The sequence below is a fragment of the Sarcophilus harrisii genome, chromosome 6 (assembly GCF_902635505.1).
Source record: "Sarcophilus harrisii chromosome 6, mSarHar1.11, whole genome shotgun sequence".
Lineage (NCBI taxonomy): Eukaryota > Metazoa > Chordata > Mammalia > Dasyuromorphia > Dasyuridae > Sarcophilus > Sarcophilus harrisii.
The window spans coordinates 249,559,554-249,631,642 of NC_045431.1; the positions used below are offsets into that span (position 1 = coordinate 249,559,554).

Consider the following 72,089-nt stretch of genomic DNA (forward strand, 5'->3'; position numbering starts at 1 on the left):
GACTGTTAATAGTTTGAGGCAACAATAGCAACATTGAATAGGGATTTAAGATCAAACATGGTTGATTTTGTTTTTGTCTTAAGTCTGAACCTATGATTTTATTAGCACAGGGAATTCCTTTATGTAGAGACTCCCTCTACTGACTCGTATGGATATTTCATTTATAAGTATTCAATTCAGGTGAATTCAATAGATATTTTTAAAGATCTGGATATACGCCAAGCATTGTTGGTGACTGTATATAAATAAAAACAACAATGATACAGTCTCCTGTTTTCAGTAGCTCAAGTTTTTTATTGGAGAGAATGTGTATAATGTAAATGTGTAACTGTTACCTGTGTTCAGGGCGATTGTACCTACCCAAACTGACTACTCAGGAGTCGCTCCAAATGATGTACAGAAAGAGTTTATTAGACTCTCGAGAAGCGGACCATCCTGGCCTGTGGGTCCGAAAGGGCAGCAAAGATACCCACAGTAGGAGAGCCATTCAGTTGAGAGTTTTCACAACTTTTATACATTTCAAACAAAGAACCTCCTCAAATCCCATCCTCTATATGGTGTGATTGATCACATAGTCTTTATTTAGTCAGTGGAATGCAGTAGATGTATAACTTTCCCACCAGTGTTCTTCTTTGAACAATAGAATATAGTCCAGGTCTTATCTAAAATGGCATGCTTCCTCAATTGAGGCCTTAAGGTTTTAGATAACAGTCCCTGATCAATATGTGCTCAATCTGTAAGTTCTTCACCTTTTCCCCCCACACAATAAGTTCTTCACCTTTTCCCCACACACCTGTATGGTTAGCAATGTTTATATAATTTCATGCATTGGGATTACTCACTGGTAAAGCTATATTTAGGACTGTGGCTTCTGAATTGGAGAGAAATTCTATTTTGGTCTTGGATCACACAAGTAGACTAATCTTAGTTAGTTATATCCCACATTGTTTATCATCACTTAAATAGTCAGAGAAACACTTTTGAGATCACATTGGTGCTGAGAAAGTCCTTCAATCTTGTCTTCAAGAGGTTGGTAAGAATTAAAAAAAAACTTTTAATATGCTTTTTATATTTGCCAAGGCACTGTGCTAGGTGTTGGGGATATAGAAATGAAACAATTCCTGCCCTCAAGGAGCTTACATTCTAGTGGAGGATGTAGAATATAAATAGAAATATAAATACAGGAAACTTTGAGGAAAGAAAATACTGATTACCCAAGGAGTCAGAAAAGATGTCTCAAGAGAGATGAGACCTGATTTGAGTCTTGAAGAATAAAAGTATATGACATATATTTTCACCAATCTGAGTCATCAAATATTTATTAAGAACTTTTATAGTAAAAGGCACTGTGCTAGGAACTGGGAAGGCAAAGACAAACTGAAAATATGGTTCCTGTCCTCAAGGAACTTTTCTTTTCCTGGAGAGATATAGCTCATGAATAGAGTGGTAAATAAAAGTCAATTTGAAGGAAGAGCACTAAATATTAAGAATTAGAAGAGCATTCTCATTGAAGGATTTTAAGAGGCCGAGGTGATGAAGCTATACAGATCTTTTGTTATATGACTCTGCATAGGCTATATGCATTAGCTGGATCAGACCTCTCCATTGATTCCAATCTCTTCCAGTTCTGTGGGTGGTTTGATGAAGCAAGACCACTGACATTGTAGTTCAAGGAACTTGAGACAGAAGTGCATGCCTTAGGGAAGATGAACGAAGGGATTTTATAAGAAGGAGAGAGAAAACCATGATGATTTCTTTCTATCGATTTCTATCAACATTCTTTGAGCTCTTGAGTCAGTTGGCCTCTGGGGCTTATGGGCATAAGATATCTTACATCTTACATCTGGTGCTCTCTCTATTATGACACTCTATCAAGAGGGAAATACATTTGCATCTTGCTTACTACATTTGTTTAAGTAGCAGAAACCAATTTTATTTATTTATTCATTCCACTGGAGCTCAACTCAGGAAGAGTCTACCAAGGATGGGAATGTTGATCTGCTTATGAACTCTTCCCTGCTTGAGGAATATCTGGGTTAACTCCAGAGAGAAGCAACCACAGGTATTTGGCCTTTGCATCCATAGTTATTTGGAGCACCTTTTCATGTGGCTACAAATAGTTTCAATTTGTCTAAAATTGTCTGTTCGTATCCTTTGATCATTTATCAATTGGAGAATGGCTTGAACTATTATAAATTTGAGTCAATTCTCTATATATTTTAGAAATGAGATCCTTATCAGATCCTTTGGATGTAAAAGTGTTTTCCCAGTTGCTTCCTTTCTAATCTTGTCTGCATTAGTTTTGTTTGTACAAAAACTTCTTAACTTAATATAATCAAAATGATCTATTTTATGATCAATTATGGTCTCTAGGTCTTGTTTAGTTACAAATTCCTTCCTCCTCCACAAATTGGAGAGGAAAACTATCCTATGTTCTTCTAATTTGTTTATAGTACCATTCTTTATGTCTAGATCATGAACCAATTTTGACCATATCTTGGTACAGGGTACTAGGTATGGGTCTCCTTTCTGCCATACTAGCTTCTAATTTTCCCAGCAGTTTTTGTCAAATAGTGAATTCTTATCCCAAAAGCTGGGATCTTTAGGTTTGTGAAATACTAGATGGCTATAGTCATTGACTATTTTGTTCTGTGACCCTAACCTGTACTACTGATCAACTTTTCTATTTCTTAGCCAAATGGTTTTGATGCTGCTGCTTTATAATATAGTTTTAGATTTGGTACAGCTAGGCCACCTTCATTTGATTTTCTCTTCATTAGTTCATTTGAAATTCTTGAACTTTTGTTCTTCCAGATGAATTTTGTTGTTACTTTTTCTAGATCAGTAAAAGTTTCTTGGGAATTTAATTGGTACAGCACTAAATAAATAGATTAGTTTAGGGAGCATTGCCATCTTTATTATATTTGCTTGACCTATCCAGGAGCACTTAATATTTTTCCAATTACTTAGATCTGACTTTATTTGTATGGAAAGTGTTTGGTAGTTCCTATACTTTCCCAAATATTTTATACTAACGATAGTTATTTTAAATGGAATTTCTCTTTGTATCTTTTGCTGTTGGATTTTGTTAGTGATATGTAAAAATGCTGATGTTTTATCTGGATTTATTTTGTATCCTGCAATTTTGCTAAACTTGTGGATTATTTCTAATAGCTTTTTAGTTGATTCTCTAGGGTTCTCTAAGTACACCATCATATCATCTTCAAAAAGTGATAATTTGATTTCCTCATTACCTACTCTAATTCACTTAATCTCTTTTTTCTTATCTTATTGCCAAAATTAGCTTTTCTAATACAATATCGAATAGTTACGATAATGCGCAACTTTGTTTCACCCCTGATTTATTGGGAATGGTTCCAGTTTAGCCCATTACATATGATGCTTGCTGATGGTTTCAAATAGATGCTACTGACTATTTTAAGGAAAAGTCCATTTATTCCTATACTGTTTGTTGTTATTTGGAATAAGTATTGGATTTTATTAAATTGTTTTTCTGCCTCTATTGAGATAATCATATGGTTTTTGTTAATTTGGTTATTGATATAGTTAATTATACTAACAATTTTCCTAATATTGAACCAGTCCTGTATTCCTGGTATAAATCCTTCTTGGTCATGGTATACTATCATGGGGATGATTTTCTGTTATCTCTTTACTAATATCTCATTTAAGATTTTAGCATCAATATTCATTAGGGAGATTGGTCTATGATTTTCTTTCTCTGTTTTTATCCTACCTGGTAAAGGTCATGTCTGTATCATAAAAGGAATTTGGTAGCAGTCCTTCATTCCCTATTTTTTCAAATAGTTTATGTAGTATTGGAGTTAATTTTTCTTTAAATGTTTGGTAGAATTTACATGTAAATCCATCTGGTTCTGAGGATTTTTTCCTTAGGAAGTTGACTAATAACTTGTTCTATTTCTTTTTCTAAAATGGGACTATTTACGTAATTTATTTCCTCTTCTGTTAACCTGGGCAATCTATATATTTGTAGGTATTCCTCCATTTCACTTAGGTTGTAAAATTTATTGGGCAAATAAACTGGGCAAAGTAACTCCTAAGAATTCCTCTGATTTCCTCTTCATTGCTGGATAGTTTTCCCTTTTCATTTTTGAGATTAACCTTTTTCTAATCAAATTAACTAAAGGTTTATCTATTTTGTTGGTTTTTTCATAAAACCAACTCTTAGTTTTATATATTAATTCAATAGTTTTTTTTTACTTTCAATTTTATTTGATCTCTCCTTTTATTTTTAGAATTTCAAGTTTGGTATTTGAGGTTTTTTTATTAGCTCTTTTTCTAGATTTTTTTAGTTGCAAACCCAATTTGTTGGTCTTCTCTTTTTCCTATTTTATGCAAGTAAACATCTAGAGATACAAAATTTTCCCTTATAACTTCTTTGGCTGCATCCCACAAATTTTGGTATGTTGTCTCATTATTGTCATTCACTTGGATGAAATTATTGATTGTGTCTATGATTTGCTGTTTCATCCATTCATTCTTTAGGATGAGGTTATTTAGTTTCCAATTTCTTTTTGGTCTATTTTCCACTGGCCCTTTATTGAATGTAATTTTCATTGCATCGTGATCTGAAAAAAATGCATTTACTATTTCTGCCTTTTTGCATTTGATTTTGAGGTTTTATGTCTTAATATATGGTCAATTTTTGTATAGATTCCATGAACTACCGAGAAGAAAGTGTACTCCTTTCTGTCTCCATTCAATTTTCTCCAAAGATCTATCATATCTAGTTTTTCTAGTATTCTATTTACCTCTTTAATTTCTTTCTTATTTATTTTGTGGTTTGATTTATCTAGTTCTGGGAGAGCAAGGTTGATCTCCCACTATTATAAGAGTTTCAATTGCTTTTCAAGGCTTCTTTTAGGGATTTAGTGTGATTAATAATTATAATGAGAGGAAGTGTTTTATAGTGGAGGCAGGGTGACAAAGGGAGCCATACTATAGTGAGCCAGAAAGACATGCATCATAGCCCCCATTGGCATTGGCATATTTTTTGTATGATTTTGTGCTAGTCATATGGCTTTTCATTATTCTAGATCTAGCTTCTCAAAATGTGGGTCATGATCCTTTATGTAGTCTTGTAACTAAATGTGGGTTTGTAAAATTATGACTTTATTAGAAAAATGTTTGATTTGTATAACCATTTTAGATACCTATATACCTAGAGTCACATAAAAATTTCTTGGGTGAAAATGGGTTGAGTGAAAAAAAAAATCTAAGAAGCTCTGCTCAAGATAATTCTCTATAACTCTAAGTTGACCAAAAGGTGCTGATTTGCATTGCTAAAAGTATCAACCTTCCCTGGGAATTTTTTTATACCAATGGAATCGCTAGTCTGGTATTTATCGCAGTACTTAAAATGTTGTTATTGAGTCTTTTCAGTCATGACTAATTCTTGAGGACATGATTTGAGGTTTTCTTGGGAAAGACATTGAAGGGGTTCACCATTTTCTTTTTCAGCTCATCTTGCAGATTGGGAACTGAGGCAAACAGGGTTAAATGACTTGAGTCAGAGTCATACAACTAGTAAGTATCTGAAGATGAATTTGAACTCAGGATGAAGGGTCTTCTCAACTCCAGGCTCACCATTCTATCCACTGTGCTACCAAGTTGCCCCAATAATTAAAATAACAAATAACAATTTTATAATGCTTCAAGGGTTATTGTTGCTTATTACATTAAGATTGTGCAGATTGGTAAAATTATCCCCACCATTTTATAGAAGGGGAAACTGAGGCACAGAAATGTTGGGTTTTATCTTTTACCCTATAGGTGGAAATGATCAGAAGTGGGATTTGAGCCCAGAGTTCCTAACTCCACAACTATCCTTCTTTGTATGGCACCACACTACCATTAAACCTTATAGTACTGGCAATAGTAAGATTGATAGACTCTAAGGGAAGTATCTATCAATGCTCCAAGGAAACATGATTTAGTGAAGAGAACATTTGTTTTTGAAGAACAAAAAAGGGGTTTAGAGCCTATCTCTGCTATTTACTAGTTGTATGATTTTTGACAAGTAATTTCCTCTTTGAATATCAGTTTCTCATTAAGTGTAATGATAGGACTATTATGACAATAAAGTCCAGAATTTCAAGGAAGTATCAAGTATCAATTTCCTTAACTACAAAGTATAATTACAGCATATCTTATTAATTAGTGGACATACCTCAGAAGTGAACAAAGCTCACGTGACAGAGTTCACTGCCATTCAAGGTCCTCAGTTGGACTTAGATTTTGGATACAGAATTGTGTGTTTCACTGCAGCCTAGGCAACTGCCTCTGTCCAGACAAGACTTTATTTCCAGCATGAGGATTAGCTTTTGCAAAGGTTTGCAGAAATAAGTGGAATGCTGAATCCAGAGCAACAAGTAGGTAATTCAGAGGGATTTCAAAGGAAAAGCCATTGGAAAGGAAACAAAGGAATTGTTTCCTTTTTCCTTTGCTTTTTTCCTTTATCCCAAGGCAAAGGCCTCTTGACAACCAGGCCAGAGCTGGTGATTTGGGAAAGACTACCTTGGAAGAGCTCCTTAACAGTTTAATAACAGGTTTACTCCAAGGAGATAAGCAAGAAGAATCCAAGGTGTGATAGGCCAGGGGCAAAAATAAGCTCCATAATACTCTATAAAGTGAGAGGGCAGAGGAAAGGAGGAGGGGTTGTATGGAGGCAGATTACCATCTTTTCCCTGCTTTAATTCTGCCCTCTGGAAATTTTTTTTTCCCCCCTTCATATATTGTGGTTCTGGCTCTTAGTTGTGTGATCTTGGGTGTCACTCCTTCCCTGAAATATGGGTACAATGCTACTTGTGCTAGCTTCCTCATAGGATATCTTGAGAAAAGCATTTTGTATGCCATGGAAAAGTGTAAATTTCTTTTGTGTTGACATGCTATTTTTAAAGTCCTTTTCAGAAAAGTTTCACTATTGTTGGATGGAAGTAAAGGGGGAATATTAGCATGGCAATGTTAATAGTCTGAGACGCCAATGATGACATTGAGTAGGGGTTTAAGATAAACATGGCAGACTTGGTTTTTGTTTATGTTTTAAGTCTGGACCTGTGATTTTATTAGCAGAGGGAATTCCTTTGTGCAAAAACTCCCTCTACTGACTCATATGGATATTTCATTTATAAGTTATTCCAGGAGAAGTCAACAGATATTTTTAAAGATACTGCTATACTCCAAGCACTGTTGGTGACCTTCTTTAAATAAAAACAATGAAACAGATTCCAATCTCCAGGAACTCAAATTTTATTGGAGAAAGTGTGTATAACTTATTTGTAGCATGAGCGATATTGATACAATTTCTTAGATTCGGATTAGTTGCTGGAGAAGCTGTTTTTAGGAGTGTGAGTTCTGGAGCTGAAAGTTGTTGGGTTTTTCCATTTTCATCTTGGATCACAGAAGTAGACTAAGCCTAGTGATAGCTCACATTGATTAATATCACTTAAATTGATCACAGAAGTGTTTATCTGCCTTAGGGGTGCTAAGAAATCCTTCAATCTTGTCTCTAAGGGGTTTATAAGAATTTACCAAAAAATTGTAATAAACTTTTCCTATTTTCCAAAGCACTGTGCTGGGGCTATAGAAATAAAATGATTCCTGCCCTCGAGGAGCTTACATTCTAATGGAGGACATAGAATATAAATAGAGACATAAATCTAAGATACTTTGAGGAAAGACAAGGGTTCTTAAGTGAGGTAAGACCCAAGTTGAATATTGCAGGATAAAACTTCTGAAACATATTTTCTTTTTATTTTCTCTGAGGCAATTGGGGTTAAGTGACTTGCCCAGGAAGTATTAAGTGTCTGAGGCCAGATTTGAATTTGGGTCCTCCTGACTTCAGGGTTAGTGCTCTATCCTTGCACCACCTAGCTGCCCTTATGACATTTTCACCATCAAAATATTTATCAGGAACTTCTGGTAAAAGGGACTGTGCTAGGCACTGGGGGTGCAAAGACAAACTGGTTCCTGCCTTCAAGCAGCTTTTCTTTTCCTGGGGAGATATAGCCTTTGGCCAGAGTAATAAATAAAAGTCAATTTGAAGAGAGAAAGAACACTAAATATTAGGAAGAATTAGAAGGGGATTCTCATTGAAGGATTTTAAAAGGCCAAGGTGATGAGGCAGTATGGCTCCTTTGTCATATGATCCTCCATTGGCTCTATGCCTTAGCTGGGTTAGATCTCTTCACTGATTCCAGTTCTCTACAATTTTGTGGGCTGTTTGATGAAGCAAGAACACTGGCATTGTAGTTGAGGGAACTTGAGCCAGAAGTGCAGGCCTTGGGGCTGATGGACAAAGGGATTTTCTAAGGAGATTTATGGGTCCAAGAGATGGTGTCATAATAGAGCTCCAGATGGACATGACAGCAAGTGGGACATAGATTTGTATCTTGCTTCCTACATTCATGTAAGCATAACAATCTGACTTTTTTTCTTGGAACCTCAGGTTGCTTAACTGTGAAATTCCCTCATTACAAAGAGCCTAAGTGTTTTGCCAACTATATGTAAATATCTTATTTTCACTAAAGAAGAAAAGGTAATTTTTCCTTCCAAACAGATCTGCCATAAATAATTTGTTCCTCCCTCCTTTAAACCCTATCTGCTATCCCAGTACAGTGGATTGAATGCTGCTACCTCTGTGATTAACCTCTTTGGACCTCAGTTTCTTCATTTGTAAAACGTATATGACAACACTCGTACAAATTTCTTCTCAAGGTTGTTTAGGAGGAAAGAAGATGCTCTGCAAATCTTAAGTTCTAGAGAAATAGGAATTTCTATAGGGTCAATTCTTTCTCAGTGAATTACTTTTATGAAATGCTTTGCTCACTCTTGCACTTCCTTCCCAAGTAGGGGACTGGACCTGTTGAAAAGACTAACTTTTGATATGCAGAAAACAGAACCCCATGTTTCCTTCCCTCCTCTGAAACAAACCAGTCTTTTCTTTCTTCTACTTGTAATTTTGAATGATAGCCCTACAAGGCAAAGTCTGGGGTTTCTGTATAATGTATAAACATTAAGTTGGCATGGTCAAAGTGCTTCAACATTCAAGGACAATAAAGCAATGAAAATACCTTCCCCATTCCCCAACCCGTGTCCAATATCTGTGTTCCTTCTCAAGTGTAGTAGTAAGCATTCACCCAGATATCCCCAGACTTCTTCAATGACCTATAAGGAGTGAAACAAAAAAAAATACGTCAGCTCAGCCTGAGATGTCAAATTGGATAGTTGTTTCATGTAGCCTTAGATTATGAACTTACTGATTGCTCTCTCTTTGTCTCTCTTCTCTTTCCCATTTCTAGTATAAATTGTATTTGGCATGAATCATGATCCTCACAGCTGCTGCTTTACTCACTATAAAAATCAAGGGAAAAAATTCCAGGGGCCTAGCACTGGGTGCTGTCACTAACTGCTCAACTCATCCTGTTCTCCCCTTTCCACCTTTAGGTCATTTATAAGCTAGAGTGATAAATTATATACCAGCCCTGTTTCTAACATCTGGCTCTCCCATATTTCCTGAAAAATCTGCAACTCTTGGTAGAACAACTAGTTTAATTTACCAGTTTTTTTCTCCTGCCCTTATATGACCAAAGTGCCTTTAAGCAGTCACTTGTACTTTTTTCATGTCTATACCACACAGCATCCTATTCTCCCTACTATACTGAAGTACTCCCACTTTCAGGTCTCAACTCAAGTTCTGACTTTCCATGTGATAATTCTAGTGCCTTCCTTCTATTGTTTTTTTTTTGTCCTGGATGTAGCTTGTTTGTACGTATTTATGTGCATGTTGCCTTCCCCATTACATGGCGAGCTCCTTAAGAGAGTATTGCCAGTGCTTAGCACAGTGTTTGCCATGATAGCAAGGATTTAATAAATATTTGATTGCCTGTCATCCTGATGAAACCTTTCTCAGCATTTTCAGGCTCCAGTGCTTTCACAGAATAAGAGAATAAGGAAGGACCATAGAGGCCATCTAGTCTAGACCATACTTGAAAAAATTTCTTTTACAAAATGATCCCCTGGCATTTTTATTTGAAAGACTCTAATAAGGGAGGACCTTAATACATTCTGATATAGGCTATTTTGTTTCTATATACGCTTAATTATTTATATATCTTCACCTATCAAACTCATTTTGCTTCTCTGCCAATTCAACTCGTGGATCCCAATTCTTTCCTCTGGATCCAAAAAGATCAAGTTTAAACCATATTCTTTCATATATTTTTCAAATACTTGATATAATGTGGGGGTCAAGACTAACATTAAGAGGAAAAACAGTAGGATTTGGCAACCGATTGGATATGTTCAGAGAGAGAATCAGGAGTCCAGGATGCCAAATGAAGTTGAGAAAAACTTTGAAGATTGTACCCTTATTAAAAAAAAATTCAAGACTGTTTTTTTTCTTTGGGGCACAGGGGCAGGGAGAATTGCTGAGTTTCTGTTTTAGATAAATAGTGTTTGAGATCTCTATAGAACATGTAATAAAAGTTGATCGAGTGGAACTCAGAAGAAACTCTTAGCTAGATTTAAATATCAGAATGTCACTCATATAGAGATTATTCAATCCAATGGCAATTGATGAGATTGTCAATTGAAGCAGTGTATAAAGAGAAGAGGGTCCAAGAAGGATTTACACTACCAAGTTTGGTGGTACACTTAGGGGGCAGGGTAGCAACGATGATCCATTATGTGAGACTGAGAAGGAACAAGCAGATAGAATTACACCCAATATAGCAGATTTCCCTACATGTACAATAAGATAAGGACTTCAATTTTGAATGCTATTCCTCAGTGAAGACCAAAGTTTCACTGTCTGATTGCCACATTATACTCTCTCTCCTCTGACCTAATTTATTTCTGCACCATTAGGATTTAGCTATATTCTGTGTCCTGATTATTCTCTGTTTCTCTTGATGAACTCCAGTGGATTCAATTATCATTTTTTAGGGTTTGATTCTCAGATCTATTCTGACCTCTCAACTGAGTCTTGCAATTCTAATTGCCTATTCGACATCTCAAAGTTGATGTCACATGGACATTTCAATTTCAGCATGGCCTAAATTAAACTTATTATCTTTCACTCCAAGCCTTTCTCACTTCTTAACTTTCCTAGTGCTAATGAGGGTACCAACATCCTCCAAGATTATTAGGTTCTCAATGTAGATGTCATCCTCTCTCACCTTCACATAGCATCAGTTGTCATATTCTGTCTTTTATTTTTATCTTGTAACATCATTCATATATAATCCCTGCCAACACCCTGGGGCAGGTCCTCATCTCATATTACTGTAGTCTACTGGTCAGGTCTCTTTTCACCTTAATGTATCCTCTACTCACATGTAATTTTGGTCTTAAAGTGGGGTCTGGCAATGTCATTTATTCTCCATTCAATTTTCTTCCCTTGTTCCCTCTTACCATTAGGATCAAATTTAAAATGCTCTCCTTAGTTTTTAAAGATCTTCAAAATCTGCCCCTTTCTAACTTTCCAGTCTTCTTATACTTTAATTCCTTTTTTATACTGTAAGACCCAGTGACACCAATCTCCTTGCTGTTCTTCAAACTAGATACTGGCTCTCCCAGTTACATACATTTTTATTGGCTGTGCTCAATATCTGGAATTCTCTCCCTTCTCATTTTTTTGCCCCGTGGCTTCCTTCATGTCCCAGCTAAAATTTCACCATGTATAAGAAGTCTTTTGCAATTTCCTTAAAATAAGTGCTTTTCCTCTGAGATGACTTCATGTTATTTAATTATACCTTATTTGTCCAGAGTATCTGTGTGATGTCTCCCTTCTTATAAATGAACTACTTGAAAGTAGATTTGTTTCTTTATATTACAAGCATCTTTTACAACTGTGTAAAGTTGTAATTGATATATGCCTGTTAAATAGATTTTATTTGATTCTTTAATTATTCATTGATGTATTCAAATGTCTTATTATTATTTTCACTGTTTGAAGATGAACTTCTTCTAAGAGCAAATTAAATTGATGAATTAAATTGGCTATTTATTTTTTTGTATATTTCTCATAGTAATTAGCTCTTTTCTGGGTCCTCTGTAGGTCTCAAGTTCTAAGGAGGTGCTGGACAGACCAATTGTGCAGGGAGAAGGAAACCTGTGAAATGTGAGATAATCTCTTACCTTACAATGTCTCCAAATGCCTTTAGCATTGGCTTGTTCACATAGGCAATTCCATGTTTGGCACACAATGCCCTCACTAGTGGTGCAACTTTATAATAATTGTGGCGGGGCATGATAGGAAATAGGCTGGAGAAATAAAGACAAGGAAAAAAATATTAAACCTAGATATTAGAAGAAGTAAAATATATTTTTTGCTGCTTCTCATAAGTCTGCTATGGAAAGATAGGAAAATGGAACACAAGTAAAGTGGTATGGGAGATTTCAGATTGAACTGAAAGAGGGAAAATTCTTATCAGAAAGATGTCAGATCTATCACAATAATAAGAACACATGTAGATATCTCTGTTCAGGATTCTAAGAACCCGCACCACTCTCTCATCCATTTATTGATATGTTTGAGACAGGCAGTGGTGAGGCTTTGGGGCTTGTTTGGAAAATGCCAGTGAGTTTGAATAGTAATCCAAGACAATATGATCATGAACAAAATGGTCCTGGGGAGACAATTACATTGTATTTTATATCAAATGTAAAGGATTGTTTGATTTTTCTTGGATTATCTGGCAGAGTGAATGTCACTGTCCTCTACATAGATGAGCACAGTAAGCATTAGTTAATGAGACAACAGTCAGAACACCCGCTTTCTAATTCTAGTCTAATTCTAATTTTTATTAACTGGTAATGTGGTCTCAGGCATGTCATTCAATCTTTTTTTGTGTTTTATTTTCCTCATCTAGCCAATATTGCTTCATTTCCAAGGATATTGTGACATAATGGTAGCTGATGTTTATGTAGCTTTTTAAATTGTATAAAATACTTTACATTTGTAGCTACTCATTGACAAGGGTCTGATGGGAAGTGTAATTTTTTAATAGTGGGAAGAAGGGACTAAAGGATAAGGAAAGAGAAAGCCACAGGATGGAGAACTGAGAGAAATTTTGAACTCCATGGAAAGGAGAGGGTCATAGGGTATGGATTGATTCCAGTGCCAGCAGCCAGTCAATTGCAACTTAAGGGGTCTGCTATTCCAAACAAGTATAATCACATGCAGGTGAAGTCTTACTGAGCTGATTATGGAGTTATCTTCCTGGAGAGAATTTTGTAGTTTCTATAACTTTACTACTACTGGAATCTGTTATATTAATTTCTTCTTCTTCTCTTCCCATCTCCACTCCCCAGACTAATTGCAGCTCTTTTTTATTTTGTTATTTGTTGTTAACTATTTGTTATTTATATTTTACTAATACATTTTATCTTCAAATAAAGGTAAGTTAATTTTTAAAAAATGTATTCTGAATCAATGTTTATTGGCTCATACAATGGTGATAGGACAAAAACTTATGTAACAATAGAAGATTCTCTCTCTGTGTGTCTCTTTCTGTATCTGTTTCCTTCCATCTTTGTCTCTCTTCTTCCCTTCTTTCTGTCTCTCATTTTCTTTGCTTCGAAAAAGGAGCTTCATGTTTATTATCTCATAATCTTAGCATAACCAGGTAAAATAAGTAGTGGGTTTAATCCCCATTTTATAAATAAGGACCTTAAAGTTCAAGCTTTCCTAAGGTAAAGCTCTTCTTTGTACAGTTGGATTTGAACTCAGGTCCTCACAGTATATTTTCTGCATTTACCACTGTACTTCTAATGTGAAAATACTACAAATGTGAAGGATGCTTCATCCCACAGCCACCAATTATGTGTGATACAAAGGAAGTAGACAATAGTCAGGGAGATTAGCTCCCTAATCCGAGTGCCATTTTTTTTATTTATCTCTTCTAGAGTTTCATTTAGAAATTCTGTAACTGTCTGAAATATGTAGTTGGAATTGGGCATGGGAAATTGATTCTTAATCTTAATTATAAAGGACCAAATATCTAAATTCTAAGTATCTAATAGAGACTTAGATAATCTAAACTAAAATTTAGATTATCTAAAGTTAAGCATTAGAATATCAGGGAAGAATGTGTTATTGAAGAGATCAGCTTTCCCTGGAGTTCAGCCACCAAACCAACCTTATGACTTACAGTTAATGTTGAGGCAATTGGAGTTAAGTGACTTGCCCAGGGTCACACAGCTAGGAAGTATTGAGTATTTGAACTCAGGTCCTTCTGACTTTAGGGCTGGTATTCTACTCACTTTGCCATCTGACTGCCCCTGTTAATTCTATTTTTTTTATAATTAAATTTACTGTTTATTGAGTTCTTATTGTGCATAGAGTGTGCATAGAATAATGAAGGAAATATGACATTTGAGAGCAACTTAATATTGGAGAAATTATTTGAGGTTGGGAGTTAGAAAATGTTCGTCCTTAGTCTTGACTTTGCAATTGACTAGTTGTGGGAACTTTGTTGTTGTTTAGTCATGTCCAATTTTCCTTTTTTTTTTTTTTTTTTTTTTTTTTTTATTTAATAGGCTTTTATTTACAGGATATACGCATGGGTAACTTTACAGCATTAACAATTGCCAAACCTCTTGTTCCATGTTAATTCTATTTTGAAAAAAAAAATCCTTAGTTATATAGATGTATCTACTATGGTGTCTTTCCTCAAGAGTTGGCCTATTTCTCTCTATCTTTCTTGTCCATAATGACCCTTGAAGGGAACTTTTTAAAAGAACACTTTAATGCATTTTTCCTTCGATATTATGTATTACAGCTATTTGTGTTTGGTGTCTCATCCCTCAACTGGACTGCAAGGTCCATTAAGGTGGAGAAACAATTGTGTAAATTATTTGTTTTGCTCATGTAATGAACAGTGGCTTGGTACAAAGAATGTTGGAGTTAGTCAGGGAGACAATGGTTCAAATCACACCCTAGGCAATTAGGTGTGTGATTTATAGGCAATTAATTCTCTTAATCTCTTTCAGTTCCCTCATCAGTAAAATGAATGTGTTGGATTTATGTCCTTTCTGAATCTCTTCTAGCTGTTGGATTTGTGGTCCCAGGACTAGCATAGATACCTGTATACAATAGATGCTTAATTTTTTTTTTGTTCTTATTTGCTTGTTCTTACTTGAAATTTACTTCTCTTTCCTCCATAGAACATAGAATATAACCACGATGGGAAGCCACATGTTACATTAGATGCAGACAAATCTTGAAGTCAGAAAGGCCTGGGTTTGAGTTCTAACATCTTCCCATGCTCCAGTCAACTCTTTAAGACTTAATTGCAGAGTGTCCATTAATATGCATTAGTAGAAGAAGTTGCCTAATTAAAAGGGAGTTCCCTTCACTGATGAAATCACAGGTATGGACTGATGATGATAGTGATGGTGGTGATGTCTGCCACGTAGTAGACATAATAAATGCTTGTTGACTGATGGTTAATAATAACTTATAGTGATATAGTAGCTTCACTTTTATACTTTGTGCACATAATCTCATTAGAGGCTCACAACAATGCTGTGAGGTAGGCACTATTAATATTATTGTCTCCACATTGCAGAAGAAGAAACAAGTACAAAGGTTGTGACCATTTTTTACACAGAAAGCAAATGTCATGAATAGGATTTAGTCACTTCTCATTGTAAGTGTGGATGGTTTCATTCTTTGTCCTAGATTCTATCCCAGAACAAATTAAATTGAAATAATGGTTGGCTCAGAGGAGAGAAGAATTGGAGCATGATAGCTTTCTTCAAGTATTTATTAGAAAGGCTATCATTTAGAGAGGGAGTAGACCTGGTTTGCTTAGCTTTAGAGAAACTATAGTAACAGTAAGCTCTCATTTTGTACTGAGTCTAATAAAAAGCCTAAGATACAATAGATGATTCATAAATGTTTTTTGATGAATTAATTTCTGTCTCTTAAATTCAATGCTCTCTCTTTCTTCTAGATTATATTAGGGTCATCCAGATAAGGTACTAGGGAGAGAGTTAAATGACCTTTTCTATCCCTATTCAGGAAAAAAATGTTTTCTTACTCACTGGTGTTCAATTTGGAAGTTGAGATGCCCAGAGAACCAGTCATTGAAGAAGGATTGCTTAACATTACAAGTAGCCAAAACCTGCAAGAAAAAAGAAATCATGATAATTGACTTTCGTGACTCATGCAGTCTAGCTCCTCCTATATCTCAATGTGTCTCATGTTGAGCTTCTTGTATCACAGAATCAACAAACATCAGAGGTAAAAGGAATAGTAAGGGAACATTGCTTCTGGCTTCTGCATAAATGGAAATCAATCTCTACAAAATAGTTGACAAATATCCATCGACTTTTTGCTTAAAAATATCCTGTGATGGGAAATCCACTAGTTTCTCAAGACAGCCCTAATTATTAAGAGATTATTTAGGGCCAAATTCTTCTTTTACTACTTTTACCAGGTACTACTGGCTTAGTCCCTTTAAGGCTAAGCAGAAAGTTCTAACCCATTTTCCAAGTGACAACCTTTCAACTAAGCTTGAAGACAACCTCTAATTTTTCTTCTCCAGGCTGAACATCCTTAATTCTTTCATTTAATATTTTAATTTTTATATCATTTACTATCCTAGTCAAATTCATGCTTTCAGTTAATAAATGTTTCCTAAAATATAATGTCCAGAATTTATCTCATCATTTGAAGGTGATTAGATAAGGACAGAGCCCAACAATTGAATCTCCTTCCTAGTACTGAACTTCATGCTTTCTATTGTAGTCTATCAATGGTTTAGCTTTTGGGAATTGCTATAATACACTGTAGTAAGTCAACTTTCTACAGTCCTTTCTGGATGAACTATAGTGTCGTCCTGCTTCTTGTGAAACTGATTTTTTGGAACCCAAGTGTAAAACTTTACATTTCTCCTTATTGAAATTTTCATTCACATACCAGGGACTATTGAGTGTATCCTAGTCAAAAAGTATTGTACAAGGTACTGAGGATTACAAAGCAGATTTTTTTGGTTCCTCAAGGAGATGATAATTCAGCAGGATAATTTAACTGGGGAAATACCCAGATCCAATATAAAGATCTACAGGAATATATTACAACATAAGCAAATAATTAGTCAGTGTTGTGTAAATTGTAAAGATTATTGTTTCAGAGAATCAGAAATGGGAGTTACTTCTGGTCAGAAGATCAGGGAGGCTTCAGGTGGGTGGTGACATTTGAATTGGATACTGAAGAATAGGAAAGAAATTCAAGAGTGTCTTTGTGTGTGTGTAGGGATGGGGAAAAAGAGGGAGGGCTTTGCAGGTAGCCAGATGTAGAGACACATTTTTGAATGTGGAACATGCTATTTTCTCAGATAACAGAACAAAGATGACATTTTGTTCAATTCTTTTCCAAGGTATTATTTAGCTCTAACTGGAGGACATGTTGGTCATCTTCACATTTCTTGGCAAGATTGATGATTATGTAGGCATACATTGAAAATGAATGAGGAAGATGATTGTATATTTTTAAAATCTTAGCAAAATTCATTAAAATGCACAGGAGTCAGAAGGCTTGTCCCAGCTTCATCACAAATCAAGACATGTTACCTTGTACAAGTCCTTTTCCTAGCCAACCCTCCTTATGTTGAAAATAAAGGGTTTAGACTAGATAATCTACAAAACCCTTTTAGATCTTAGAGCCTATGTCCTAAAATTCCGTGTTTGAAGGTTAAGACATAAGGTCATAGATCTTAAGCTGGAAGGGTTCTCAGAAGCCATTTAGTTCAAGGGGTTCTTTTTTTCAGATGAGGAAACTGAGGATCAAAGAGACTACATAATTTGGTGATACTGTTAGTAAAAGGCTGAATCCTCTGACTTTAAAGTCAAATTTTTTTTTAGTTAAAAATTATTGAGCCAATAGTCTTTTTGCAATACTACATTTTGGACCATATCTGGAAGTTCGTCTTTGTTTTTGCATTCTATCTTCTGAGGTCCCACCCAGTACTGATATTGCTATGGTTTGGTATTATTTCCATGTTTAGGTTTGTGTTATAATTGAACCTATGTCCAGAAATTCACTTCCCCTCTTAGTGCCTTGGATTTCAAAACATGCCTCAGCTGCTATCACATCTTGGAGTTTCCCTTGAGTCTGAGGCTCCTCACCATGAAATATCCAATGATCCTTGCACCTTTCTCACCCTAGAATAATCTTTAACCCTTTTTCCCCCATTGGTGAGTCCCTCCAGGGAAGAACTGGTCAGCCTTCATTCTTCTGACTCTATTCAGGAGTTTAGAACTATGCCCCTGATTGGGTACCTTCCTTTCCCTCCCCCTAGCCTTCCCTCATTAAAATATGATTTTTTTGTGTAAGGTCTGTATTTCTTGTTGTTATATTTGTATCCCTAGTACTTAGCTGAGGGCCTGAAATAAAATAATATGTATATTTGCTTCTTTCCTCTTTTTCTCTTCCCCCCCCGTTCTCTTTTCTCCTTCCTTCTATCCCTCCTAGATTTCCCCAAACTCACTTCCTATATATTAAACTTTCAAGTCCCTTCCAACTCTGACAAACTACATTCTAAGCTTTCTCTGAACCCTGACATAGTAAGATCCCTCTTTCCCTCTAACAGTTGTCTTTGCTCCCAAGAACCTCCTATATCCCACATTAAATTATTTTCACAAGTCCCTTTCACCTTTGACATTCCATATTTGACAGTCTCTACTATCCCCTCATTCTAGACTCTTAAGTCCCTCTTAACTCTGACAGTTTCTCCTCTAATATCCCTTCCCATATAATATTCTGTGCTCACAGGTCCCTCCCAAGTCTGACAGTCTATCATTCTCATTATGTCTTTGATCCCTTTGACAGGGTTCTGTCAGGGGGACACCCTTCAGGTGGATGGCCTGGGAGGAGGTGACATCATTACCTGTGTGCTAAACCAGTCCTGGTTCTCCTCTGTACTCATCCTCATTGGAATGTGGCTCATCTGGGTGACCAATGCAATCCAGGGACTTTCCAGCATCCTTTGGAGAAAGCATCATGGAAGATAATGAGACAGTCATTCCATGCAGAACACAGGTTTACTTCCCATTCATCACTACTTATTAAATGGCAATGTGTCTTAGGCAATTTGACAAGGTAGAATATGAAAGGGAAAAACCAAGAATAAGACTGGAAAAGTCTTGGAAGTCATTGAACAATAAACTTTCTATTGGACTTGACTACCCTTCTATGATGGATACTAGTCTGTCTTTCCCTTTTGGAGATGGCTATTGAAAGTATAAACTCTGCCCATACCCAGACCTTTATACATCTGTGAGACCTGAGGCAAATCATTTACCCTTCTCCAGAGCTAAAATAACAGGCCAAACTTATAATCCCCAGGATCCTTTCTATCTCTAAGCTCTGTGATCCTGTGAATCTCAAGATATGTAGGATAATACCCCCTGTACTTGAATTAATGATTTTCTATCTTCCCTCAAACAATTAAAGAATTTCCAAATTCCCATCTTACCAGCCATCTAAAGTAGGCAGAGAAGTATCATTACTTCCATTTCAAAAAACACTTGGAGAGGTCACATTAATGACAGAACCCAGATTAGGACCCAGGTTTTCTAATGTCTTGTCCAGAATTCTAAAACTAAAAGCTTCTAAAACCCTGGTTTTATTTTCCTGATGCATCGAGAAGAATATTCAATAATATTAAAGATGAAGGAAAGTTCATGTTTTAAAATCATGTCATAGTGAAATTTGATTCAAAAATAAAGAGACTTGAGAACATGAAACATTGAATTGGAAGAAACTCCCTTCAGACACAGAAGATGAGATTGTTAGAGTTGTAAGGAAATTTACAATATAGAACACAAATATTAAAGTTGTAAGTGATATTAGAGAAAAAAACCTTTTGGAGCTGGAAACACTCTCTAGAGATCATTAAATCCAATCTATTCCCTTTAAAGGTAGAGTGGTTATCATTGTCCATTCTCAAAGAGGACCAGAATGATATCACAAACTAGAATTTGTCTGTGTGGTTCATCAGCTCAATATGGAGTTTAGAAAACTTTACCACAGTTGGGCACAAACAGTCCAGAGGAAAAGTAGCTATATTAACTTCCTCAAAGTAACACAGAACTGGTGGTCTACAAGAGTGGGTTCATCTCTTGTCATTATAATTTCCTGCCTTTAGGGAAGTAATTGGTTCTCTTTGTGCCTCAGTTTCCCCAGAGGTAATGTAAACTCTTTTCCAGTTTTGGCTTTGTGATTTAGCTCAACTGACTCCCACCAGATATCTCAAACTGTCAGTCAATAAGCATTTACTAATTGATGACTATAGGCAATATTGCCTTAAAATAATAATACTATGTACACTCTCTCAGTGCTGGAGAGCCAAGAAAAAACAAAAACATGATCTCCATCCTCACAGTCTAATGGGGGAGACAATATTCAAATAATAATATACATGTAAGATACAGGATGAATGAAGGGAATCTCAGTGGGAAAACACTAGCAGTAGGAGTACCGAGAAAGGCATTGCAGAAAAGAGAAATTGATCTGTCTTAAAGAAAATTGGGAAATCAAGGAGAGGAGAAAGAACATTTATAGCCAGTGAAAAGGTGAGTCACCTACTCAAATCTGTTTAAGCCATTTCATAAGCTGGTGTTTGCTGAATTCCAAATAAAGTGAAGACTGGGAAAAGAGGGAAGCTTGTTCAGTGTAAGATTGGATAGGCAAACACTCCACAAGAAGAAAGATTAGACAATCCCAGTTATTTCAGTGCCTATTTTAAAGCCTGAGATACACAATTCCTGGATGACCTATGTGTATGTGGAAGGATACTGTGGGCTTTGTTTGGGTTCCTGTAGTCCTAATTGGGAGATAAAGGAGCTTACAGCTTGCACTATATTTTATGGTCTTTCTTATGTCATGGACCCTTTTATTAGCTTGAGAAAATCTATGTCCCCTTTCTCAGCATAATGTATAAAAATTAATACATAGAATTACATGGAAACCAATTATATATATATATATATATAATTTATAATATACATTTATTAAATTAATAATAATAACAGCATTAAAATAGCACTTTGAATGTTGCAAAGCACTTTATATGTTTTCTCCTTTGATCTTTACAAGAACCTAGGAATAGTGCTATTATTACGCTCATTTTATAGATGAGGAAACAGACTGAGAAGTCACATAACTAGTAAGGGGCTGAGGTCAACCTTCCTCATTCCAAGTCTAGTATTCTAGGCCTTGCTTGGTTGCCTCTTTTTGGAAACAAAAACAAAACCAAGTTTCCAGATCCCAGGTAAAGAATCCCTGAGAAAGAGGAATAACAAAATTCATTGATTCACTTACTTGACCAGATATATGAGAAGTACAGTCCCAATAATTCCATAATAAGATCTGTAGGTGATGAAATAGCGGATGTAAAAGCTGCTGATCCAGGCAAGTTCCTAAAAGAGGAAAAACTTCAAGATTATGTGGGGTTGAAGTTATGAACAGTCATAAATTTCAGGCTGGAAGGACCATGGAGGGTACGAAGTCCAACCTACTTATTTGACAAATGATGAAATTCTGGCTGAGAGAGTCTACGGAACAGGTATTTGAGATAGGATTTAAACCTGAGACTTTCTGATTCCAAGTCTAGTACCCACCGTGTCGCTGTTAAAAAGTCAGATTCCCACCCAAATAGGGAATTCTAGCCCTTCAGATGAAAAGTCTGATACTCTAATTACTGAGCTATCAGCCCCTACTGGAGACTTGGCTTGATCCCTTTGCAAGGTAAGTGTTCTCTGCTTCTGGCACCGAGGAGTCTTGAGGAATAGTCAGAACCCCTCTATTTGACCTAGGCTCCAAGGAGAGAGTCTATGACGGGAAGGTTGACACTCACTTTCCATTCCTTCCGAAGGAACGTCACTTGAATTGATTGCATGTTAAAATAGACTGGCATAAGTAGGGGAAGGCCAACTAGAAGGAAAGAAAAGATATTGAATAAGACAAGGAGATACTAATGCAATAAATATAGATAAGTGGGGAGACCCTTAGATGTATCTAACCCTTTTATTGGGCACCCTGCTTTTTGCTTACTGGCTCAACTGGTAATGGTTATAAATGACCTCTCTATGTTGGAGTTGAGTTATAGCATGTCTGACTATGACTGATCAGAGCAATACAAGCTCAGAATGCTCTGCCACAGGTTGGACACAAATAGTTTCTGTGGACTCTTTAACTTTGCACATCTACATTTTTTCTGAGCTAATTCAATTCTGCTTTGCTCATAGAGCACAGCATCTTCCCTGATGAGAGCACCATGCTGGGTCAGGTCTTGTGCCAGTGTTTCCCATGTCACACAATCAAAAAAAGCTAGAAAATAACTATTATAAAAGTAACTATCCATAGAATCATATTGATTGTCAAAGTTGGAAGGGCCCTCAGAACATACAATGTTAGAGCAGAAAGGGACCTTGGGACACAACATGGAACGTCAGAGGTAGAAGGAACCATAAAATATTAAAGGGGGAAAGAATGTTCAAATTGGGAGAAGCCTTAGAACATAGACTATTAGAGGTAGAAGGGATCTTGAAAAATAAAATTTCAGAACTAGGGAGGATTGTAGAATAAATGCCAGAGATAAGAGATATCTTTTGAACCCAGAACACAGGAGGTTATGTCAGCTTACCTACATAGAAGTATAGGTGCTGCTTTTCATAATCAATATATTTGATTTTTTTCTTGCCATACTGAATTGAGAAAGGGAAAAAATACAAATTACTTCTTGTTATTACAGTGTGTTATATAATAAAAGGTTAGTATGTAGTACAGTGAATATTCATGTTGACTTTGGAGGCAGTGGCCAGAGGAGAAATTCCAGCTCAGGCACTTACTCCTAATTTGCTGTTGAGTGATTTATTTAACCTCTCTGGGCCCTGATTTCCTCATAGGGGGCAAATATAAAATAAAAGGTTGAACCAGATAATGATATAATAATAGTATAATAATGAAATAGATGATATATAGTAAGAGTCATGGTGGTGGTGATGGTGGTGGTAATAGCAGCACTGGAATAATAATAATAATAATAATAAAATAGCACTGGAAGTCTGCCAAGCTCTATACAAATGTAATCTTATTAGCTCCTCACAACAACCCTATGAAGTATGTGCTATTACTTATCCCCATTATATAGATAAAAGGAAACTGAAGAAAATAGATGAAGTGATATGGCCAAAGTCACTTAGCTAGTAAATGAATGAAGCTGTATTTGGACTCATCTTCCTGCCCAGATCCAGCACTTTATCTACTGTGTCTCTTCTCTTCCAACAAGAACTCACCTTTATAAACACTTTAATGTTTATACATTGCTTTCATCTCATCCATTTGAAGTAGATCACAAAAATCTCGTTATCCTTTTTTTTTTTAATAGATAAAGACATGGAGATTCAGCTTTATGAAGTGATTTGCCCAGTTTGAACATTCTATCCCCCTTTAACATTTTATGTACCACCAAGTATATTTCCCCTATAAAATATACTCTTACAATGAAGATCTGTGAAGTTAATCTCTTTCCCTCAAAGTGTCTTCCCTTTAATAGCACCCTTCTCCTTACTCCAGCTAACTCTGATTAGTCCTATTTTGATCTAACCTGCCAGTCAGTGTCTTTGCTCCTACCTCATGAACTATTTCCCTTTTCCTGGTTAATTTGACTTTTCAGGGGAACTTGCCTTTTCCTTGCTGACTAGATGATCTCCCAACTCTATTTCACATTTGTTACTCTTGGTGCCTAATTTATCTCATTTTATCTATAACCTCTTTTCCTAAATAAACGTGCCTTTTGCCAAGGAAGATGGTCCTTGTGAATTTGTCACATAATTGTTTCAAACTAGCTACTACTATTACTTCATATATGTATGTATATGTATATATGTGTATGCATATATATTATATATATATGTCTGTTGTGGTCAATATGTCTTGATTTACTGTACATGCTTGTTATAGGTTTTGTTTTTTCTTATATTTTTAATTTGGGCATGGAGTCTGGATGGGAGAATAAGGCATACCTTAGCTGATTAAAAAAAAAGTAAAAGGATCATTAGAATATCAGAAAAGATTAATTGGAAATAGAGGGGAACACAAGACGTATAGAATCAAATCTTAGCACAGTAGAGTACCACAGAATTCATTTAGTCTAATTGGTATTAAGTCCCTACTATAGAGAATATACCTCTCTCCTTTAAAATTATGTTCCACAGTTCTGAATTATGATACCAAGAGGTGATCTCAGCAGGTGAATAAGATGCAGCCTTCAGTAATTTGGCAGGAGACCAGAAAAAGTATCTTCCACAGCCAGAAAAACCTGTTTTCATAAGAGAGTCAAACTTTTGCCTTTGAATTTCAATGAGCAGACATTTTGACTCAACACCCTCCTTTTTCTTTTTAAGTTTTGATGAGATCTTTTATTATTTGCCTTCTGGGGAAGAAAGCAACCTCAATTCAGTAGCTGAATTTCAATGCCCAGCCCTCCATTTGGGAAGAGGACGTGCACTTCTGTGAGATCACCTGTGTCTTAGCTTCACTTAGGAAAAGTGATCACAAAGTTTTCAAGTCAAAGAAAACTTTTCATGCTGAAATTTTAAATCAAGTCAACAAAAAATGTACAAATTTTTTGGAGGTAGATTTTTCTATCTGCTAATGTCTACAAAAAACTTAAAGATGGAAATTCCATGTTCCTATTTCAAATCATGAAACCATGAGATGTCAGAAGCAAAAGAAAAAAATCAAGAGACCTAGAGAACAATGTCAGAGCTAGGTGAAACCGTCAGAGCTAGAGAGGACCATAGAACATTCATTGAAAATGAAAGCTGGGATGGACTTTGGGAAATAGAACAAGTATCGTTGAATGTTAGAATTGTCCAAGTATTAGAATATAGCATAAAGGAACTTAGAACATAAGAAGCTGATCTGGAAGATTCTACGGAATATAAAATATAGAATATTGAATATCTGACATGGAAGGACAATAGAATACAAAATGCCACAGATGGAAGGGACATTACAACACAGAAATTCAGAACCAGAAGAACCACATTCTAGAATCTATAATATGGAATGTTATAGACTGAAGATGTTTTATTGATCATCTAGGTCAAAGCCTTTTAAACTGTGGGTCATGACCCCACCAGGTAACTGAATATGGGGGCCACGAAGGGGGATCTGTAAAGATTTGATTTGTATTATTTCATATATTTATATATCCAGGATCATATAAAAAATCCCTTGGGTCAAAAGGTGCCATGAATGGGAAAAGTTTAAGAAGACTTGATCTAGGCCACTTCTTTCATTCTCACATTTCTGTCAAAGATGTGAGCTCTAGAGAGTTGACATATCAATCAAATCCAATAAAGAAAAAGAATCTTTATGACCAATTTTACTTTGAATTGGCATTACAAAATGAGAACACAAACTTGAAAATCATGGATAGTAGGAAATCTGGATCTGTCCTACATAGTCAAACAAAAATGGGCAATAATATAAGATCCTTTGGTAGGCAGTGCCAGTTCCAAGACTTCTGTCTTCCCTGAATGGGTTTGACCAGTAGTCAGTCTTGCAACTCTTACCAAGCCTGGATCAACCAGTCCTTGAGTAAGACAATGGAAAGGGCTTCCTAGTATATAATAATGAGCTCTAGGAATGTTTAACAGACTAGCTGATTTTGTTGGGATTGTTATAGAAGAGAATCTTGAATTGGATGGAGTGTTGGGAGGAACTGTAATGGAAGAGATTTATTGGACTGGGTGGAAATGTTAAGTTGGATAACCATTAATACTTTTCCAACTTGAATTACAGTATCATAGAGTTCAAGCTGTGAGGGAAATTAGTGGTCCTGTAGACCTAGCAAGGAACTTTAGAACATAAAACATGAACGTAGAATGATACAGCTGGAAGAAAAACATTGAAATGCAAAATATGAAAGCTAGAACAAATTAGACTGTAAGATGCCAGAGCTAGAAAGAATTGTCAAATAAATTGTCAAAACCTAGAGAGGCAATAGCACTTAGAGATAATAGAACTCATTTCCAATGAGGAAGTACAAACTCAGATAAATGAAGTGCATTATCCTAGATCAAATAGGAAGCACTGGAGCTAAGTTTTAAATCTGGATCCTTTGACACCAAATACAACTCTCTATCCTCTTTGCAGTGTCTCCATCTTCTATGATACTCTCTGAGCTTGTTGAAGGCAGATACTTTGTTCCTGGGGATTTAGTATAGAGGAAGTGCTTAGTGGGTTTGTTTTTGTTTGTTTTTGTTTTTTAGTAAAGAGATGCATAAATTGCTTCAACAAATATTTATTCAGAGCCTGCTATGTCTAAGGTCCTAATCTAGGAATAAAAAAAGAAAAAGGAAACAGTCCCTACATTTTACAAAAACCCTACTTTCTACAAGGGGAAAAACAGCATGCAAATAAAGTAAATACAAGATAATTAAGAGACGATATGGGAGAATACTAACAACCAAGGGAGAATTCATTTAAACTGAGACTTGAAGGGAAATAGGAATTCTAATAGGTGAAGGTGAAAAGGGGTAGAGTTCCAGAAAAATGAGGTACACTGTGCAAAGGTGCGAAGGGAGTATGGCAGAATCTAATGTATGCAGAAAAACAAGTAGTGCATTTTTGCTAGGATACAGTAGGTGAAGGGGAACAATGAGAAACTGGTCTCGAAATGTGTTTGAAGTCAGATTGTAAAGAGCTTTGAATTTCAAGCAAGCTAATATTTTATACAAGAGCTACTGAAGTTTCTTGAGCAGTCAAGTTAAATGAGAATTGTTCAGTTCTTTGAATTGCATCTGATTCTTGGTGATCCCACTTGGGATTTTCTTAATAGAGATATTAAATGGTTTACCATTTCTTTCTTCAGTTCATTTTTTTTTACAGAAGAGGAAACTGAGGCAAAGAGGGTAAAATGAACTTGCCCAGGGTCACATACCTGTATTTGAACTCAGGTCTTCTTGATTCCAGGGCTCAGCATTCTATCTATTGTACCATCTAGCTCCCCCAAATGTGAAATTACATGTTTTAATTAGCCTGTATATGAGTGTTTTCAACATGGTATAAGGAGGAAGTTGTTTTCTTTAAATCTTTTGAACCCTAATACTCCAGGGTTTTCTTTTAGGATATCTTCAGTTCTTTTAAACATGTCTTTGAATGTCTAAAAGCCAGTGTACTCACTCTAAACATACCTTGATTGGTTGTGACTCCCCAAGCACAAAAAGCGGTCCCACGTCAATATCTGGGTCTTTGGGATAGATATTGGGCTTTGCGTGATGCTGAAAGTGACGATAGTTCCACCACTTTGCTGACATACCCTTCGGAGGAAAGAAGATTCAGTAACAGGAAAATTCTGGTTGAATTTAAGATGTAATCTTATCTAATTCCATCCCACTCGCTTTCCTGCCTTCATCTTTGCTTCTCTTCCCTTTCTTTATTTTTTCTTTACTGTCCTTCCTTTTCCATCCAATCCAAATAATATTCTTGTAGATAACAATGACTTGACATCAGAAACCTCCATTCATCTCTGCCTAATCAAAAGTATGTATAAGCCGGTGCCTGTCAAACCCTAATCTGCTGAAATGCATAAATAATAATTTGGGAGGGGCATTGTTATAGATTGATAACAAATGATGGTTATCTGGGTATATGACTTCAGGCTAATATAACACTCCCTCACATGTGTAAAACAGCTTTCTCAGATATAGTTGATCCAACTCCCATAGTACCAGGAGACAGATAGGGCAGTTATTACTATGTCTTTATGGATATATGGGGAAACTGAGCCTCATGGGAATTAAATAGTGGAAATGGCAGAGCAGTGCCCAGGCATTGTGGTCCAATAGGAATGTGTCAGAAAATTATAGCTTCCCAAAATGCTAGAGCAGGAAGGGCTCCATAGAGCTCTAGCTATCCAGGGATTCTTAACATGAGGTTCTTGAACTTCAAATAAATAAATAAGCAAACAAATAAACACATGTATGTATGTACACACATGTTATATAGCTATATATATACACATGATAATATTTTAATACAACTGGTTTCTTTTATAAATCCTGTATAATTTTAATAATTCTGAGAAGGGGTCTAGAATGAGGTTATCTTAAGGTTTAAAATTATACATGATTTATAAAAGAAATCAGTACTAAAGTAGTTCATGTAACAAAAAGATTAGGAATTCTTGATTTAGTGCAACTCTTCTCATTTAATAAGAAGTAGCCCTAGACAAGGGAATCAATTTTTACAGGGTCAGGCATCTAATTTAATGGTAGCTCTCAGACCTTTTATTTCCCACTCGAATGCTTTTTCACTATGCATCTTTCTTCTTTACATGGAGCTAAACAGACATTAAAAACTCTCTTGGTTCAATTCTTAGCTTTTGGAAAATCAATAAATCAGTCATTCATCAATGACTAAACATACTATTTAGAGGGTAAAAAACCCCAGCCTGGGCAAGCTTGCATTTTGTCCATTTTCCTGGTGTTACAATGTTTTTCTCTGTCCTCATGTTATTTTCTCCTTGGTAGATGCTGTTGAAATTTTGGCTTGCTGTCTTATTCAAATGAGAAAAGTTGGATATTTCTAATAATGGTTCTAATTAAAGCCGAGCTAGATAAATGTACACTATACATTGTGTAATGGTACACAAACTGTAATTAACCTTAAACAACAGAGCGCTGTAGCTGGAAGGGGTCTGAGAGAAAATTTCTCATTAGATATTAGATGCATAAAAATGAATTTTAGACAAGTGACTTGCCCAAAGATGCACAGCTCCCTAGCTGGCAGATCTGAGACTCTTGACTTCTAGTCTGGTACTCTCCACAGCAGTATCCTGCCTAAAATCTTTTGAACTCTTTTATATTATTTCTTAGCAACATGTGGTAGACTATTGTCCACCATATAGTGGTAGCAGAGTCAGAAGATCTGGCTTCCAATCTTGTCAGCTATTTGTTAATTATATGATTATGGACAAGTCACTTTGTTTTTCTGGACCTCATTCTTCTCATCTGTAAAAAGGGGGTGTGGGAATAGCTGTTCCCTAAGATTCCTTTCAACTCTGACTCTTTGATCCTATAATCTGGGATTCAGCTTTTCCATGGCCCTGTGTTGTGGCCAATTCCCAACTTTAGTGAACAGAATAGTCAATCAGACTGTCCCTTTTGGGCAGAATTGGAGGTAAGTCAGTACTCTAGGTTATATTGCTTCCTACAAAGATCCAATGCCACTGTGTAAGATGTGGGTGAGCAAGGAGAGATGTAGTCAACTCTAGTTTTAGGGACTTAGTTCTCTTTAGCAGTTGCTCTAAATCAATGTTTCTCAAAATGTAGTCCAGAGAATCCTTGGAGGTCTCTGAAACTCTTTCAAAGGGTCTACAAATTCAAAATTAGTTTTCATTTCCAATATGATAAACATTTATAAATATATAACCCATATAAATAAAAACTCTTTGGACAGATCTTCAATAAATTTTAATAGTATAAAGATATTGAGAATAAAATTTGAGAGTTATTGTTCCAGATGACCTGACAAACACCTTTGGAACCCAAGACTGTATCCAGTATCCAACTTGTTGTTATGAAATCAGTGTGGGAAATAGTCATAGGGAGCTATCAGATAATTTCAAAACAAGTTGATACCGAGTCCTGTTCACTCCCTATTAAGATATGTCATTGGAGATGTTACCTTAAAGAGAAACAGGGGAGAGATGTCACTTGGTATCAACAATTCTGGTAGATCATTTCACTAATGAGTATTTAATTTCTCCAACTGTAATATGGGAATCATGATTTTTTCTCTGTCTGGATCACCAGGGGTATGATGAATATAATATGAGATAATGAGAGTAAAGTACCTGGCAAATATAGAGTATGAGTGGTGGTTATTGAAGGTCCTTGCAATGTTTCTAAGACAAAAGACCCGAGTTGGACTCCTGGATCTGCTACTCAGTCACTGAGTGAACCTGTACAACTCATACACTTCTTCATCTGTAAAATGGGTAAGTTGTTATAACTTCAGACAGAAGCTATGGATTTCATTTTCATTGTTGATATTTATTATCCATGTCATTGGGAATAAATTTTGGATTAAATGTAGATGTTTAATTTTTGATCTAGAAGAATCTAAGAACGAGAGAGGCGATAGTGATGATGGTGGTAAATAACAAGCATTTATGTGGCATTTTAAGGTTTGTAAAATGCTTTACAATTATTATCTCACTTAATTTTCACAATAACCCCATTTTACAGATGAGAAAACTGAGAAGTTAAATAACTGTCTAAGGATCATGCAGTTAGTTTTATAAGCAGTACTTGAACACATAATAAGAGACAAGCAGAATTTGAATCAAATTCTTTGCTCTTTTCACTTTCCCATTAGTTCATTTTATAAAGAACTTTCCTTTCCTTACCTAGAAAGAACTAGTGTTAACACTCCCATTTTAAAGATGAGGAAACTAAGCCTCACGTAGGTTAATTATTTGTGAATGATCACACAGTAAGTCAGGATGTCAGGAATCCAAGACTATCAGGCACTTCAGGATTATCAGATCCTTAAATCCATTGATCGTGTTTCTTAGTTTGTCAAGTGGGAATAAAGGACAGTAATTCACATTTATGAAGAGTTTAAGGAGCATAAAGATATTTTCCTATACTAACCTCTTGAAATAGGAAGTCCATGGACTATGAAGTCATTTGACAGTTGAGGAAACTGATTTCAAGGATGAGCTTACCCAGAAAATAAGCCAAGAAAAGTCAAACCTAGATCTTTAGACTTCAAATTCTAGACTAACTCACTTGTTCACTCACTCACAGAACAGTTGTATAAATTCCCAAACCTAATGCTCTTTCTTTTACATCACATTGTATTCATTAGGAGAGAATATTGGGTCTGTTGGTATTGGGGAACTAGTTGAATTTTTGTAAGGCATCTGTCAATGAGAATCATAAATATGCAATATATCACTTCATCTCTCTGAGTCTTAAATGAAACTAATTTGATGCTATCCATTTCATAGTCCTAGTGTGTGCAAAAGTCTCTATAAATATAAACCGTTAGTACCAGATATTTACATATTATGTTTTTTTCCCGTTCTTTCTATAATGACTCAGAGAAATAATCAAGCTCATTTAGAAATCAAGCTATTAAGTAGGAATGAATAGAAGCAGAATAATTATGTCTTAAACATGTATGACTTTAGGTTTGGTGTTTCCCAAAAATCATCTCAAGTATTCTGAGAAGATCTTCTTCCTTTCCAGGTCAGAAGGATTAAAAGAATACATATGGATGTCCTTCAACTTGTCCATACCTTTAGATGCCCCATCACGAAATTATGCATGAGATGATTCCATTTGGATTTCTTAAATATGGAGAGATGTCCTGTATCATGCTGCAAAAATGAGGCTTGAGCCTAAGGGGCAAGAATAAGTTAGAACTGTGGTAAGGCTGAAGCAAAGCTGGGAAATCTTGGAATATGGGTTCAGCGGCAGACTATTTTTGTTCTGATATCTCTTGTCAATGGACCAGAATTACTAAGTTTGGAGTGACCATCATGAGGCTGACTCTAGGATGACCAATTTTGGGGCCATTGCAACTCTTAAAAACTAATAAAAAACCTATTTTTAAAAAATAACCAAGGAATTGTTATCTGCATTGGTGGAGTATTTAAATTATTATTAGATTATTAGAAGCATTTAGAATTAAAAGGGACCTTATAGAATATTCTCACATGAAGAAACTAAGGCACAGAGAGGGGACATGCCATATACAAGGTTACTTAATAAATAGTAGAACTAGGATTAGAACCTCTGCTTGATTATAATCCAATATTCCTTCCTTTACATATCTAATGATCTTGGGCTTATTGTCTAGTCATTTTCTGTTGTGTCTGATTCTTCATGACTCCATTTGGGGTTTTTGGTTTGTTTTTTTTTTTTTTTGGCAAAGATACTGAAGTGGTCTGTCATTTCCTTCTCCAGTTCATTTTACAGATGAAGAAATTGAGGCAAACAGAATTAAATGACTCACCCAGAGTCACAAGTTAGAAAAAGTATGAGGCTAAATTTGAACAGTGGAAAATGAGTCTTCCTGTCTCCAAGCCCAATGTACTACCTAGCTATCTCCATGATTTTGGAGACAATTCTGAATTGCAAGATAATTCTAAAAGAGATTCGAGAGAGTTCAACTCAATTTAATAAACACCTCTTATCTGACTACTTTTCCCAAGATGTATACTCAGAGTTTGGGAAAGAAAAATGAACCAACAGAACTGCTATCTTGAGGTAGCTTACTTGATACACTTAGGGGCATAGTAAGGATATGGGATGTATAAAAATATGATAAAAGCTAGAGTGTGATAAGGGTCAAGAAGAGAGGGAAACTATTTTGAAATGACTAAAAGATGAGACTGTTGGGGGAAAAGTCTGAGATTATGGAAGTTTCAGTGGATCCAGTTAGGGAGCATTTATATTATATTATGTCTGGTGGCTAATGAAAGCAGATCTGAACCTAGGCAAAGAGAAGGGCTGCTATACTTTCCAAAAAAAACATTTGATTTTTCAGGGAACTTCTTACCTGGGAAATTGTGAGTAGAAAGGAGATAAACATTGTGATGAGCCAGCCATTGCCAAAGCTTCTCAATATGAACCAAACTAAAGCTTCTAAAAATAGAATCTGGATGAGGTGCAAGAAGAAAAAGGGGAGACTGGGCTCTAGCAAATTTAGGTCCTCAACTGTTTTCCTCAGTGTCCTGAAATCTTCCACCAGCTGGGCCTGAAAAGGAAAAATGAGTCAGCGGGATTAAAAATGGTTCTTATATCACTGATAATCCTTCATCTAATTCTTTTCAATTAAGAACTCTTTCCTGAGTTTTTATAATCAAATAGTCAATTAACAACTAACATACTAGATGCTCAACTCAGTATAAATACCATAGAAGTACTTGCTTCAGGAGATACCGAATCAAAGAATTTGAGAGTCACCATGGTTGGTAGTGCCCAGTTATCCTAAGCTTTACTTGAAAATAGACAAACAAAACATTTTAATCAGACTTAGCAAACAGTCATAGAGTTTACTTGAAGACTTTCAGTGAAATGTAACCTACTGTCTCCTGATAACAGCTAATTTTATTCATTTAAAGGGGGGTTATTTTCTTATATCTCTTTTTTGGAGCCACTCTTGTTCTTGGTAATTTCTTAACATCAAAAATTTATTTTTATAAATCATAAATTTATGAATTTATTTTAAAATTTTATTCCAATTATATGTAAAAACAATTTTGATGTTTCCTTTTAAAGTTTTGAATTTCAAATTCTATTTCTTCCTTTGCTTACTATCTCAGGGAACAGGGAGAGAACAATCTGTTAATTTATAGGTGTCCAGTCAGTCAAAACATTTCCACATTAGTTACTTGTGCAAGAAGATGAACAAAAAAAGAAGGACATAAGGACAAAGGGAAGGAAGAAAAGAAAGAGAAGGAAGGAAAAAGAAAAACAGTATGTTTCAGTCTGTATTCAGATAATATCAGTTCTATCTTTGGAGACGATTAGCATTTTTATCATGACTCCTATGAGATTTCCTTGAATCAACATATTACTGAGAATAGCTAAGTTATTCATAATTGATCAATGCACAGTGTTGCTGTTACTATATACAATGTTATCCTGGTTCTGCTCATTTCACTTTGTTTCAGTTCATGTAAGTCTTTCCTTTTTTTCTGAAATAATCCCGCTTGTCATTTCTTGTAGCACAATAATATTCCATTACAATCATGTATCACAACTTACTCAGTCATTTCCCAATTGATGGGCAATCAATCCTCTCATTTCCACTTCTTAGCCATTACAAAAACAGCCACTATAAATATTTTTATATAAATAGTTTCAGTCTCTTTAGCACATAGACCTGATAGTGTAGTTTCTGGATCAAAGAATATGAATAGTCTTATAGTTCTTTAGACATATTCCCAAACTGCTCTCCAAAATAGTTGGATCAGCTTACAATTCCACCAACAGTGCGTTAATGATTCAATCTCACCTATTGATTATTTAAGTGGTCATTGTTTTCCATTTAAATTTTTGTGGTCATTGTACATGTGTTTTTTTTTTTTTTTTTGATCTGCTTATTTCATCCTAGATTTTTTCTTGATTCTCTATGTTAATCATATCTTATTTCTTATAGCAGAGTAATATTTCATCATATTCATGTATGATAATTTGTTTAGCTATTACCAAGTCAATAAACATCTATCTTTCCAATTCTTTGCTATCACAAAAAGTGCTACTTTGATTTTGGTATATATGGGGACTTCCTTATCAATGACATCTTTGCTAATAATGGAGTGTCTGGTCCAAAGGTTATGGATATTTTAATCACTTTATTAGCATAATTCCAATCAAGTTTTCAAATGGTCATAGGAATCTACAGCTCCAATAACAATGGGATAGTATACTTCCCTTTTCTTACAATTGAAAATGTCCATCTTTTGTTATTTTTGCCAATTGCAAAATCTGATGTGAAATGTCAGTGTTTATTTTTTAATTTATATTTCTCTTATTATTAGTGATTTTGAACATTCTTTCACAGAGTTATAAATATTTTGCAATTCTTTTATTGAGAACTGTTCATATCAGTAAGCCTTTACGTTAGAGTTGTTAGTTCCTGAATACTTTATATACTCTATTTATCTAAATCTATCTATACAAACATATATACATTATTTATATTTATTGGGTAATAAACCCTTTTCAGAGAAATTAGTTAGGAAGATATTTTTACCCATTCAACAACTAGCCTTCTTATTCTAGATATGCTAATTTTGTTTATGTAGAAGCTCTTTGATTTTCTATAATCAAAGTTATGTCTTATCTTTTGTAATTGCCTTTGTTTTGTTTCAACAAATTAGAGCTTTCCATCTTCTTCCTCTATAAAGACAGTATTTATTTCTTCAGTGATTTTAGCTTAAACTACTTTAAGGCATTACTATTCCTTTTAGCTCTTATTTCCCTTATTCTCAAGCTTTGTTCCTTTTATTTGTTACCTCTTTCACTAGGTCTTGGATTTCCTTTTTTAATTCTTTTCCTTCCTTTACCTAGTTTTATTTGTTATTTTTTGTTCTAGTTAGTAAAGTTTTCTAGTTAGGTAGTAACGTTAAATCACCCTTCCCGTGCTCCCTTAAATTGTCATTAGTTTTATAATTCCATTTCTACACCTTTTTCTGAAAATGACTTCTGTTTCTCTTCATTATTTCCATTCTTTCTGCTTAAGACTTTAATTCTTTGCTTCACGTACCTTAAACTTTAGTTCTTCTTTGATATCTATTTTCTTCATATAATTTAAGTTTATATTTTGAGTTTTCTCTGATAAACAATTTCTGTTATTGCCTTATAATCTTATCCTGTGACCCCTTTTTCCCCCGTTGTCTTTTATTCTTAGAAATACTAATTTCTGCAGTCTCTTGTATAGTTTGTTATTCTTTGCTATTCCCATGAACATCTATTCCCATACCTTTGCTATGACATCTCCTGAAGAAGGGACCCCAAAACTGGAAAACTCCTAGGAGAAAATCTCCTTCAACTGCCTCAGTGAGGGACCCCACCCGCACCCAGGGAAACAAGACAGTTTCATTCTGTTATCTAGGTGGGTTTGGTTCAGGCCTGAGCAAAAGAATTCCAACCCTATTCAATTAAAGATCTATGTTATTTAAATTCTAGCTCAAACTGAAAGCCAGCTAGTAAATGAGCCAATTTGGAACTCCACCCACTAGCCCCCTTCAGCTTGAGCCAAAGGTCCTATTATAAAAGAGCCAATCAAAAATCCTCTCTTTGCAGAGGTTGCAAACATGCCATGCTATGCCAAGGAAGTCTGCCCACTGGAATAATATTCTTTTCCATTGTTACCCTCTCTTTACCCTCACCTATTCCCCTAAAGAGACTTTATGCCTCTCTGTCAGGATTTCTAACCTTACTTCTCAATCCCTATAATAAACCTCTTATCAATCTAGGTTTTCAGGTTTGTAAATTCTTTACAGAGAATCCCCGTGCCATCAGAAGGGGGTTCCCCCAAACTCTCTACCCTTGTGCTGAATCCCAAGGGGATGAGGCGGAGCCAAACTTCTCCATTTGGTTCCCTGAACCTGCCACTACACCTTATCATTTAACTCCCTGACTACCAGAAACCCTAATCTCCTTTTGGTTCCCTAAATCTAGATTTTATCATACTTTTGTTTCCCATATGGGGAGCCTCCAAAACTAGACTTCACCTCATCACTCCTACCTGGGTCCGTGCCCTTTTAGTCTTCTGGGTGCCAGTGGCTCCAGGAGTTCTGATTGTCCTTTTGTTGTCACAAGATGAGGGATCTAAATGTTAAATCTCTACAGATTAGAGCCTTGGCTAGATTTCTTTATTTCATTATATAATATTTCCCTTCCACCTCTTCAACCTCTGAAATGACAATTTTTCCCTCTTTTCTTTTTTTTTCTTTTTTTTAATATTTCAATCACTTTTGCCTTCTTACCCTTTGTTCTGGAGGTCTTATTCTTTCTGAGAGACTACAGTATTTTTTCCCCTTCATTATTGCCCACTAAATTGATCAGTATATATCACATCCTTTCTATCTTCTTTCCTTTTTTCTTTATGCACTTCCAATCTATAGTCTGACTTAAAAAATATTCCAATGTAGGTGAATTGTAAGGTTCATTTAATCCATGAAGTTTCAAACCTTTTCCTCCCCCATCACTTCTTTTTAAGATTTCTTTTCTCCTTTTTTTTTTTCCCTAAAAGAACACAAGAAAATAAACTCTTAATAGTCTCTTTGGTAATATTTCTTGTTGCTCTTTTGTTTATAACATTTGAGTCTTTTAATTTTTAATTTTTAGGGTTTATTTTGTATTCATTTTTCTGGAATAATGCATTTTACTTTATACCTTCATTGGTTGTTTCATTCATTTCCTTTGTGTATTTGTTTTTGTCTTCAGTGTTTGCAGAATGAATTTTTGTGAGGATAAAAAGTTAATATTCTAAAGTATTTTGCAAACTTTAAAACACTCTAGTGATTATATCATCATTATCATTCCTCTTGTGGTTTTTGGTAATTTCAGAATTTTTTTTCTTTTACATTCCCATATTGATTATTTTCCGATTCCTTCTCCTTTGATGGCAGTGGTTAGACCCCATATTTTTCTTGTCCTTTTCCCACATTAGGTAATTCACATTTCACTGGTCTTAGTCTTTGTTTCCAAGTAACTTCTAGGAGATCAGAACTAATCCTAGCTGTATGCCAATTTTCTTTGCTTTAGGACTAGTGGATCCACACATATACATGACCATCCTTCATATCCCAGTTTCTGCTTTTTCCCCACTTCTCTCTATAAATAATGTTGTAACAAAGACTGCTGTCACATATGAGTACCAAGCAAAACAAACTTCATTCAAGTCAATTCAGAAAGGAATTGTCAAGCTTTCAATCTGCCAATCACTGAATTAAGTACCAAGTATTGAAATACAAGAGAAAGAAAGTTCATACACGTGGGTATTTTACCTTCAGGAGGGGAAACAATATCTAAAAGGAAGTTGGAAAGGGGTGTGTTTGTGTTTGTCTGTATGTGTAGGAGGAAGGTATTGTATGCAAACACATTTTAGAGAGGAGGAGAAGAGGAGAATCAGACAGGAGTGGAATGAAGACATAGGTATCTTAGTCATATTTCTTAAAATGGATTTTCTTTGAGGGAGCCAATAAGGGAGAAGGGGCATAGGGAGAGAGGATATATATATTGATTGATTGATTGCTGCTGAGGCAATTGGGGTTAAATGACTTGCCCAGAGTCACACAGCCAGGAGGTGTTAAGTGTCTGAGGCCAGATTTGAACTCAGGTCGAGAGGATATTTTTAACATGTAAAGTCTGGGGCAGAAGCGAATTCAAGTATTAATTAGCTCATTTTACACATGAGTAAACTGAGACTTCAAGAGATAGACTGATTTGCTCATTGTCATAAATCTAGTAAAATATCTTATATTTTTAATTTTTTTTTAAGGCACATTTGGTGGTGGTGGTGATGATGAATTGAGAAATTCAAGATATCAACAACTTTTGCAAAAATTCTCTATCTTGCTAATAATAAGAGAAACATAATCTACCAGCTTTGAGGTTCCACTTCATTCTATTGGACTGTTCAAAATTATAAAAGAGGAAAATGACAAATATTGAGGAGGCCATGGAAAAAGAAGCATATTAAGACACTGCTGATGAAACTGTAAATTGATTCAACCATACTGGAAAGAAATTATAAAGTTACCAAACTCTGCATCCTCTTTGACCCAGCTATAGTATTATAAAGTCTGTATCATAAAGAAATCAAAGAAAGAGAAAAAGGATCTCTAGGTACAAAAATATTTATAGCAACTCTCTTCATGATAGCCAGAAATTGTAGTAGGTGAATGTAATAGGATATTATAGTATTATAAGAAATGATGAAATCAATAATTTCAGGAGAAATTGAGAAGATTTTAATGAACTGATCAAGGTGAAGTGAGCAGAACTGGGAATACAATTTAATTATAAAATACAGAAAAAAAATTTAAAAGACTTTTGAATTCTTATCATTGTAATGATAAACCATGCAGCCAAAAGAATGGGGATACTCTATGCTATTCATCTCCTGTCAGGAAGGTGAGATGAAAAATTCATGTAAACAGAAGCATATGATGTGAACATAGCTATTGCAGGAATTTGTTTTTGCCACATTAAAGATGTATTAAGGGATTTGCTTTTGTTTATCTTTTCCTTTTAACTTGTTCAATTTGGGAGTATAGAGAGTAGATAATATTAATCAAACACATTTGTTTAGTTTTACAAAAGAAGCCTTTTAAATCCAACCCTGGAGGGATATGGACTTTTCATTATATTGTCAGGGCTTAGCACAAGGTCTGGCTTAGTGTATATAGTTGCTTTCTTATATATAGTTTTTGATTAATTGATTGATCTTAAGACATCTCTAGAAGTAGGAGGTTTGTCAAAGTTTTGGCTGGTGGAGGGAGGAATTGGGTTACTTGGAGCCTGTGTCTAACTATGATTTTATCTTGGGCAAATTATCTAGCCTGAAATGTAATTTCTTTTATTTATAAAAAAAAGAAAAAGGACAATAATACTTGCACAATTTACCCTTAAGTACTTTTATGAGGAGATGAAAGGATACAAGTACATGGACTCTTCAAAGAGCTTTGTATATAGGCCATAAGGAATAGTGGTTTAAAAGTTAGTCTCAGGATCAGGACAAACAGGGAGTGAGTCCTTCTTATGACAAAACTGAACGTATGATCTTTGGAAATTTGCTTACTCTGTCAGGTCCTAATCTCCAACACTCATACCAACAGCCCATGACTCATCTGTTTTCGTAGAGATTTCCTATATCAGTGTAATAACAGAGATTTCATCTACCAGTGTAATCATAGATTTGGACAAGGGAAATATAATATAATGTTAGATATTATCATAATTACTTTAAACTTTTTTTTATCTGTGATTTAATCTATGTGCTATTGGGGAAATCCCTCAACTTATTCTATTCATATTAGCATCTACATTGCAATTCACCACCTTTCTTTTCTTCTGTTCCTCTCCTTCCCTTATCTCTCTTCTTTCCTTTCCTTCTTTTCCTTTCATTCCTCCCTGAGGCCAATTTTCTATTCACTATGAATTGCTTTCTCCCATGATCACCAGAAATAAAATTTTAATTGTTGAACAAACTCATTTGAGGAGGATTACTACTTAGTATGTGTGATTTCCCTTTTTTCTAAGAGAATGGTATTCTAGGCAAACTCCAGTCATAGACGTGATCAGACAATGCTTTTTGCTCCATTCCAAGGGTAATTATTATGATCCATGTGAGTTGCAGAATTGGGAGATAATATTTGTGAAAGTATGTTAAAGTGTACAAAGATAATTGCCTCCCCTTTTTTCTTTCTCCCTTTTCTCCCTCCCTCTCTGGAAATAAATATAATATGTGTGGAAGCCAGTTGATTAGTTAAATTGAACTACAGTATCAATCTCTAGTGGCTAGCAATGGGTTACAACACACCAGAATGGGGATTGAACCAAAAGCACTAAGAAAACGATATTCTGATCCCTCAGGAGATGATTGAATCTCAGAGGGGGAGATGTATCTGGTTTTCCTCTTAGAGAGTGATTCCAGACCACTCAGGAGGCAAAGCTTAATAAATATGCCTATTACCTTCAAGGATTTTCAAGTCTTATATTTATTTCCATCTCTATTGAATACCATGGGACCAAATCCTGGTTGTTATGCCCTGTTGCTAAATAGCTGTGGGCTTTTTATTAATTCTCAGCAGTAGTTTAATTTAGAGGAACCCAAAGAACTCCCTTAAATATAAATAGCTCCTGGAGAATTTCCTTATCAGTCATTGTCCAATGCAGTGTAGCTCCTACTTACATTTTTGTTTTTTTCCTGACTGGGTTCCTCAGGGGCCAGTTGTCCAATCAGCAGGGGCTTTAGGTACTTCTGAACCACAGCCTGATCCAGGTGCATGGCCAAGAACACATCCTGGAATGGGAAGAACAGAGATACAGAGACAGAAACAAATTTTCTGCATGTCTATTCCATTTGTATCATCATCCTTTTAGGTTTTCCTCATACTGGGTCTTAACTCAGTCCAATCATCGTCCATTAGGGATTCCTTCAGAGTTCCTATCCAAATTCTCAAAAAAAAATCCTCTTTAGAAGATCTTGAATATTATGCTCCTAAAATAGAAAAATACGGCTGAAACCAGTCACTTTATTTAATAATGAAAAGTCATCTTTGCAAATTGTAAATGAGGCCACTTAAAAACTTTGGTACATGAAAATCTGGTCAAGTGGAGAGAACATTCTCATATCACAAAATGATTCTTCAAAGAAAGTGCTTATGGAACAATTCTCACCATATAGAAAGCTTTAGGCAAAAGGATTCTTTGATTTAGGACTTTACCAGTTTCTTTTAAAAACCAAGATTCTCCAAAGTATTTTAAATAAACGATGTGGGATGATGGATACAGGATCAGATTTAGAATCAAGAAGTCCTCAGCTTGAATTCTGCTTTAGACATTTTCTAATTGTTTGACCCTGAGCAAATGACAAGCTGTGTGGACTTTAATTTCCTTTTCTGTAAAATGGGAATAATATTACCAATAAATAAGTTAAAAATAATGGATTAAAATAGCACCCCTTTTATAGAACTATTAGGAGAATCTAACAAAATATCTTAAAGTGCTGAAGACTTTTCAACTATATTAATAATTATTATTCTAGTGAATTTGATGTTTATCTAATTTTAAATACTCTACTGTGTAAAGAGAGTTACACCTACGTAAGCAACAAATTAGAATTGTGGGAGGTTGTCTTCCTTCACCGATTTTGAAGAAGAAGGTTTAATATTTATGTAGCAGTAATTATGTTCCAGGTACTGTGCTAAACATTTGATAATTATTATCTCTTTGATCCTCATAATAACTCTGGGAGGGAGATACTTTTGTTCTTCTTATCTTACAGATAAGAAACTGAAACAGAGCTTGGATGATTTCCCCAGTCACACAGCTAGTAAGTATCTGAGGCCAGATTTGAAATTATATCTTCAAGACTCCGAGTCTGTAGCTGTATAATTGATTATATGGGTCTTCCTGGGCCAGCGACAAAGGCAAGATACCCTGATTATGTGTGTTTAGTCATGAGTCCAGGATTGTCTTTACCCTGTGCAGAGCTTATGGGTAGACATGAAAAAAGAAACTCTTAAATTCATCTGATGTTGCCTCTTCATCATATAAACAGTGAAATGAAGACCCTTGGAGGCTAAAACCAGCCTAAGTTTACATAGTGTATAAAATGCAGCTGATGAATTTGAATCTAGATTTCCAACCACTATATCCTTCTTTTTTTTTAGGGATTCATTGGAAAGGAGCAAGGTATAGGAACTAGAGTACTAAATTCAGCACCAGCAAGATGCTGAGCTCAAATCCCACACACTTCTGTTGTTTTATAGCCCTGGAAGTATGCGTGATTAATTTAATCTCCAGGAGTCCAAGTTTCCCAATATGTAAAATGGCAATGATAATAATGCTTATCTGTCTCACAGGGTTATTATACTGATTACATGCGATATCATGTATTAAAGTATTTGCAGACATTAAAATGATGAGCCATTAGGAATAGAAGATAGACAAATTATTTTTCTGTCAAATCTTGAAAATATTTAGAGTGAAAACTCAGATTTTATATGTTTATTAGATTGTAGGATTATATAATAGAGGTTGAGTTCAATCACCAAATTACAGTTTATAAAGCACAATGTAAACTACAGATATGGACTCCTCCTATTAGCAAAATGAAAAATGGATTAGGAAACAAGAGCTATGACATCAACTAGCTTTGTGATCTTAGCCAAGATTCTTTATATGTCTGGGACTCAAATATTGGTTTTCTGACATTCTGTATTTTGTGTTCTATATTTCTTCCCAGCTTTGTCACTCTATGTTGTAACACACACACACACACACACACACACATTTTAGTTTTTGCATTCTCTGTTGTAAAGGGCCTAGGTTCTGTTCTAAAATATATTCCAGCTCTGATATTGTCTTCTAAGTTTTAAGGTCCCTTTTGGCAAAAACAATAATACTTAAAATTTGTACAGTAGCTATTTTGTGCCAGACACCGCTTTAAGTTTTTTCCCAATAAATATTATCTCATTTGAGCATCAAAAAACCTTGTAAGATTATATAGTATTATTCTCCCCATTTTGCAGATAAAGAAACTAAATTAGGCAAAGGTTAAGTGATTTGATCTGAGTAAAACAATTAATAAATGACTGAAAACAGATCTTGATTCCAAGCCTAGCACTCAATCCACTTTTCTACCAATTTTATGCCTCAAACCCAGATCTAGAAACCATGTAATACGAATTGTGACACAAATTAAGTGAGCAAGGACAACAATCAGATGGAAAAAGTCTGAACTTCTGAATAAATTCACATTTCTGTGTCTGAGTATGGTAAGGTAAAAAGATAGTTGAACTTGGGCTAAGAAGATATGGCTTCAGGCCTTAGCTTTATTACTTCCTCTTAAAGCTTTAATTTCCTCATCTACAAAGTTAGAATGATCATACTTCAGTAGTGTCGTGTAAGGTCCATATGAATAAGGATGCACAAAGAGAATTTTAGAAACATAAACACTTATTATTTTGAGTAGTTATCCATAGTCACGGTGCAATGCACAGATATAAACATTCATCTACTTTCATTGTTTTTTTCAGAGCTCCAATGGGGATGATAGGCCAGTCCCATTATATTCAATATCTTTCCTTCTAACATCTTTCTATAGTAGAAAGATTTCTAGGCAAAACTGCACTTCTAGAATAACATTCATTTCAATTGAATTCCAGGATAAGAAAATAATTTGCCTAGTCTCATGCTAAGACACTTGATTTAACAGCATTCTACATTTTAATGTAGAATTTTAATTCTACATTTGGCTTTTTCTCTCAAGATGGCACCTAATATGAAGGAGGAAATAATTGTCCCTCCCCCCAAAAAGTCAGATCAGAGCCAGAATGTACAAAAAGTTAAGGTTGAAGAGTGTACATAGACATAAAAAAGGCAGAAAAAGGAAAATATCTGACCTGGAAAATAGATCCAGGAGAGATAACTTAAGATTTATTTGATTACTTGAAACCTATTATCAAAAAAGAGCCTGCACATCATGCTTCAAGAATTTGTCAAGAAAAAATACCCTGCTCTTAGAGCCAAAGGGTAAAATGGAAATTAAAAGAATCTACCAACTATTTGTAAGAGATCCCAAAATGAAAACAACCAGGGAATATTATAGTGAAATTCTAGAGCTTCCTGGTCAAGGAGAAAAAAACAACTGCAAGCAATCAGAGGAAAAAAAAATCCAATTTAAATAGTGTAGCACCACAGTCAGGATTAAATAGTATTCAGCAGCTTTTACATTAAGGGATTGAAGTTCTCGGACTGTGATAGTCCATAAAGCAAAGAAATTAGTTTTCCAACCAAGAATTACTCATCTAGTGAAACTGAGTATAAATTCTTCAAAGAACAAAGTAGACATTTAATAAAGTAGAAAACTCTCAGATATTTCTAATGAAAAGACTAGAGAAAATTTAATTTCAAATTCAAGATTCAAGAGAAGAAGAAAACATAAGGGATTCAATAAAATTAAACTATTTCTATTACTACATGGGAAGATGATCATTGTAATTAATGAACTTTATCACTATTAGGGTAGTTAAAAGGAATATAAATATTCAGAGGTTGGAAGTATAAGTTGATCATGATAAAACAGTATTTAAAAGTGTTAAGAGGAAAGAGATAATTTGATATCAAAAAGCTATTACAATGAAGGGAAAGATGGAGTAGGATAGGGTGGTGGACAATGCTTGAACTTTACTCTTTACTTTTATTGCGATTTCCTCAAAGAGAGAATAACATATAAACTCAGTTGGATATAGAAATATATCTCATTCCATAAGGAAGTAGGGGGGAAGGAAGATAAGAAAAAAATGGTTATTGATAGAACAGAGGGGAAAGTAGTGGTCAGAAGCAAAACACTTATGAGGACAGTCGGGGTGAAAGGAGAGAGACCAAAAGGATAAATAGAAGAAAGAACATATGATTGAATGAAATCTCATCAGCAATAATAACTATAAATGTGAATGGAATGAACTCACTAATAAAATAGAAGAGGGTAGCAGAGTGGAATAAAAAAATAGAATCTACAAGATCTACAAAAACACATTTTAAGCAGATACACAGATTACAGGGAAGGGGGTTAGAGCAGATTCTATTGTGATTCAGATAAAATTTAAAAAAAAAAAGGGTAACAATCATGATCTCAAAACATGTAAGAGCAAAAATAAATCTAATTAAAAGTGATAAGGAAGGAAACTAACCCTTGACAAGAAGTATTATAGGAGGCAGAGTCAGATGGCAGAGGAAAGGCAGGAACTTGCTTGGGATCTACCCTAAACTCCTCCAAATACCTTTAAATAATGACTATAAACAAATTCTTGAGTAGCAGAACTCACAAAAGATGGAATGAAACAATTTTCCAGCCCAAGGCAACTTAGAAGTTCACAAAAAGATCTGTTGTACAATGGTGAGGTGTATGTATTGCATGTGTATGAATGTAGTGCAGGTGTGCCAGCACAACTCAAGTCCAGAAGCTGGCCTTGAGCAAATGAATCAATGGCAGCAATGGCTGTTTTCAGATTGTTCAGCCCACAGATGCCAAAGACAACTCAGAAAATCAGCAGGAAATGTCTATCACACCTGGGTGAAAGTGGAGCATAGTCCATCTTAGGCCATACCAGCAAAACTCCAGTCCTAGCAAACTGGGAGTAGGCCTTTGGAGCACCGAATCAACAGCAGCTATGGCTGCTTCCAGAACTTTCAGTCCACAGACGGGATCGAATAACTGGTTTAAAAAGGAGATTATAGGAATCTCTTTGCTATTACTAAGGCAAAACTCTTTTGTTTTGCCCATACTGAGATCTGGGCTTCCTAAGATGAGGAAGAGCACTAGAACATCAAAACCAATGGTCACAATGCAGTGGAGATCTTCCTCACAGTTGCAGGGTAGTAAAGAATACTTGTGGTTGCTCCCAGAGCATAAGCCAGGAGAGTAGTGAGCATCTTTTCTGAGATTGTACTACCTTAGAAGAATTGAAAACTTACAGGGCCCTAGAAGGGTGACTGAAAGTAGCTGTACAAACCCCCCTGAAGCTTGGGACACTGCAGTTTCAACCTCAAAAGCAGAATCTTACTTTAACAAAGAATAAAAAGTCAAGTAATAGGTAAGGAACATGAGCAAACAACAACAAAAAAATTCTGACTATATAAAGTTACTATGGCGACAAGGAAGATCAAAACACACTCAGGAAGAGATCAAAATTAAAGTTCTTACACTCAAAGCCTCCAAGAAAAATATGAATTGGTCTCAGGCCATGGAAAAGCTTAAAAGGATTTTGTAATTAAAGTAAAAGAGGTAGAGAAATTTGGAAGACAAAACTGATGCAAGAAAATCATGAAAACTGTATTAACATTTTCATAAAAGAGACATAAAAATACTGAAGAAAATAACAACTTTAAAAACCAGACTAGGCCAAATGGAAAAGCAGGCACAAAAAGTCAATGGAGAGAAAAGTGCCTTAAAAAGCAGAATTAGTTAAATGGAAATTAAAAAAAAAAAAAACAAAAATTCACTAAAGAAAAGAAAAAAGTAGAATTGGACAAATGGAAACAGAAGTACAAAGCTCACTGAAGAGAATAATTGTCTTTAAATTAGATTTGAGCAAATGAAAACCAATGGCTGTAGGAGAAATCAAGAAACAATATATCAAGACCGAAGAATTGAAAAAAAAATAGAAGAAAACGTGAAATCTCATTGGAAAAACTAAGATACTGGGCTAAGTGCTTTACAATTATAATCTCAATTGATCTCCACATCAACCCTGGGAAGTAGTTGTTATAATTATCCCAATTTTACAAATGAAGAAAATGAGGCAAACGGCACAGAGCATTGAACTTGACAGTCTTTCTGAAATCTTGCCTAAGACACATTCTAGCTGTATGACTTTGGAAAAATCACTTAACCCTGTTTGCTTCAGTTCCTCATCTATAAAATGAACTGGATAAGGAAATAGCAAACCCCTTTAGTAACCTTACCAATAAAACCCCAAATGGGATCACAAAGAGTTGTATACAATTGAACATCAATAAACACAATCAGCAAATATCTCAAGTTAGATTTGAATTCAGATCTTCATGATATTAGAAGGTTCTGGGTCCAAAATCATGATGTATCATAGTTATCTAGGGATCCCATAATTATGCATACATGCCTGTACATTCATAAATATATGGGGGGGGGTAGAGGGGAGAACTGAGAGACATAGGAGGGAGGGAAGAAGGGAGAGAGAGGAGAGAAAGAGGAGAGAGAGGAGAGAAAAGAGAGAGAAGAGAAAAAAGAGAGAGAAAAGAGAGACACAGAGGAGGGACAGAGAGAGAAAGGAGACAGAGAGAGACATACAAAGAGAGAGGAGGGAGACAAGAGACAGAGAGCTTATCCCCAAAAGAGGGTAAACTCTTTGAGGCAGGGAATTTCACTTTTGTGTCTATCTCCCACATCTAGCCCTGTGCCTTATGCATAATATGTACTCCACATGACTGGGGACTACACATTTGTTTTTTCTCAACTAATTTCCCAAGTCTTTGCACAATATTCTTCATAAAGTAAGCCTTTGATAAGTATTTAGTTAGTTTGCAGTTTTGAAAATTTGAATGTAACAGTTTATAGCATCATTTCCCAACAATCCTCCTGCAAAAGAGGGAGTGGAAAATATGCTTATCCCTGCTTTACCTATGATGAAATTAAAGCCTTTTCAGGTGAAATGGTTTGCCCACAGTCACATAACTTGTAAGAGTCAGAACCACCCACACTTTGGATTCCAAGGAACTTGGTTTACATATTGTACTCTTGCTATTACACTATGATTTCTAGAAATGGGTTAAATAAATATAACATACTTATAGATCACATTTAGGGAGTTCTTAAGGTTTTTCAAGGCCCGATATTAAATTCTATCACTTTATCCTCATAATAATCCTCCTACTATTTTCTATATTTTATAATAGAGAAGAACAAAGATCAAAGAGTAAATGATTTTGGGGGGGGGTCACGGAGACAGTAATTGGGAGGATCAAAAGATAGATCTTCCCAACCCCAATGCCCTATTTTCTCCATACTACATCCTTATGATTCTTCCCTGAAAGACATCACATGGTATAGCACAAAGTTTGTATATGGGCAGGGCTGTAGTTAGCATTCATCTCCTGGATCCATGTACTGCCCTTAGGACTTTTCATCAAGTCATATTTCTTTACTGGGAAATTGGAATTCTTAGGGAGTCATCTAGGATGGAAGGTGGAGTTGTGTTTCTATGTAAAAGGGTGGGGCAGAATGTCAATTAACAAGAGGACTGCCTTCCTGACAGATATGGAGACCACTCACTGCCCTCCTTTCTGTTGTACAAAGGCCAATCTTCTATTCCATGATCTCCACTATCCCCTTCTAATCTTAGCTCTTCTAGTGCTCCTCTGGAATCAGGTGATGTGATAAACAGAGCGCAAGATCTATTGTTGTTATTCAGTTGTTTCAATTATATCTGGGTGACCCCAGTTGGGATCTTCTTGGTGAAGATACTAGAGTGATTTATCATTTTCTTCTCCTGATTTATTTTACAGGTGAGTGAGCCAAACAGGGTATATGACTTGCCCGGAATCATATAGTTAACAAATGTCTGAAGCTGGATTTGAACTCAAGTTTTTCTCACTTCAGACCTGGGGATCTATCCAACATACTACCTAGCCTCCTCTCTGACACTCAGCATCTACTTCCTAATGCTAGTGCCTTCCACCTTAGAGTATCTCCAACTTACTTTATGTTTATCTTGTTTGTATGTAGCTCTTTGTGTATTATTTATGGCAGACACTTTTTTTGGGAGGGTTCTTTTTTATGTATTCCCCAACATTTAGCTCAATGTTTGGCACACAGCAGGTGCTTAATAAGTGGTTATTATCTTGACTTGTTCTGACTTGACTACTTCCAGAGACCCAGGCTACACCCACTTTGGGTGTTTACCTTAAGATTCTAGGTAGTCGATTGTGAGTTAAAAGGGACTTTACCAAATCTTCTAGTCAAAGACTCCTCATTTTATAGCCAAAGTGACTGATGTTAAGATAGATCCTCAGTTTTTGCCATTGGTGGTGGTGGTGGAGGTAGTAATAGCTGTAGTAGCAAGTGATTGGCCCAAAGACAGCCAGTCAATAATGACATAGAGCATTTTGAGATTTACATAGTACTTTGACACAGCAGATTTTACAGAACATATTCCAATATCTAGATCGTATTCAAATCCAGTTCTTCTTGATTCTTTGTCCTTCATACTAATCACTGCGACACTATGTAAAGGCAGATGGGTGGCGTGTCCCCTAGATCAAGCACCTTAAGAAACACGAGGGAGAGATCTCACTGTCAGCTGAGAGAATGGAAATGTTAATGCTTTCTCTCCCTCCTAGAGACAAAGATTTAAGAGACATTTCTAGGAATGAATGTCATAAGTACCGTAATTAAAGGAGAGGCAGAGGGGAAAGGTCACTCTTTGGATGGTACATTTAAGAAAGTTGTTTTAGGAAAGGAGAAAAGGGATCCCATTGATGATGCATTGCTTCTAAGATCTCACCTGTCATAAATTCAGAAAATTGAGCAAAATAGATGCAAATAAAACAATGCAAAAATTGATGCAAATAAAAGAATGTAAAACAAATTACAAAAAATACACCATGCCAAGGATGAACCCTGCTATTACCATGACTAATAAAAGACAAAGAAAATATCCCCTCCTGGGGCTGGGGCAGGTGAATGAAATTAATGGGTTAGTGGAAGAAATGAATCCCCTTCAGAATGGCAACCCGTGGTTTTTTGATCCAACTTTGGCTCTAACCACTTCAGGATCACAGAATGCTAAAGCTGGAAAGGATTACAGACTCAGAAACCAAACAGACCCTTGAGAACTGGGCACCCCCCTGGGCACCTAGATGATGTAATGGATAGAGCGGGTCTGAAATCAGGAAGATTCATCTTCCTGACCTTAGTAACATTTCCTAGCTGTATGATCCTGGGCAAATCACTTCACTCTGTGCCTCAGTCTCCTTATCTGCAAAATGAGCTGAAGAAGGAAATAACAAGCTACTCCAGGATCTTTGTCAAGAAAATCCCAAATGGAGTCATGAAGAATCAGACATGACCACATGACTGAAGTTTAACCCATCTTCAGAGAAGCAAACCAAAGTTTAGGAGGAAGATGGATTTGTTAATGGTCACTTAGCAGCAGGTACTTGAACAATTCCTTTGATTTAATTCAAGTGATTCTTTTTTATTATATCATATTAAAAGGGATCTTGGAATACAACTTTCTCATTTTAAAGAGGAGAAATCAGATAAAGGAATTGATTTTTTTTTTTTTTTTTTTTTAGTTCCTATAGCAGGATTCAAGTTTCATGACTACTCAAGTCACTTCATTTTTGTGGGTCTCAGTTTTCTTAGTTGCAAAAGAAAAAGACGGAACTAGAGAGAATCATCATTTTCAGGGCTCGAAGGGCCACCAAACACAGTTTGTCCCACCCCCTCATTGTAAATGGACCAAAAATGAAGCCTTAGAGAGGGGAATGGATCCTCTAAAGTCACTCACTCCTTAAGTAACCAAGCCTGAATCAGGGAGCTCAGTCTTCTGCCTTTAAATCTAATGCTCTGCTCTAATTCCATAAGGATCCCTGAAATTCTTCCAGATTCAGTGTTCTCTGATTCTAGCCACATGGAGTTTGAAAAAATCCTCCATTATGCCCAGATTTTCTTTTAAATCATTAGAGTTGAGGAAGAAAGGTTCTTCTTAATCATATATGCAAGAGTGTGCTGGAGCCAGCTCTAACCCACTTGAACCAGATTATTAAATTTTTATTGTGAACATTCAAATTACAAATCCAAACCCAATTTATTGTTTTTTTTTTTTTTTTTTTTTTTACTGTCTAGATTTCAGAAAGTGAGAGAGAAAATGTTAATAATGATGATTAAATTTAAAAGTATATCCTATATAGGATACACTTTTAAGTTTATATGTATGTGTGTATTTTCTACAGCACCCCTCTGCCCAGCCAGTTGTTAAACATTTACCCCAAAATACCACTCTATTATATAAGATCTATTCAAATCCCTTAAATGTCCTGGCATCTGCTACACTTGCTTTGCTGTGCTGTCTCCTGGGATTTAAAGCAATTCAGCTCTCTACCGTGGTCAGCCACCACATGATAAAAAGCAATAATAATAACTAAACAACACAGAAATGATACAAAGCCATTTATATGTTTTCAAAGTGTTTTGCCTAGATTTCTGTTATTCAGATAAATGAATGGAGTGCTCGGTTTATAGCCCGAAAGTTCAAGTTCAAATTCTGACTCAAGAAATGACTTAATTGTGCGACTCTGAGCAAGTCAATGAACCTCTCCTTAGCTTTGGTCTCCTCATTTATTAAATGGAGATAATTTGTGAAATCATAAGTGAGATAATTTAAGGAAAATGTTTTTGGGTACTGGAGGGAGAGAATAAGTTTTTATATAGTAGCTACTACATGCCAGGCACTCACTAGGTGATAGTAAATATTATTTCATTTGATCCTTTCAACAACCCTAGGAGGCAAGTGCTATTATTCCTCCCATTTTACATTTGGGAAAATGAGAGCAAACAGGGTTAAGGGATTTGTCCAAAGTCACACAACTAGTAGGTGGATTAAGGCCAAATATGAATTTTGATTTCCCGATTCCAAGTCTAGAACTCTATCTACTGGACCACCCAGCTGCCTTCAGGTTGCCTTTGCAATTTTTAGAGCACTCTTTCAATGTTCACATTATTATTTTCTCATTTGATCCTTACAATAGCTTTATGAGCTCAGTGTCATTATATTCCATTTTATAGACAGGGAAACAAAAACTCCAAGAAATCAAATGGATTGTGGTTCCAGAGGAAGTTGGTGGGAAGGTCTTGGAACGCAGGTGGATTGTGGTTCCAGAGGAAGTTGGTGGGAAGGTCTTGGAACGCAGGTGGTACAGCGAAAAGGCCCTGGCTCTGTAGACAAAGGGCTCGAGGCCCAACTCTGATGGATATCATTTGAACCTCAGTTTTTTTTTCCTGTGTAAAATGACCAACATGGTCTGGCTGATCCCATGGTTCCTTTCAGCTTGAATTATAGGATTAAGCCAAATACTGCATATCACTCTTAGGCCTAGGGGCTTAATACATTCCCATTTCTGGCTGGGCCAAATCCTACAAGATCAGTTTTGGAACGGGTGAAACGCTTCAAGTTTGAACATGCCTTGGTAGTGCCTTTGGGCCAAGGGCTGAGCCACTTCTGCCTTTCCTCTGCCCCTCCCCCAACATCATTTTCCTGCTCACATGAGCAACATACACACACTCACAATACACAGAAACTCACATATACACTTTCTATACATATATTCAGACACAAACACACTCACATATACACTCCCCATATGCACTCACACATTCATATACTCACTCACACATCCTACTGCCACACACACTCATATACACATTCATGCATACTCCCTGACACAAATTCACACACTTACAAAATTGCATGCACACTTGTACACCCAAACACACTCATACACCCTGACATACACAATTCACAGTTATACTCACATGCACACAATCACACACTCATACACACTCCTGACATGTTCACACTCACATACACACTTGTATACTTATACATACATTCACATACACACTCATACATGCTGACACTCACACATAACACTCACATATACATTCATGCATACTCCGACATATACACACATTCACACAGAGACACACAAAGTTACATACACACTTGCACACTCACACACACTCACATTCTGACACTTACACATACCTCCACACACACTTACAAAGTTACATACACACTTGCACATGCATGTACACACTCAGGTACACTGTTACAAATCCCTGACATACACATTCACGCACACACGGACACAAAGTTGTGCGCACACACGGACACAAAGTTGTGCGCACACACGGACACAAAGTTGTGCGCACACACGGACACAAAGTTGTGCGCACACACGGACACAAAGTTGTGCGCACACACGGACACAAAGTTGTGCGCACACACGGACACAAAGTTGCGCACACAATGCCGCCTGTGGGCTTCTGGGAAGCTCCAGTTCCACCTTGCTTACCGTGGCATCTTCCCCAGCATAGTGACTGATGACCCGGCTACCTCCCGGATGCTTGTCTGCCCACTTGGTGACATTGTAGACCTTTCGGTGGATCACCAGCCACTGGTCCGTGTGCAGGTTGTGCTTCTTGATTTCCTCCCAGCTGTACACCGGCAGTGGGCTGCTGTCTCCCAGAGGCTTGCCTCTGGCCTCTCGCTCACCCTGAAGCTGACCATTGGGTGCCGCTTTCCCGTTGATCTCTCCCTTCCCATTCACCTGCCAACGTTTCTTAACCTCCTGCACCCCATTCACCTTTATTTTTTCTTCACAGTCCTTCATTCTCAGCCCCATGCTGCCTTCCCAGGTTCACCTTTGAGCCTTCTGCAATCCTGCTCTCATTTAACAAGCTAGAGAACTTCCCCTTCCCCTCTGCCTTTAAAAAAAAAAAAAAAAAAAAAAAAAAAAAAAGTCCTTTTTCTGTTCTGGGCCAAGTCCCGTTTACCCTTTCCGTATCTGTGGTGCCAGAACTCCCAGCATCGCCGCCTGCCCTGAAGGAAAGTCCGCTCCTCTGTCCTCAAAGGATGGCTTTCATCCCACAGGAAGACGCGCCTCTTTTCTCTGGGGCTGAGCGTTTCCCTCTCAGCATCCTCTTCGCTGATCATCTTTAACTGTTTCTGCCTGACATCCAAACCTTAGTAACCAATCCCAATCCTTGTCTGGCAGGCTGGAGGGCGGGGAGGAGGAGCTGAACTCTGGCCAGGGTAGGGCAGTAGGTTCTGTTGAAACCGCCCAGCTCTCGGGTCCTGCCTCCCGATGGGCGGTTTCCTCTGCTTTCGAAGGGCTGGGGTAAGGAGCGCCCCATGATCTGATTCAGGGCTTGCATCCAGACTTTCCACTTCTGGAGAATGATGAGATCTCAAAGAACTTGGGAAGTGGCCCACTTTTATAGCTACTCCTCCTTGGGAATACATTTAGCCTCCTCTTTTAAAAAATCAATTAAAAAAATAATCCAGTTAATTTAATTTCATTGAAAATGAAAATTCTTTGTTTTTAGGGTCACCTTCGTTTCAAAATCGATCCCTCCCCCCTTCTACCTAGCGGCAGATCAAGAAATCCTAAACAGCTGTGTGAAATTGTTACTTCCCCTCATCTGGTAAATAGGGATCATGATAATATCTCTTACCCAGAGTGGTTGTGAGGACAAAATGAGGTATCTATAAAATACACTGTAAATCTTAAAGTGTCATATAAACTCTGTTTAAAAAATGAAAATCCTCAGATCTTTTTATTTTTTATTTTTTTTTAATAATGATTAACTTGCACTAATGACCCACTGACATCTGGACAAGGGGCAGGTGTGATTCTTGGAAATCTATTTAGCGATTTCAAAATGCTTTCCACGCGTTACCTATATGTTGATCCTCACAAGAGCACTCTGCATTAGGTACTGTTGTTACCTCCAAGGTCATCTCAATTAGCCGTTCTCTTCCCCCAGTACCATGAGATGGAAGGGTAGTTAAGTGGAAGACCCAAGTTCAAGCCCCACTTCAAACACTTACAAGCTGAATGACCCTGAGAAAGTCACTTAGCCCTGTTTGCCTCAGTTTTCTTATCTGTAAAAATGAGTTAGAGAAGGAAATGACTAATAATTTCAGTGCTCCTACCAAGAAAACGCGAAATGGGGTCACAAAGTGTTCCAGACTTGACTGGAAGGAGTGAACAACAAATGGGACGGGGAATACTTTTCCAATCACTCTTGAGAACTTATAGGAAATTGTTCCACAGATTTCTCAGGATTTCTGGGCTTTTGTCAAGCTTTGAATATGCTGATGGATACCATCCTTGATCCATGATTCCTCTATGTGGTTCCTCTAAAATTCTACAGCAAGACAAGAAGATCTGACTCTTCTTCCTCTCTACCTTCATCCTTTGTCTTTCCAACTCTGTTGTTATTTTTCTTTCTCCTGCTTAATATCCCTTTCGTCCTCTGACTATAATAATAAACAAGAAATAAGTCTATCTGACAATAGCCTCCTCCTCATGAAACTATAGTAGGTGGATGAGCATCATCATATTGGAGATAGACTTATGGGGAATATAGCGTTTAAACAGAACCTGATACTTATCTCAGCCACACACAACCTTCTCTCCCTCCCTCCAACTTATCCCCTCCCCCAAACCAAACAAAAACAAAAACAAAATAACTGTTTTTTTTAGCTGCAAATCTTATCCTTAGTCACTTATGGGTACTTTTTTCAAAAAGTCATCAAATACTCAATTGATTTCTATAAAATAATTAAATATATATGATATATGTATTAAAATCTTACAGAAACTTGATGTCCTGAAATTGAAAAAAAAAGGCTTATTCTAATTCTGATTTTGTTTTATTTTGGTTTTTCTCCTCTTAAATCTTAGGTTTGACCATGCCCCTCATCAGTGAACATCACTGGAGCACTCTCCTGAATCTATTAGAAAAAGACCTCTCTGTGTTTGCATTTAAAGCTCTTCCTAACCTGGATCCTTGTACCTTCCCAGCCTTCTTATACCTCGCTCCCTTTCATGTATTCTGTGAACCAACCACACAGCTGCTTATAGTTCCTTAGCAATACTCTATCTCTCATCTCTGTGCTTCAGACCATTATTTCTACTTCTTATATTAGTTTTCAATCGCCAATATCTTCCTCTCTCACATTATCTTCATCTACTCTATAAGTATCTTGTATGCACCTGGATATTTTCCTATCGTCTTCCATATTAAAATATAGGCTCCCTGAAGACAGGAACTGTTCCCCATCCCTTTCTTTGTATCCCAAGCACTGACACATAATAAGTACTTAATAAGTGTTTGTTGATTGACTTGCTTACTTGCAGAACAAATACACATTTTTTTTTTGTTTGTTTGTTTTTTTTTTTATTTAATAGCCTTTTATTTACAGGATATATACATGGGTAACTTTACAGCATTAACAATTGCCAAACCTCTTGTTCCAATTTTTCACCTCTTACCCCTCACCCCCTCCCCGAGATGGCAGGATGACCAGTAGATGTTAAGTACATTAAAATATAAATTAGTTACACAATAAGTATACATGACCAAAACGTTATTTTGCTGTACAAAAAGAATCAGACTCTGAAATATTGTACAATTAGCTTGTGAAGGAAATCAAAAATGCAGGTGGGCATAAATATAGGGATTGGGAATTCAGTGTAATGGTTTTTAGTTATCTCCCAGAGTTCTTTCTCTGGGCATAGCTGGTTCAGTTCATTACTGCTCCATTGGAAATGATTTGGTTGATCTCGTTGCTGAGGATGGCCAGGTCCATCAGAACTGGTCATCATATAGTATTGTTGTTGAAGTATATAATGATCTCCTGGTTCTGCTCATTTCACTCAGCATCAGTTCGTGTAAGTCTCTCCAGGCCTTTCTGAAATCATCCTGTTGGTCATTTCTTACAGAACAGTAATATTCCATAATTTTCATATACCACAATTTATTCAGCCATTCTCCAACTGATGGACATCCATTCAGTTTCCAGTTTCTAGCCACTACAAAAAGGGCTGCCACAAACATTCGTGCACATACAGGTCCCTTTCCCTTCTTTATAATCTCTTTGGGATATAATCCCAGTAGTAACACTGCTGGATCAAAGGGTATGCACAGTTTGATAACTTTGAGCATAGTTCCAAACTACTCTCCAAAATGGTTGGATCCGTTCACAACTCCACCAACAATGCATCAATGTCCCAGTTTTCCCGCATCCCCTCCAACAATCATCATTATTTTTTCCTGTCATCTTAGCCAATCTGATAGGTGTGTAGTGGTATCTTAGAGTTGTCTTAATTTGCATTTCTCTGATTAATAATGACTTGGAGCATCTTTTCATATGACTATAAATAGTTTCAATTTCTTCATCTGAGAATTGTCTGTTCATATCCTTTGACCATTTTTTCAATTGGAGAATGGCTTGATTTTTTATAAATTAGAGTTAATTCTCTATATATTTTGGAAATGAGGCCTTTATCAGAATCTTTGACTGTAAAAATATTTTCCCAGTTTATTGCTTCCCTTCTAATCTTGTCTGCATTAGTTTTGTTTGTACAAAAACTTTTCAGTTTGGTATAATCGAAATTTTCTATTTTGTGATCAGTAATGATCTCTAGTTCTTCTTTGGTCATAAAGACCTTCCCCTTCCACAGGTCTGAGAGGTAAACTATCCTGTGTTCCTCTAATTTATTAATAATTTCATTCTTTATGCCTAGGTCATGAACCCATTTTGACCTTATCTTGGTGTATGGTGTTAAGTATGGATGCCTAGTTTCTGCCATATTAGTTTCCAATTTTCCCAGCAATTTTTATCAAACAGTAAGTTCTTATCCCAAAAGCTGGGGTCTTTGGGTTTGTCAAAGACTAGATTGCTATACACATTTGTTTTTGCTGGTCTCCCACCTCCACCTCCATGTGTTAGAAACTTTTGGGTCACTTGACTATTCAAACTGAATAATCATTAGATTGATATCTCGGCTTGCAGGCCAAAGATTAAGCTCTTGAGTTCTCTTAGTTCTGCCTTAAGGTATGCTTGGAGTCTTGTGAAGCTGCAGTCCCAGCAGCAGACTTGGCTTGGCTGGGGTGTGCTCATATAAATGGTAGATCCAAGTCTGTGGGTGCTCTTACCTCATGGACAAATTCCTTTTGATGAATAATGGCATCAGAGGTCTCTGTGTCACCCCCCTTTTGGTAGCCATCATTAGATATTGCTACCAGTAATTGCTAATCACAACTCTCCATGAAGTCATGGATTTGTCCATCAAATGTGGACCATGAAGCCCCCAGGGAGAAATCATTTCTCCTCATTTGAGGGACAACGTCTTGGAATAATGGAAGGACATTTATATACTAGAGTATTTGGAGAACCAACAGGATAATGTCTCAAGATCCTTCTGTATGAGGATAGATTGAAAAAATTAAGGATATTTAACCTAGAGAAGAGAATATTAGGGTGGGGACATGGCATAAAAGCTACATTCAAGCATATCTATAATGTATATCTATAAGCCTATAATCCTGTTTGAAAGGCTGTCATATGGAAGAAGAATCAGGCTTGTTCTACTTGAACTTGAAGAACAGAACTAGCTAGATATATGCATATAGACATATACAGACACATGCATTCACATGTATACAGATATATAAATACATATACAGAGACAGACACATGCATGAATGCATGAATGAGCATAGATACATAGAAACTTACAGCACAATTTAAGATGTATAGATATGTGTATGCATCCACATATAGATATAGATACATGCGTTCACATGTATACAGATACATAAATACATAATATAAAGATACACAGACACATGCATGAATACATACATAGATACATAGAAACTTGCACCCACCTATATAAAGATGCACAGATACACATATGCATACACATATATAGATATGTGTATTCATATGTATATAGATACATAGATACATAATATAAAGATACATAGACATACTATGAATACATATATTGATACATGAATATATGTGTGTATGTATCCACTCATATAAAGATATACAGATACACACATGCACACACACATATCCATATATTCACATGTATACAGATATGTAGACACACATATGAATATATACATTGATTCATATATACATAGAAGCTTGTTCCCACCCATATAAAGATGCACAGATACACATATGCATACACATATAGATATAGACGCATGTATTCACATGCATACAGATACTAGATACATAATATAAAGATACATAGACACATTATGAATACATATATTGATACATGGATATCTATATATTTATATCTATATCCATCTATATCTATATCTATCTATATCTATAGCTAGATAGATAAACAGATATAGGTAGATACATGGAAACTTGCATCCATATAAAGATGCACATATACACACATGGATACACATATAGATTCATGTGTTCAGATGGATACAGATACATAAATACATACTATAAAGATACATAGATACACATATGACTGCACACACTGATTCATAGATGCATAGAAACTTGCACCCACCCAGATAAAGATGCACAGATCCACATATACATCCACATATAGATACATATTCACATGTATACAGATACATAGATACATAACATAAAGATACATAGATACATATATGAATATATATGTATATTTGCATTCACACATAAAGATGCATAGATATATGCATGGATACACATAAGGATGCATATTTCCCTACAAGCATACATATAAAGATGAATATTTATATAATGCATGCACAGAGATACTCAGATACATGCATACTTAGATGCACAGTGCACAGATACATGTACAGTTACATACATGCACATGCATGCAGACACATGATATATACACACATGCAGGTAGATAATAGGTACATTGATACTTGCATTAATACATGTACAGATATATACACATATAGATACACAGACAAATGATTTACTAAGTACTTACCTTGTAAGCCCTGTAGTAAACTGGTTTGGGGCTTTGTAATTGTTTTTCCCCACAATTTCTCCAATTGGTTTCTCTTTTTTTTCCCCTGGAGAGGACAACATATAAAGCAGAGAGAGAAAACAGAGGGGGAAGGGGAAGGATACCCATGTTGAAGAAAGACTGACAGTAAAGAAGGGGCAAAATCTAGAGAGCAAGAGGAGGCGCAGGGAAAGCAGTGGTTGGAAGTTCCAGAATCCATTAGTCAACAGTCATTTGTTAAATATCTTCTGTGTGCCTGGCCTTGTGGTAGGTACTGAGGAACCAAATGTAAAGAATGAAAGTCTGTTAAGGGTTCTGCATTTTAATGTAAATGTCAAAACTTTTTGACAATTTGAAGGAATCAAGAGGAGATTGGGCTACCCTGGGAGGTAACTGATCATCTGTCTCTAGAGATCTTTTAAGAGTTGATCCTTTATCAGATATGGCACAGTAGGGCCATCATCCTATAGTTGTTCATCACTTCTAGATTTTTGTTCAACATTGATATTAAATGATTACTAGGACATTTAAGAAATAAAATCCTGAGCCCAGTCATCGTAAAATGGCCTCCATGCTCTGAGGGCTAGGAAGTAGAAAGCAGTAAAGTTCTATCATCCAATGCAAATATCTAGGTTTGTGCTAAGAGCCAATCATGGGGAGATGGGAAAAACACTAGATCTATGAGCAGAATTTGGGATCAAATCGAGGCTCTGGCACCTACTATTGATCTTGGCCATATCATTCAAAGCTTCTTTAATGGGCCTCAATTTTCTCATTGGTATTAGAAGGCTAAACTAGATGACTTTGAGGTCTTTTTCAGTTACTTCAAATCTATGATTCTAGGAATACTTGTTTTTAATCTACCTGGCTATAAGACTCTAGCAAGTCACTTCCTTCTTTCTACCCCTGAATCCTTTTTGAACAGTATTTGTTTTTTTTTAGAACAGAATAGAAAAAGCAAGCGTGTTACATGAAAATTTCTTTTCAATCTGGAAATGTTTTGTTTCCTCTTTTAAAAAATAGATATGAAATAATTCTGAAGGCTAGGAATTTTAGAAGAGTCTATTCTTAGAGTCCTTGAAAATTCTAATGAGCTATCCTGTCTTTCTCTTTAAATATTTGTAGTCCCAGAGTCCTGACTCAGTCTTGGCTCCCAGACAACTCTCCTTTATAGTCAAATAAATACAAGATATATTTTGGAGATAAAAGCTTGCTTTCCCACAGAATATTGAGATGTTTCCAAATCTGATGTGAAACGAGGAGCCTTGGCTTCTAGAAAAATACTTTAGGCCCTAGAGATTCTTGAATATGGGGTGGCCCCTATTAGCTTGATCAAGTTTTTTGCACGACTATCAGAAGACTTAATGTCAACAGATTAGAATTCTTCTCTGAGAAATGTTTACTAACTTGGAGGGAAAGTTGAGCCAACACATAGTTGGCAACGGTAGAACAGAAAAGGAGTGGGCAGCTTTCACAGGTTTGGTGTACAACATTGCATTTATTCATCTCGGCCAGAACACTAACAAACATCAGGATTGGTTTGATGAAAATTATGAAGAAATTCAAAAGTTACTAAATGAAAAGTGAAAACTCAGAGGGTTTACCAGCAGCATAGCAGTATTTAATTCCATCAAAAATAAAGTGTAGGTGAAGCTTGGAGAGATACAGGATTCTTGGAATATACAAGGAAACATGAACAAGGAAACAAGGAAAATGAAATTCAGTTTTATGCTAATGTTAAGTTATGGGCCAAAGACATACTTCTTAACTACTCAATGCTGATGGGGATACATTGATTAGTAATAAGGACATGATCCTGGAGAGAGAGATGGGATGGACACTTCCTTAATGTTCTCAATGACCATCATCAGTCAAAGCTGAAGACATTGACCATAAACAGTCAATCCTTCTCTAGTCAAATTTCCAACTGAAGAGCTTCTGAATGGTATTAGGGGTTCTCTTGTGTGGCAAAACACCTGGTGCTGATTCTACGCCAGCTAAGTTTTACAAGGCAGAGGATCTACTGCTCAGACAAAAGCTAACTGAATCTTCTAGATTATATGGCAAGAGGAGATTATCCCCTAGGAATATTCATGCCTATCTATCTCTGTAAAGGAAAAGGAAATAGCCTGTTCTCTGACAATAGTCTGGGGTCTCTCTCTGAAGGAGAGAGTCATCTTTTTTTTTTTTAAACTTTCATTTTCTTTTTTTCCTATAGAGCAATTGGGGTTAAGTGCAGGGTCACACAGTTACTAAGTGTTAAGTGTCTGAGATCAGATTTGGACTCAGGTCCTCCTGACTCCAGGGCCAGTGCTTTATTCACTTTGCCATCTAGCTGCCTAGCGTGTGCTCTTTAATGGACTGATCCTTTACTTGAAAGATTGTTATCTACCTAAGAACTAGTGTGATTTCAAAAAGGGTCAAGGAATGGTTAATGTGATGTTTAATGACTGACAGCGCTAAGGGAAATGCCGGGAGCAGAACAGAGGTCTGTAACAACTTTAAAACAATGATAGCTTTTTATACATGCAAAGTTTTCAACATTTGCCCTTGCAAAACCTTGTGTTCCGAATTTTTCTCCCTCCCTCCTTACCTTTCTCCTCCCATAGATAGCAAGTGATCTGATATAGGTTAAACATGGGTAATTCTGCTAAATGTTTTCCAAATTCATCACACAGTGCAAGAAAAATCAGCTCAAAAAGGGAAAAAATGAGAAAAAAACAAAAAGCAAGAATACAACAATAAAAGGTAAAAAAATATGTTGTGATCCATATTTAATACCCATAGTCCTCTTTCTGAATGGAGATTGTTCTCTCCATCACAAGTCTATTGAAATTGTCTTGAATCACCTCATTGTTGAAAAGAGCCAAGTTTATCACAGTTGATCATCACATAATCTTGTTGTTGTGTACAAAGTGCTCTTGGTTCTACTCACTTCACTTAGCATCAGTTCATGTAAATTTTCCCAGACTTTTCTGAAATCATCCTGCTGATCACTTCTTATAGAACAGTAATATTCCATAGAATTAATATACCATAATTTATTCAGTCATTCTCCAATTGATGGGAAACCACTCAAGTTTCCAGTTTCTTGCCACTGCAATAAGGCTGCTACAAACATTTTTGCATAGATGCATTCTTTTCCTTTTTTATGATCTCTTTGGAATACAGACCCAGTGGAGACATTGCTGGATCAAAGGGTATACGCAATTTTATAACCCTTTGGGCATAGTTCCAAATTGCTTCCCAGAATTGTTGGATCAGTTCCCAACCCCACCAACAATGTATTAATGTCCCAGTTTTCCTACATCCCCTCCAACATTTATCATTATTCTTTTCCTATCATCCTAGTCAATCTGAGAAGTGTGAAGTATGTACCCAACTTTTATTGAGCTGACTAAGGCTTCTGATACGGTCAGTTGTGGGGATATGTAGAAGATCTTGGCAAAGTTTGGTTGCCTGGCAAAGGTTATCAATATTGTCCAACAGTTTCATGACAATATGCTTGCATAGGTTCTGGATGATGAATGAAGCCCATGTGCTTTCCTAGTTGGAATAAAACAGAGCTATTTGCTTCAGCATAATGTTTTTAGCGATGCCATTGGATGCCTTTAACAAAGATGAAAATGGCAATTCATATTGTAAATATTTTAACTTCAAAAAGCTGCAAGCCAAGATTAAAGTCAAGGGAGAACTGGTATTTGACTTTTTATTTGCAGATGATTGTGCGCTCAATCAATGCAGCCTCTGTGGCTGAGATGCAACAAAGTATGGATCAAATTTCTGATGCTTGTGCTAATAAATTGGTCATGTTGTTTGAATGTGAATTGTATATTTGTCTAAAAGACAATTTTACAGAGATTTTACAAAAGGTAAGTACTTATACAGAAAAAGTGATACAAGGACACTCTTAATGACTCTCTCTGAAGAATTTTGGAATTGATTCTGAGACATGAAAGTCACTTGCATGGGACCATATAGCATGGTGTACCCTCATCAAAGAAGGTGCTGTGCTTTCCGAAAGCTGATCCCAACAAAATGATGTCTCTTCTGTCCTTTTTGAGTACAAAGGATAACAATGATGGTGTTGGTGGGCAGGGAGGATAGGCTATTATTGGTTGTTAAGCTTAGGAGCCTCCTTCCTGAAGCTGAAGTGTTCCAATGTTAAAGAATTTCTCCCTTCTCCTCAATAATATGTGTTCACCTTTCTGGAGCAGGCTAAAACTTACAACATCTTTTTTCAAAATAACTCGGGGAAGTAAGTTATAATGTTATATGAATAGATATAATATGAATATGTGAATTATATATATGTTATGTAAAGTAAGCATATAAATTATTTCCATATTACAAATGAGAAAATTGGCACAGGTAAAATTTATGACCATGTTCACACAGCAATGCCAAGTTAGAACCACAGCTCAAATCCTGATCTTTTGGATATAAACTCAGTGTTTATATTATCCAACACTACTTCCTCCTGTGTTTTTAGTTGAAAAAAAAATCTTCTTTCCCTATCCCAACATTACCTCTGTATTAAAGGAGGCAAAAGAGCGAATCTGTTTTTCAGCTTCAAAAAATTAGGACTGGAAAGTATGTGTCACTGACACAAGGAAAGCATGGCTAAGAACTGCCTTCTTTTGGCAAGGGGAGACTGGTGATTATTGTAAACTAAGGATAGGTAAAGAGGACATTGGGTGATAGAATTTAATGTTCTATCATCCAGCATTTATATTGGAAGTAAATCACCTTCTTGATATTGCTATTCAGTCATTTTTAATCATGTCTGACTCTTTGTGACCTCATTTGGGGTTTTCTTGGCAAAGATATTGCAGTGGTTAGCTCTTTTTCTAGATCATTGTACAGATGAGGAAACTGAGGCAAATAGGGTTACATGTCTTGCCCTGATTTGAACTCAGGAAGATGAATCTTCATGACTCTAGGCTTGGCACTCTAACCACTATGCCGTTTAGCTGTCCCAAATCATCTAATGGTAAGTTAAAATACTAAAGAACATTCTTAAGCTAATGATACAAAATTAGCCAACTATGGAAATGAGCAACATGAAGCTACCATTTGATTGAACATATTCAGACATAGGCAATTAGGAGTGGTGAAAGGACTAGAGATGAGTTCATAGAATAATTAATTGAAGGACTCAGGATGTTTAGTATGAGAAAAAGAAGACAGGTGGGGAAAAACTAAAAAGCTCCAAATCTATGCCAGTCCAAGACATTCTTCTTCCCTCTAGAGAGGTTATACTATTTCTAGATAATAGCCCTTCATATTCTTGAATATAATAGTCAAATTTCTCTGCATCTCCCCATATTGTCTTCCCTCTAGAGAAAGTGTTTTTGAAGGCTTGTTCTGCTGAGCTCTCTTCTTTCTCTCTATTGTTTCTCTTCATGATCTTATCAGCTCTTATATTTTAATAATGATTTTTAAACAGATGATTCTCCGATTTATTTGTCTAGCCCTTGCTTAATTGCTTGTTTCCTGTCTTCAACTTTCTATTGAATATCTAAAACCAAACATCTCAAAAACATTTTCAATTCAACATGTCCAAAGATGAACTCACCATCTTTCTTCCCAAACCTCTTTTCCTAACTTCCCTATTACTATACCACCATCTTCCCAGTCATCCAGGTTCTCAATCTGGAGATCATCCTTGATTCTTTACTCACTCTCATCTCCCCATATCCATCACTTGCTAATTCTTGCTGCTTCATCCATTTACATGTGTAACATCTTTGAACACATCCCCTTCTCCAACATTATCATGCCCCTAGTGCAGGCCCTCATCATCTCATATTAGTCCATTGAAATGACATATGGATTAAATTTCTCTGCCCCAAGTCTCATCCAATAGTCCAACATCCATTCAGTTGTCAAAGTGATTCCCCCAAAATATAGGCCTAAATGTCTCTCCCAACCCCTACCAACTTGATTTGAAGAACTCCAGTGGTCCCCTTTTACCTCTAGGATCAAATATAAAATCATCTGATTTTTCCCATTTGGTTTCTAAAGCCTATCATCATCTGGCTCCTTCTTATCTTCTGTAATTAACCTTTCCCAGTCCTCTTAATACTAGTGCCTTACATTTAAGGTAGCTCTAATTTCTTTGGCATATATTTAGAAATCCATATCTATCTATATTTACAAATGTATATGTATATATTATATAATATTTGCATATTAGACTGAAATTATTGAGAACAAGGACTTGTTTTTGCTTTTTTCCCCCCTAGTTTTTAACACAATGCCAAGTACATAATAAAATAAATGCTTACTGACAATTCAGTCTCCTCTCCTGTCCTTTCTTCCTTTTCTCCTCTTCCTCTTCTGTTAAGGACCATGCCTAAGTGTGAAGAGGCAGGTTAGTTCTCCAAACCCCTCACAGCTGTGACACACATAACATGCTTGAAGGAACTGCAAATCAACCTTCACTGACACAGATGTTGCTTGTGAATTGGGAATGAAATAAATCGGAGGCAAGAGGGAAGAGGAGAGAGGTCAGACAATGCAACTGCCTCTCAGTCTCCTTGTATCATTATCATTATCTCACATGAAGGGATCTGTTTTGCTGGTCAAAATTAAATCCCCAGCATCCACTAGCAGGTTGCTCCTATTACACTCCTCCTTCTCTTTCTTTTCTCTCTTTGTCTCTATCTCTCTCTATTTATCTATACATACCCATATGCATTTTTTTTTTTGGCAACAGTGAGTAGAGTAATGTAACTCTCAAGTTTGTCGTGAAGATTGAACAAGATAATAATTGCAATTCCCGGCACAGAGTAAGACTCATACAAATGTTAGCTATTATTATTTTTATTATTAAAATTATTGTGATCCCTTTAAAGAATATGGAGAGAAATGTATTAAGTGACTTTAGAACATTTTGTATATCTGGATTCAAAGAGTAACTATTAGTGGTTCAATGCTAACATGGCAGGAAGTCTCTAGTGGAGGGTTTCAGGAATTTGTGCTCGACTTCATGCTGCAAAACACTTTTGTCAATTATTTAAATAAATGACTAAGGAATATTTACATCAAATTTGGTAAAGACAGCTATGATGGATTATGGAAGCTCAGGATCCAAAAAACTCTTTACCTGCTAGACTATTTGGTTGAATTTCTTCAGGTGAAACTCAATGGAGATTAAAAAAAGTTTCTGGGATATAAAAAATCAACTTCAAAAGTATAAGGTGGAGAAAGAACAGTAGAAAATAATTGTTCTGAAACAGATTGGGTGCTTAAGGGGACTGCAGGGCTAATATGAGTCAGCAGCATGATGTAGTGGCCGAAAAAAAAGTAAATGTAATTTTGTGTTACAGTAAGCTTCCAGGAATTAGAAGGTTCCATTGTATTTACTCTCTTCAAACCTCATCAAAAATATTGTATTCAGTTTTGGGCACCACAGTTTAAGAAGATTGATAAGCTAGAGAGTTTCTAGAAAAGGACAACTAGAATGGTGAAGGAAGGACTTCAAATCCACACCAAAGAAATTTAGGATGTTAGTGTGGAGAAGCATGGACTCATAAGAGATATTATAGCTGCCTTCAAGAATTTGAAAGGTTAACGTGTTAAAGGGATTAGATTTGTGGTTTGGCTCCAGAGGGAGGAACCAGGAACACTAATAGTGAGTTCTAACATGGCAAATTTAGATTTTATTTCAGGAAACTAACACTTTTTAACAATTAGTGAATTGTTCCTTCCTCCTCCCTCCCTTCCCTCCCTCCTTTCCTCCCTTCCTCCCTCCTTCCTTCCCTCCTTTCCTCTCTTTTTCCCTCCCTCCCTCCTTTCCTTCCTTCCTTCCTTCCTTCTTTCCTTCCTTCTTTCTTTCCTTCTTTCCTTCCTTCCTTCCTTCCTTCCTTCCTTCCTTCCTTCCTTCCTTCCTTCCTTCCTTCCTTCCTTCCTTCCTTCCTTCCTCCTTCCTTCCCTCCCTTCTTTCCTTCCTTCTCTCCTGTCAAATACTTTGAACTCCTTCAATGTGACATTATATAATGCTATATAATCATAGTACTCTAATAATAATCATCATGATTTATCACTAGCAGATCTTTTTTCCCAGATAGTTTAATTTATAGGGAAAATATAGTGTTGGACACACCTAAGACTCCCTCACTATGCATTAAATGACTGTACAATCTGCTGGCTCATCTCTCCAAGAGCCCGGTGCAATAATTATAAGGTGTGACTGTTGTTTGAACAGAGAAGTTTGAAGAATGTCCAAAATTATTTGGCAATGTCTTGCCTTACAATAGACTCATTGTCTAAATCTTCACATTCTGAAAGGATGGGCCAACTTCCCAACCCTCTTCTGGCTACTTTTTACTTGGGGATTGGCTGGTTTCAGGAACCACATAGGCTTGGTGCATCACCCCAGCTTTGTGTGTCAACAAGCTAAACACTCCCCAGTTTTTTCTTGGCTGCCAACATTTGGCTACCTGTTGATGATGATGGATGAGAAGGGAGGAATAGCAGTGATAATCATGCATACATTTATGATATGGAAGCAAAGAGGCTGCACAAATTGAGGATGCTATAGCTAGCCAGTTAGGATATCTAGCAAAGATACCATCCCCCAAAAATTTCAAATAGAATCCCATACTATTGAGGAGATGATGAAAGAAGAGAGATAGTAGGTAAAATGTATATGTTAGATGTAAGTTTGTAAGTAAATTAATCAATATGCATTTATTTAGCATCTGCTGTAAGCCTGAGTCTGTGTCCCCCAGGCAATAGGAGAAAAGATGGGGGGGTATATAATCTTGTGTTTTGCATTTTGTGCATTGCACTTCTCTACTGACACCTTGTCTGTTGGGAGTTGCCCTTTCTTGTGAGATCATAATAAATCCCTTTTTTTATTTTTTGCTTTTTACCTTGAGTTTCTGATTTTAATTTGGGTAAACATCACTGTCCCACACACTATTCTTTGTCTTGTGTTCTTGTAAAATAGGGGTCCTCAAACTTTTTAAATAGGGGGCCAGTTCACTGTCCCTCAGACTGTTGGAGGGCCGGACTATAGTAAAAACAAAAACTTTGTTTTGTGGGCCTTAAAATAAAGAAACTTCATATCCCTCTGTGAAAGGGATAAACGTCCTCAGCTGCTTCATCTGGACCAGGGGCCGTAGTTTGAGGACCCCTGTTGTAAAGGATCAAAGATTTCACAAAGATGACATCTTGACTTGCCTGTGAATTAGATTTAATTGAGGCAGAGCTGTACAGTGTTGTTAACTTCACTCTCTCCTCCAGAGTTATCAAAGTTCAGTGGCAAGACAAAAATATAGACTACTGGTGATGGCCAGGAAATGCAGTGAATGACCTTGACCTTTCTAAATTAAGGCCTTTTCTTGGCCTCCATGTGTCTGAGGCAACAGGCATTCAGTGACTTAGGGCTTGAGACAAAAGACAAAGAATTACGATAAAAGATGGCCTAATTTATGATAATTGGCCATATGATGAAAGCCAGAATGATTTAGGTTTAAAGGCATAATCAAGTAGCTTCATTTGAAATACAATGGACTGATCCAGAGACTCTTTAGACTTTTAAAAAAACCATTATTTTTAAACCTGTTTTTTTTTTTTTTTTCAGAACTCTTATTTCAACAAATCATGCGTAAAAATAGTTTTTCAATTAAATTGCTCCCGATTTCAGGAAAATATCTATTCCCTAAACCCCAAAACATTTTACAAGGTATAAGGAACCAAAAGTTATTTTCCTATGGGCAGAACATTTATATGAAATGATATGGAGAAAGGGATTATTTGTGGTGAGGGGCTATGGTTGGATGTGACTTCAAGGGAGCCAAGACATACATCTTTAGCTTCAACTTCCTTCATCCTTTTCCAAGAAGCACTTTCATTCTGCCAGATGGTTCCCTCCCCCAGCCTCCCCTGCCCCAGAGCAAGTTTGGGAAGTCCAAAAGCCTACTTAAAAAACTTAGGATTTATGTTGCACCTGGCCAATGACGCTTATGTAATAGTAATTCAAATTAATACTTGTAAATGATTGTCTCTATCAAATCTCAGCTGTCATTAATGTGAAATTGGGGAAGTTGGGGGAAGCATATTTGAAAAATAATCAAAATTTTATTGTATTTTATTTTCCTCAAAAAGTACATGTGGGATGATGTTAGATTCTAAGTATGATGATTCTATTGAACTTACACACACACACACACACACACACACACACAGATTATTACAAGAAGCTTGGAAGATATTTTCTAATCCTTCTCATGCTGCCTTGCACAAGGTATTATTGTTGATTGATTGTTCTTTCCTTTGGTTATAAATCTTTAATTATGAATTCTCCATCTCACTTTATTCCTAAATGCTATCCAAGTGATTTTGTTTGGTTGGATCTCTTGCCAAACATTCTTTCAACTCATTTTTTTTTTCCTTCATGGATAATCACTTTTTAATGAAGCAATACTATTCATAATCTTTCACCAAACATTTCTCTGAGATTTTATAAAAACATTAATATTTTGAGCCAATGTTATCCTTGACTACCAGGCTTTTCTACTTCAAGAAAAGTAGGTCAAGTATTTGCTAACTAAGATGGTTTTCTGTCTCTCCTGTTTTTTATTATGACAATTAATTTTTATGAGTCTGAAGTTGGTATTGTTGGGATCTAGATCCATTTCCCATTGAGGGGCACTAATATGAAGAGAGACTTGTGCTTTCAACTGTTTAAAGAACTCCCATATGAGAAACTCCCTCCACCAACATAAGTTGCCATCATCTTCGAAATGTATGATCTTAAACGATCAGCTGGATGATTTTATAAGTCCTGGGGAGACTTACATGAACTGATGCTAAGTGAAATGAGCAGAACCAGGAGATCATTATACATGACAACAAGATGATACGATGATCAATTACTATGGACTTGGATCTTTCCAAAAATGAGATGATTCAGATCAGTTCCAATAATCTTGTGATTAAGAGAGCCATCTACACCCAGAGAGAGGACTGTGGGATCTGAGTGTGGACCATAACATAGTATTTTCATTCTTACTGTTGTTGTTTGCTTGCATTTTGTTTTTCTTTCTCAGTTTTTTTTTTTCCTTCTTGATCCAATTTTTCTTGTGCAGCAAGATAACTATATAAATATATTGGATTTAACATATATTTTAACATATTTAACATGTATTTTGGATTACCTGCCATCTAGGGGAGGGGATGGGGGAAAGAGGGGAAAATTTGTAACACAAGGTTTTGCAGGGTCAATGTTCATTTGATTTTTTTTTTCATTAATTCCCTTGAAATTCTTGTCCTTTTGTTTTTCCATATGAACTTTGTTGTTATTTTTTCTAAGTCATTAAAATAGTATTTTTGGGAAGTCTGATTGGTATAGCACTAAATAAATAGATTAGTTTAGGTAGTATTGTAATTTTATTTTATTATTATATTTGCTTGCCCAATCCAAGAACATTTAATATATTTCCAGTTGGTTAGATCAGACTTAATTTGTGTGGAAAGTGTTTTGCAGTTTTGCTCATAAAGTTTCTGATTTTCCCTTGGCAGATAGATTCCTAAATATTTTATACTATCAGTAGTTACTTTAAATGGAATTTCTCTTTGTAACTCTGACTGTTGGATTTTGTTAGTGATATATAAAAATGCTGATGACTTATGTGGGTTTATTTTATAACCAGCAACTTTGCTAAAGTTGTGGATTATTTCTAATAACTTTTTAGTAGAATCTCTGGGGTTCTCTATGTATACCATTGCAGGGTCAATGTTGAAAAATTACCCATGCATGTTTTGTAAATAAAAAAGCTTTAATAAAAAAAGAAAAAAAGAGACATTTATGGTCTTAACGAGTTTCTTATAGACACCAAGAAGCTAATGACTATTAAGGTACATAATCAATATGTCAGAAGTAAGACTTGTATTCAGGTTTTTCTGGCTTTGAAGCCAGCTCTTGAATAAATATACCATATTGTTTCTCAGCATCAACAGTTTACTTAAGTAAGGTAGTTTGGAATTATTTTAATGTCACGTCACAATCTTTTTTTTTATTCTTGTTATTATTCTAGCTTTGTGTTAATCTTTGCTTTAGTAACTCATGGGTTTGACTGTACACAGACAGCTGGTTCAAGAATGTCTCCCACATCAGTAATGAGTTTTTTCCTGTCATAATAAAAGCAATTTCATTCTTATTTGTTTTTCTTTCTCTTTTGCCTACTATGCCTAGAACTTTTGTATCCTTTTCTCAAGACAAATATTTAAGGTGTACGTGAATGAAGTTTTTGTGTAGTCTAGAAGTATCTGGTTTCTTCCATTTCTTACCTTGACCCATATTTTCTGACATAAAATTTGCCTTTTATACCTATATACATATTTTTGTTGTTCAGTCATTTTTTCAGTTGTCTCTGACTCTTTGGGACACCATTTAGGGCTTTATTGGCAAAGATACTAGAATAGCTTGCCATTTTTTTTCTCCAGCTCCTTTGTCAGCTAAGGAAACTGAGGCAAACAAGATTAAGTGACTTGTCTAGGGACACACAGCTAATACATGTCTGAAACCATACTTCCCTATGTCTATTTTTACTTTGAGTAATTGATCTTCACAATAATTTAACTTGGTTTTAATTTGGAAGGCCTTACTGGGGTTGTAGAACAATTCTAGCTCTGTCTTCTGC

The 72,089-nt window shown here is 36.0% G+C and overlaps 1 protein-coding gene across 1 annotated transcript; it reads right to left on the reverse strand.

Annotated features, from left to right (window-relative positions):
• Positions 1 to 7,899: 7,899 nt before the first annotated feature.
• On the reverse strand, positions 7,900 to 53,576 carry LOC116419759 (fatty acid desaturase 2-like protein FADS2P1). The gene is made up of 12 exons (XM_031941702.1): positions 52,942 to 53,576; positions 40,511 to 40,621; positions 32,639 to 32,836; positions 31,374 to 31,475; positions 27,259 to 27,384; positions 22,698 to 22,758; positions 21,909 to 21,985; positions 21,374 to 21,471; positions 18,939 to 19,035; positions 16,093 to 16,172; positions 12,181 to 12,306; positions 7,900 to 9,207 (listed from the first exon to the last, which is right to left on the reverse strand). Exons 1-12 carry the CDS (start codon positions 53,269 to 53,271, stop codon positions 9,156 to 9,158), a joined length of 1,458 nt encoding a protein of 485 aa, XP_031797562.1. The 5' UTR covers positions 53,272 to 53,576; the 3' UTR covers positions 7,900 to 9,155.
• Positions 53,577 to 72,089: the final 18,513 nt, after the last annotated feature.

Bases quoted from the DNA above. Each gene is read 5' to 3' on its own strand.
- LOC116419759 (XM_031941702.1), bottom strand. From the start codon at position 53,271: ATGGGGCTGAGAATGAAGGACTGTGAAGAAAAAATAAAGGTGAATGGG. The intron at 40,622-52,941 runs GTAAGCAAGGTG...TTCCCATTCCAG, and splicing joins ATGCTGGGGAAGATGCCACG to GATGTGTTCTTGGCCATGCA. The intron at 12,307-16,092 runs GTGAGTAAGAAA...TTATTTCTCCAG, and splicing joins AACTTCCAAATTGAACACCA to CCTATTTCCTATCATGCCCC.